This window comes from Miscanthus floridulus, chromosome 13 (genome assembly GCF_019320115.1).
Source record: "Miscanthus floridulus cultivar M001 chromosome 13, ASM1932011v1, whole genome shotgun sequence".
In the NCBI taxonomy this organism is placed as follows: domain Eukaryota; kingdom Viridiplantae; phylum Streptophyta; class Magnoliopsida; order Poales; family Poaceae; genus Miscanthus; species Miscanthus floridulus.
This window is the reverse complement of record NC_089592.1, coordinates 3097432-3168027: the sequence shown is the minus strand read 5'-3', so window position 1 is coordinate 3168027 and position 70596 is coordinate 3097432. Positions and strand designations below refer to the sequence as shown.

At 45.4% G+C, this 70596-nt stretch overlaps 5 protein-coding genes across 7 annotated transcripts; 3 read left to right on the top strand and 2 right to left on the bottom strand.

Moving 5' to 3' along the window:
• The first annotated feature begins 15476 nt into the window (after nt 1-15476).
• LOC136501488 (uncharacterized) lies at nt 15477-20466 on the top strand. Of its 2 annotated transcripts, none has more exons than XM_066497010.1 (4): nt 15477-15730; nt 16140-16322; nt 16478-19634; nt 19816-20466. In XM_066497010.1, the coding sequence occupies exons 2-4, from the start codon at nt 16305-16307 to the stop codon at nt 19890-19892; spliced, it is 3252 nt and encodes a 1083-aa protein (XP_066353107.1). In that variant the 5' UTR covers nt 15477-15730; nt 16140-16304; the 3' UTR covers nt 19893-20466. The 2 variants fall into 2 exon arrangements, with proteins under 2 accessions (XP_066353107.1, XP_066353106.1); XM_066497009.1 differs by having other exon boundaries at nt 16128-16322.
• A 9648-nt stretch (nt 20467-30114) lies between these two features.
• LOC136501954 (auxin-responsive protein IAA25-like) lies at nt 30115-31363 on the bottom strand. Its single transcript, XM_066497460.1, has 3 exons — nt 30759-31363; nt 30496-30655; nt 30115-30374 (listed from the first exon to the last, which is right to left on the bottom strand). The coding sequence occupies exons 1-3, from the start codon at nt 31255-31257 to the stop codon at nt 30311-30313; spliced, it is 723 nt and encodes a 240-aa protein (XP_066353557.1). The 5' UTR covers nt 31258-31363; the 3' UTR covers nt 30115-30310.
• A 20785-nt stretch (nt 31364-52148) lies between these two features.
• Nucleotides 52149-55586, top strand: LOC136498946 (adenylate kinase, chloroplastic). Of its 2 annotated transcripts, none has more exons than XM_066494644.1 (7): nt 52149-52408; nt 52656-52781; nt 52907-53035; nt 53130-53264; nt 53665-53811; nt 54531-54605; nt 55117-55586. In XM_066494644.1, the coding sequence occupies exons 1-7, from the start codon at nt 52226-52228 to the stop codon at nt 55213-55215; spliced, it is 894 nt and encodes a 297-aa protein (XP_066350741.1). In that variant the 5' UTR covers nt 52149-52225; the 3' UTR covers nt 55216-55586. The 2 variants fall into 2 exon arrangements, with proteins under 2 accessions (XP_066350741.1, XP_066350742.1); XM_066494645.1 differs by having other exon boundaries at nt 52150-52408; nt 52686-52781.
• Nucleotides 55587-55871: 285 nt separating this feature from the next.
• LOC136498947 (uncharacterized) lies at nt 55872-61209 on the top strand. Its single transcript, XM_066494646.1, has 9 exons — nt 55872-56010; nt 56521-56776; nt 57373-57436; nt 57617-57691; nt 57784-59032; nt 59403-59475; nt 60389-60446; nt 60661-60733; nt 60854-61209. The coding sequence occupies exons 5-9, from the start codon at nt 58836-58838 to the stop codon at nt 60873-60875; spliced, it is 423 nt and encodes a 140-aa protein (XP_066350743.1). The 5' UTR covers nt 55872-56010; nt 56521-56776; nt 57373-57436; nt 57617-57691; nt 57784-58835; the 3' UTR covers nt 60876-61209.
• Nucleotides 61210-61840: 631 nt separating this feature from the next.
• Nucleotides 61841-66711, bottom strand: LOC136499287 (uncharacterized). The gene is made up of 3 exons (XM_066495001.1): nt 65879-66711; nt 65537-65759; nt 61841-62065 (listed from the first exon to the last, which is right to left on the bottom strand). Exons 1-3 carry the CDS (start codon nt 66064-66066, stop codon nt 61841-61843), a joined length of 636 nt encoding a protein of 211 aa, XP_066351098.1. The 5' UTR covers nt 66067-66711.
• Between the last annotated feature and the right edge of the window lie 3885 nt (nt 66712-70596).

Below are 70596 nucleotides of genomic sequence, written 5' to 3'. Positions count from 1 at the left end.
AGGATATGGCTTTATGTCGGCCGATGAATTAGAGGAGGTAGATATTGGTTCTGGAGATAGGCCTAGGCTAACGTATGTAAGTGCTAAGTTGGATCCTGAGTATAAGCGAGAGTTGATAGATTTATTAAAAGAATTTAAAGATTGTTTTGCTTGGGAATGTTATGAGATGCCTGGTCTAGATCGATCAATTATTGAACATCGGTTGCCAATCAAACCTGGATATCAGCCGTTTAAACAAGGTTTGAGGGGATTTAACCCAAATGTTCTTGATGATATCAAAAAGGAGACTGAAAGATTACTAGAAGCAAAATTTATTCGACCGTGCCGTTATGCAGAGTGGATATCGAGTGTTATTCCTATGTACAAGAAAAATGGGAAGTTAGGAGTTTGCATCGATTTCAGAGATGTGAACAAGGCTACACCCATGGATGGTTATCCGATGCCAATAGCCGATATGTTGGTAGATGCAGCAGCTAGGCATAAGGTTATTAGTTTTATGGACGGCAATGCATGATATAATCAAATTTTTATGGCTGAGGAAGACATAGCAAAAACAACCTTTAGGTGCCCTGGTGCGATCGGCTTATTTGAATGGGTTGTAATGACCTTTGGTTTGAAGAAGACTGGTGCAACTTATCAAAAAGCGATCAATGGAAAGTATCTAAATAAATATTATCCTAATGTTTGGATTAATACTTGATAGCCGATTTGTTCAGTCATCGGCTCTAATAGCCGGTACCAGAAGGGTATCGCCTTTAGTTCAAAAAAATAACCCAAAGAGGGAAAAGCCGATACGATATGTATCGCCTATAGAGCAAAAAACCAACACAGAAATGGCTATGGTATACACAAGACATTGCAGAAAGTACACTAGGACACGATCATAGAAAAACAGAGATTTTATTCATTGATTAGTTTGCCCTAAGTACAAACTAGTCAAAGACATTATTTATCATGTCCTGAGCAGATGTAATGTCTATGATGGCCTCCGCTGCATCAACAAGATCCTCGATTAAGTCCTCATGCTCCTCAGGGCCATCACCCATCGAGAAACCGGTTTCCATGGTATGGAGCACATACCTGGTCTAGACCAGTGCCACGGCTAGCGCCACCAATGCGCCACGATGGATGCCATGGAGGGCGATCTCCTGGACACGAGCCAGGACATCATGGAGGCGGGCGTTGATGAAGGGGCCCCGGGCATTGATGGCCGTCGTAGCCATGTTCGCCACCAGTTGGAGGTTCTCCAACTGCACCGTCAGGGCTGGCAATCACAGAAACAAAGGAGCTATCAAGACAAAGACAGTGGAAATTGAAATAAGGGTTTTCTTGGAGTTCATCTTACCCGCCAGCATGGCATCAAACTTGGCCAACCACGCCCGAGCAGCACTGGCCTCTTCCTCAATGGTGAGGAGGGTGGCTTGAGAGGCCCCGAGGCGGATCTCAAGCTAATCGTTCTCCCGAGTTGCCTCAGAGTAATGGTCCTAGGCCGTCCTCCACTCCTAGAGGAAACATCGGGCATCGTCACCGTTGTAGGAGTCAGAGGAATTCGATGATGAATCCGGCATGGAGGCGACATCAGATGCAGCATTGGAGGGCTCGCCGGCCCTGGGAGGAAGTGGCCAGAGACTATCATTTAAGACAAACCTATAAACGGGTTAGAAGGATTCATTGCCATCAGCGGAAGATGTTGATCTTACCTCATGCGGTGGAGGTGCTGGCTCATTGGTAGGTTCTCCACCAGAACCTCCTTTGCTACGCGCTTGCCATGGTTGTCCTCGCTGGCCATGAATTTTGTTTGGATCTACAGAGAGGAAGAAGAAACCGCTACAGGGTTGGTGAAGGCGGAGAAGCGTAGAGAACAGAAGCAGTTGCAAATGTAGATGTGTTTAAGGCCAAAGCCCTTGGCTGGTATTTATAGCCACGAAGATAGGATGGCAGATATCTCTGGATGTGCAATAAGTAACTGCAATTAATAGAAGGTGAAGCGCCGCCCCACTAATGCCGAAGAGAATGCGGCGTTGATAACTGAGGGCAGAAGATTGAGGAGTTTTCTTAGTGGAAGCCATGTTTTCAGACTTAATTGAATTAAAGACAGTGGTCTGGAATCAACTATTTTCAAATCGGCTCTTTAACCAAGATAAGAGATACAATAGACCAGCAGAAAATATGGTTATCATTGGTTCCACGCAAAATATATGTTACAAATGTTGGTCTGCGGATTACAAGTTTAGAACATCCTGGATTGCTTTCAACGCTTTTAGCCGGATAGCATCGACTTCTGTGATTTGTTGCTTGTCTTCTTCGGCTGATCTAGGAATGTTCTCAAGGCTGCTGTGAATGGCCTTGCCTTCTTTGACCGTGGTCAGCATCTCTTGTTTCTTCTATTTGATGGCAATGGGGATCTGAACCGAATTAGACTCATGGCAATTGATGGCGGCCTTCACACTTTTCAATTCTTTCTCAAGTTCAGCATGCCTAGCTCTTAGCTAATTCAACTCTGGTTCAATTCTGGAAGAGGAATTCTTTAGATTGTTAATCAGTTGTGCTAATTCTTTGGCTTCTTGTTTATTGGAATTCTTCTTGGCCATCAAAGCTTCACGGGCAAACAGATTCCTTTGAGCTTTTCTCACCTTTAGGGCTTGATCTTCAATGATGGATAAAGGAGTCAAAGCTTCGATGAGATCTAGGGACAAATTATCTTGGATAGCTAAGAAGATTCTTCGCATTGAATCTGCATCTTGGACTAAATCGGCTATATCTTTCTCAAGCATTGGTAATATGTCCCTTAGCCAATTTCTGGTCTCTTCTAATAAAGTCTCTTGGAGAGAGGTGGCTGATGAGCTGATCTCACCTTCATCTATATATTCTTCAAAGTTGAAGGAGTAGCTCAGAGCTAAAGAATTAAGTGTCCACATATGAGCAAAGGAAATCTTGTTAGGAGGATCGAATTAGTTGATAATGAGATAAATGGTAAAGTAAACACAATACCTTTTCTAGAAGAGGCTCTAGCTGAAGAGAAGGAATAGCCGATGATGTGCCAGCATCTTTTTTAACAGTCGTTTGGATCGACTCTGAATTTTCAGTGATGGTATCAGCAGACATAAGGGAAATTTCTCAAAATATTATGTTGGTTGTAGGAAGATAAACTAGGCATATGACTTTCTTACCATCAATTGTTTACTAGACTGAAGATTCGACAGTCTGGGTGTCAACATCAATAGGATCATTTTCAATGGGTAGACTGTCAGACTTCTGCTCTTGTGTGAATGTTTCCTCAGGGAGTGTCTGGCGTGGTAAATGGTCAGAGAAGGGTGAAAATTGAATGAAAAATCTAGAATTTTGAGGAGATACCTTGGCAGCATCAGGGGGTGAAGTGGAAGGATTCTCATCTTCTACTGTCTTAGAAGCATCGGTTGTTTCAACCGAAATCGGCTCCTTTTGAGGATCGGCCGATGAAGGTTTGGTTGGTGCTAATTTAAACGCCTGGGACAACAGTTCAGTACCCAGAGTAGATTGAGATGCAATGGTTGATAACTGCGAGGAAAGAAATAGGATTAGAAATTGAATATCATTTTGAGAAGAGGATGAATTGTTTTATCTGAGCAGTTGATGGTCTTGTTCTGCGAAGTCTTTTCCCAGTAATGGTTTTCTAGGTTGTCCCTTAGGCTGCCTTGTGTTTTGAAGATTGATATGTTGCAATTGTAGAGGCAGCTTAGGTTTTCATCAGTTTCTTTAGTGTGGGTACGGTTGATCCCATTCTTGAGGCTAGACATGGTGGATAGTAGTCTATAGGATGCCCCTTCCTGTCCATGTTTGGGGGATCGGATTTGGTGTCTAAAAAAAGTATGTTAGAACAGTTGGTAGGGAATTTATCAAATAATGTTTTTTCTAAAAAAAGGAATGGTAAGTTACCTCACTATCAAAAGCGAAATCTTCATCCAGAGCTATGCATCTAGGATGGACTAACCCACAGAAGAGATGGGAGTGTCATTCTTGCCACCAGGAGTTAAACAGGTTGGAAGAGAAGGTGACTCTTGTCCAGTCATGCAAGCAAAAGGAAGGAAGATCTGATCCTAGTTGAAAGACTTTGGAGGCTTCCATTACTTCACTGATACCTTCTCTTGGCTTTAGTGTATTCTTGAAGAACAATTGAGGAGGTAGCTGACCAAAGCCGAATTGATGGGCCACGAAACAAGGATTGTACAATTCATAAGTTGGAAGATTTTCTGGGAGAAAAGAACCAGTATCCATTTTGCCATGGCCATGGCGAAATTCAGCTGACAGTACACAGGGTTTGATGATGCAACTGAAGATTGATGTAGCTATTTCATCTGAGCAGCCTGATTCAAACCAAAATTTGACTGGCAGAACTCATTCATTGTCTTCATCTTCATCATAAGGCAGCCAAGTCAAGATGTTTGCATCAAATCCTCTGTAGAATTTCTTGAAGAGATGGCCTACCTACATCAACAGCAATTGTTATGGCTGATGCAGCCTCACCATAGTTCATGCATTGTTGAACTCTTCCTTCTTTCCCTTTGTAATCTTCAGCAAAGTTGGAAGAAGGAAAGCTCAGATTTCTAAGATCAGGTCTTACAATCTTGTGCATATACAGGTTCAGCCATAGTTGTATCAACCACCAAGGGCCACTAATAATATGCACTGGTTCATTCTTTAGCAACTGGACAGCTTCCTGGTGCATCAGATGATAAGCAAATCCTAGCAGGTATTTTCCAAGGGGGATTTCATTGCTAGTTGCTAGACGCTCTGCCAAATATTTATGATTAAAAGTTGGACCACAGGAAGATCCACAAAAGATGAATCTTTCTAGCCACATGTTCAAGAAAGCTACATGTTCCCTTTTAGCAACAGTTGATCTATCTCCAATGTGGTTCATAATGTAGCTTGCCCATCTTGTGCAGTCTAATATTTTAGCTAATTTCTTGGATTCAGCACTTAAGAAGTCATAAGGTTGCATTGATCCTGTTATTTTAAGGCCGGTCAACATATAAACATCGGCCAAAGTGATGGTCATTGGGCCATGACAAAAAACAAAAGCATTTAGGGTGTTGGACTAGAAATAAGTTGCAGAAATCAAAAGTGAATCATTCCTTTTCATTCTAGACAATGAGAGTGTCAAGCATTGATTCAAGTCATAAATCTCATAATCTCTAGCCTTTCCCCCTGATACCCTACGAAACCAATCTCTCCATCCCCTAGACATTTTAGGCCAGTTTCTAAAGGGAGTTTTGGTGTTCTAGGAGGACAAATCTACTACATATTGTTTGAAGGGGATTTGGTTTGTTTCTTGACTGATAAAGTCAGATGGATCAAGGTCACCCATAGGCCCAAGATAATAGACATTGGGAGCAACAGTTGATGGAATCAAATTTCGTTCCTCATTTCCTAGAAACCAGATAAAATAAATCTAAGAAGAAAGAAAATGCAGGGCAACAGCTGATACTTAGAAGACGGGAACTTGAAAGCATACCTTAGGGACATGGTCATTAGTCGCCATTGCAGCCAAAATGGATCTAAATCTGAGGAAGGTTACTTAAATAACAGCTTAATAGAGCAGAGGATTTAATAGGGTTAAAGCCTTGGCGATGGCGGCTTTGGTTGTTGAGGCTTGTTTGAGAAAGAAGGGGAAAGCAAATAGGCCGAGTGAGTTGGAAATGATACTGTTGGGGTATTATATAAAATTCAAAGCGAGAAATCAGGAGTCGCGCGTATATTTCAGAATAGACGGTTGCGACACGATGAGCAGGTAAATAGAAATTTTGGAATAAAATCATTTTTATCCTAACATTGGGGGGCATGTGTTTACACCAAAATTTGGAACGAAGAACATGAGAACTCAAAGCTTCTAAGATTGTATCATCAAGGAATCGATCAGATGTGAATCAAGATCTACTGGTTGTGATGCAGTGTCGGAATCGGCTATTTTATAGATGACGTCAGCAAACAACGTCAATGGAATACGTACGGATGATGTCGGGAAAAAATATGTCGGACTCTACAAAAAGAGAAAGAGTATGGTCCAAGTTATCTTAAGTTAGGAATGTTTTCTTTTATTCTAAGAGTTGTAATAAGTCGTATTTGGGTAGGATTCATATTTAGGTTCTGGGTATAAATATTAGACCCTGGCTATTGTAAAAAGAAACGAAATCAATCAATACCAATTATTTTTTTGGCTTCACGCCAACCCTTAGGAGTAGGAGTACTGTAGATCTCGACGAGTTCTTCAACAACCAGGTCTGCATCGATCCGGTCGACCTTCGGCTTATCTGTGAGTACCATCACGGCTTATACTTTTGTTTGTAAGGCTGCATCGGTCCGGCCGACCTCTTATGAACTTTAGTATAAGTTAGTTATCGATCTGTATCATTATTTGTAAGGCTGCATCCGCTGATTGATCTCTTACGAATCATAATATAGATCAAAGTTATCGATCTTGTGTTAAATAACTTGTTGTTTAATACAATATCACCCATTACCAAATCAGCAAGATTAGTAAGATTTTCCTTGTTGTTTTTTGTTGATTCACCAGTTATCGATCTTGTTATAATTAATGTTCTATTAATCATAACAAATCATCTGATTGAAATAGAGATAGATCGGCATCATATCATCATAATTGGTCGTCTTTTAGTCTGGTCACACTATGAATCTCATAATTGATGGCTTAATTCTGCTAGATCGGTTTTTTATCTCCATTCCAATTAAGCATAGTATGCATTCAAAGATATGTTTCAATCTTGGATAAACTCACTAGTTAATGAGATCTAATCTACTGACACTACCATAGCTGTATCGATCCGGTCGAACCTTACTGGTAAGACTTTAGATTAGAGATTATCAATTAGTGATTTTATTCGTGATTGAGATATGTACTCTATTTATTTGCTATGCATGCATCGACTATTTTAGCCGATTCGCCTGTGCTTTCACAGATATAGCACGCTTTCATGAACCTGTTGACATATAGTCGGTTTTATGGATTTTTCGGTTTTAGATTATTGTCATCATCATAGCTGCATCGATTCTGTTGAACTTCACTGTTGATGGTAATAAATTAGATCTAGACAGTTTGTAGATCTGTTTATATTAAACAGTCAATTGTTTGCGTGGTGTATCCCTTTTTACCAAATTCATTGGCTTTGCACCACGTATTGATTAAATCTAATTTAGCCAACGATGTATCTTTGACACATGCATATTAATAGCTCAAGGGAAAGGATCATTAAAACTAGGTGCATTGTATTCGTTATTATAAATCAATCATGACCCACGAGCATCAGAGTCCTTAACAGTTGATTTCTTCTCGTATCGGCTATTTAGTCAATTTTCCCGTTTGGCTGCTCCCGAAGCAGCACACTTGGAACTGTCTGGGCAAAACCGTCATGTTCTACCCTAAATTACTGATAAACTTTCTTTCCTTGTTAATTGCAGGTCAAATTGACTGCATGCCTTCAGGATTCACAGAATCGACTGGTCCTGTGTTGAAGCCAAGCAGATCTTCGGATTGTTCTGGCTTGCTACGTGTCCTCGGCGCATTCCCACATTTTCGCGCCGACAGTTGCCGCTGCGAAAAAAGCATCGTCTCAGTCTGAAGCGGCCGCGCATCATTTGTAAGTGTAATCGCTGCCAGAACAAGCTTGCCCACTAAGATGATGTGGTGCAATCTCACTTGGTTTGATATGGTTTTGTCAAGGACTACAACTCACATGACTGCCACATCATGCTGACAGTGTTCCTACCAATTGTGATCAGGGCTATCGGTCCAGAGTATGTGAAGATGGTCATCACATGCATGCCCTACTTCTTTAACCGCATCACACAGAAGGACATTCTGATATATAATCTTGAAAGCGTTCCCATGCCTTAGGGACAGATTCATCATGTTGATGCTGAAAGCTTAAAATTCTTCCATGTAGAGCGTTAGTTTTGCCTACAGGGAAAAACTTTGATTGGAAAGCATTGGAGCACTTTGCCCATGAATTGATGTTGGCTTTATTGGCGTAGAACCATTGCTTTGCCTTCCCCAAAAGTGAAAATGGGAAGAGGCGAAATAATATGGCATCCTGAGTGACTCCTTTATAGTGAAAGTGCTGCAAATCTCCAAGAAGTGTTGGAGATGAGCACTAACATCTTCATGTGCCTTTCCACAAAACTGGTTGGCTTGCACCATGTTGATGTGAGCTGGCCTGAGTTCAAATGCATTATCTCCTATGTTGATTGTCGGTCCAGTGCGAATGTTGGCCGCACTTGGAGCAGAGAACTCATAGAGGGTCTTGTCATCCATGGTCTCAAAAACTGGTGTTGAGCAACCTTCTGTCTGTTTTTCTTCCGAAGCTGAAGCTGAAACTTGCTTGGATTTTTGAGCTTTAGTCCTTCTAATCAGTGCTTCTGGATTTTCAATGTAGTTTTCTGGAAGGTCAAAACAAGACATACATTACCCTACATAAGATATGAATAGACAAAACAAGGGTAAACTTGCTAAAGCAGTGGTGAATGATTTTTTATCACATCTATAAGTTAAAGTTTATCAATACTCTTTTGATTGCCTAGCTACATTCCCTAGCAACGGTGCCAGAAATGCTTGTTGACATTTCTTAGCATCACTACTAAAGATGTAATCTCTAGCAATGACACCAAAAATGATTATGGTATTTATGTGACTTAGAAAGATATGAAATTCTACAAGCGCACAGATATACCGTTGTAGCACTTCACCAAGAGTATTCCAGGTATCGTTATTTATATTTTTACCACAGGGAAGGTCTTGGCAAAGAATATTGATTACTTTCTTATGATGGATCAATGAGCCAAACACTTACTCTAGACAGGGGTAAACCAAGAGATAATAATATATGAATGATAAATGTAAAACTCAGAGTACTCCATAAAATAGCAATAGCAAGTCTAAGTAGATACAAGAAAGATTAATTCCTAAGTTATTCTAGTCACAAGTCAAAGCATACAATGATGTGCATATATACTTAGCAATAGCCAAAAGATTAACTCCATATCTATACATAATGGACATTACTAAAGAAGAGAAAGAATAGAGATTGACTACTTCCGTCGCAACCGGGTCCTACTTGGCCTACAGACGGGAGGTGGACTACAAAGGACTCAACGAGGCTGTCACCCTTGCGATCTACCACACGATCCAGAATGTAGGGTGCATCTGCAGGTAAACAATGTATAAGCACCACGCTTACACAATGTCGACCACTCACCCTGTTCGTCAACAAGAATAAGCGCTTTGCGATCCTATGCATAAACATAACGATAACTCTAACTACACCAAGCATATAATCAAAGTAAACTAAGAACATAATAACAAAGAACATAGTAAATATGAAGAATAATGTCATAGCAAATGTATGAATAATAAAGGATACAGGGCTATACCAAGCCAAACTCTGACAGGATCGGGAATTCAAGCGGGAAGCTTGACTCTCTAGATCTAACTTAGCTAGCTATGCCTATGAATATTGGTGTAGGGAGCTCTGAGGTTGAATGATCTCTGGGATGCCGAATGAATGATTCGGAATGCTTTCTAGAGGAGGTAGGGGGCTCCTTTTATAGGGGACACCAGGCATCCTATGGGCCCATGAATCCGTGGTAACTCATCATCTCGTCCCTTGATTCGAACCGACCTTGATCTACGACAAAGATGGACTCTCAAAGGCGGTGGGGAACCGACCTTCAAAGCGGGGGCCGACAGGTGGCCCCCATAGGCCGGCCGGCCTATAGGTGGGGTCGGTCGGCCCCACCCTGAGCCCGTTCGGATCGAATTGCGGTGGTTTGCCTTGGACGGTGGATTATAGGTCCTCTAAGTCGGTTTCATCGCGGATGATCATGATTTGCTCTGACGGATAGGTCTAATTTACCTGTTTTTTTATTAAATCCTCCTGCTATCATAAATTCACCAACACTTGTGGAAATGATCAGTTTAAACTCTTAGACCTATGTTGATGATCATATTTATTCTGTTTTTCATGCTATATTGATGGGTAAAAATGAGGTTTAATAACCGTCAACAAGTTCCTCCAAGCTTAACCTTTGCTTATCCCTGAGTAAAGCTAAACTTAGCAATGGATCAGTAGTTGCATCAATATTTTCACTCCTCAAAAGTACACATGTGTTCAATCAAAAATTCTCCTCTGGATTAGAATAAATGGATCTAACTTTCAAACTTACCCATATTACCTCTAACTTCAATGGGGCTTCTTAGCCTTCACTTGGGTCTTGAGCAATTGAAAGACAGAACGATCAAGTCAAGTACTATGTTTCAAGTTCTTTGTTCCACCATTGTTCTGGAGTTTTTATAAGTTTTCAAAATAAAACTCAGAGATGTCATTATATGACACTCTCAAATCTCTCAATATATGTGGTATTTGTAGATCCTCACCAAGGCAAAAATAATATTGTTGTGCCTTTTTCCTACAACTAAGGCTTATGTGGAGCCCATAGGTGTGGAGATAGCATGTACATACTTGCAATACATATATTGTAAAGTTAAACCTTGGATCCAAAGATAAATGAGTCATATAATCAAATCAAGATGTGCATGTGTGTGGATATGTGTAGTGGATGTGGTGAAAACCTAATTCTACTTTGCTCCTTGAAAACATATCTCTCTCTTAAAACTTGAAAATATTTTTTGTGAGAGCAGGGGCTATCTTTATTTTCTCTCTCTTTTTATTATATATTTTTTAGGTGGGCATCTTTGTACCCATTGTTTTCAATATTCCGGACATCTTTGTGTCTATTTTTTTAATACTTTTACATAGCCCCATGTCTCTTTTTGCAATAAAACTTTTTAGAGAGATAGCAACAAGAACTTGGAGCATTTATTTGATGGATGAAAAACCGACCAGACATGTTTTTGTTTACTCCCAATGTAGGAGTAGAACATCTTTGAGTGGATCTAAATGGAATGGCATGTTTTTGCTCCTACCCCCAGTGTAGGAGTAGTGCATATTTAGGTGGTGTGTACGTGATCTTGATTTTAAGAGCATGACAAATCTCTCATAAGGGTCACAAAACTTGACAAAACTCATTGCAAAAGCAAGCAGCATATATGTGGAAGTTTTCCTAATCTAGATAACATATATGGCTTTGGTGGGAATTCAAACTTTTGTCATACTGGAACTCATCATATAATATTTTTATGTTTTTAAAAAGGTAAATCTCTAGAATTTTAGTGTTACTTGGAACAAGATAAATAGCAGCTCAGACATTCTTATATCATATCCGTTAACTACCTAGACTTAGATCAAGCATATGCTACCCACGAGTTTCAAGTTTAGAGTAAATTTTTATATCAAAACAGCTTTATCTAAAACTCGGGATAATTTAAGGCTGAAAACTAGGTACTTGAAAGGAATTACAACAGAGCAACTATTCATCATTTCTATTTTCAGAGATTATTCAGAGTCCCTTTTATTTATTCAACTCTTAAAAAGAAATTAAAGCAAATTATATACACACTCTTTTTATTTTGTTTTTATGTATATATATTTTAATTACTATATAGAGATAACTATTTATTTTGCTTTTAGTTTTGCATTTTTATATATATAAAGGAAACTAAAAGTAATAAAGTAAAACAAAGAAAATAAATACTTAGCTGGATAAATGGGGGTACCTCTCCCCCAAGCTGATTGTTGGCGTGGTAGCTTAGTGAGGTGGCCAGATGTTGAAGTGTTGGAACAGAGTCTCCACATGTCGGTGTTGTTGGTGTTGTCGTTTGTTGGAGATTAGCCATCTTGTGTCCCATGGTTGCTTGCCATTGTATGTGATTATGCAAAGTACTTTGCATGGCAACTGTTCTTTCCTCAATGGTCTCGAGCCTATTATTGATGCGATGAAAAGTCATTTGTTCGTCGTGGTACCCACGGCCAGAGTAGGATATTCGTCCTCCCTGAGATGAGTGATGTCCATCTGAAGTTGCTTTTTGGTCTTGCTAGGAAAATCTCCCACTACCATAATAGTGTTGGGGATTTTCTGTTTGCTATTGTTCACTTGGAGCTTCTTGCCATGAGCCCCTTGAATGATCAGGTGTGGGTTGGCTCCAAACTGTCTACTGTTCTTTTGCCCAGGTTGGAACCTATGGGAAGGCCCTGGTTGGTCCCAATCTGCATAACTGGCATAAGCTGGTTCTTGACTTAGTATGGAACAATCATGTCCTTAGATCTTGCAGCCATTTTATTCTTCTTCACCTGAAAGGTTAGTGACCAAGAATCCAAAACAAAAAAGCTACTCTATCAAGCTCATCTCTCTCAATGTCAATCCTGTTGAGCGGAGCCTCACCACTGTCTTCGTCTTCCCGTCGGCTCCCACCACCGGCTTGGAAGAGAACTTTGAAGAAAACGACACTGCAACTTTGAAGATCAAGGATGGAAGGCTCCATATTATACGTGGCATGCCATGCCATTATTTCCAACATGACTTAAGAAGAATTTTGCGATCAAATTATATTTATTTTCAGACACTATAACTGAGCAGTCCTCTAGCTTGAAGCTGACAAAAATAAACAATGTTATTACAATATTAGAGATATGAAGTCATTTAGCTTGTCATTACACATCACCAGATTTGGCGCACACCAGAAAAGGGAAAGCAAAATAATGGATTCTTCATGTAAACACAGGCTGCCTTTTTTTTTTTTTTTTTGAAAATCACGTCCTTTGACTATTAATCAATCACCACCGATGCATCAGTATCATGTAGTGCAGGTGCTGGTACAAAGTTTTGGAGGAGGTCAAGCCAAATATGCTCACCTAGGTCCCCATACAGATACTGGTGTGCAATCTCATGAGCACACCAATTACAATCATGGGGTACAAATACCGCATCAGTAAAAATGAAATTGAGACTCATAAAAAATCTAGTGTCCCTAAACTAGACAGCGGCAAGAGCTTGATCAAAAGCTGTGGACTTCAGGGCTCAGACAAGAGAAGAACAATATGTTTCAATGATAGATCCTTATCATGCCATTTGTTGAGGCTACCTCTAGAGCTTTCCGACAAGCCAACTTCTATGCACATGGGGCATCATGTACAACATCTATTGATCCAGCGCCAGCCACGACCACTGAACGCTTATAACGACCGCCTCCGAAAATAATCGATTAACCGAGGCGTTTGGCTTACGGTGTCCGCCTCGGTTAATCTATTAACGTGCCTCGGTTAATCGCCCGCTTCGGTTAATCCATTAACGGAGACGGTTGTCGTAAGGCAACCACCTCGGTTAATCGTGGATTAACCGAGGCGGTCGCTGGGCTGACTGCCCGGCCACCCAATAACGGAGGCGGGCAACCAGCCCGCCCGCCTCTGAGCCCCATTTGCAAACGATGCGCAAAGATTTTGTGTAGTAGTGTTACCTTTCATAACAGTAGTGGTGGGTAATCTAAAATAATTCTAGGTGTTATTTAAATTATCTTTCAATATGGCAGATGTTAGTAGTTCACATTTAGATTTATGTGTGGTTATCTATGTTTTTTCATAATGTAAGCAATGGGTAATTTCTTTTGGAAAACTAAATAGATTAATTGCTATGATTCTTTGTGTTGTGTCGACTAGAGTCAACCGAATTAATGGTCAGAATTTTCTAATTATTATGAAAATTTTCAGAATTTATCCTTTTTCAAATGCATCTTGTGAGGATTAATGTGGAGGTCCGTTGATTTTCTCTAGTTAGTAATATTAAGATACGTATTGTTGTTTTTTACATTGCATGACTGTAGGTCTTTAATATGTGTTTAGTTAAAATATAATCTTAAATTATATCAACTCTTGTTGCACCCCTTTATGACGTCATGAAACTATATTTTGGCCTTTGACTTTTGGTCTTGTTAGTTGTTGTAATTTCTTTTATCCACATGTTAAGTTGAAAGTTGAAAGTGTACTGCTTACGATATTTTTTATTTAGTTTTTTGTTTTGTATTTTATTAATATACAGAATGTTCTAGAATACACTCTTAGTTACTACAATGGCTTCAAAAATCAACTATCAAAGAATTGTATGTGTAGTAGTATTATTTTATAAAAACATAGAGTGATTAAATTAAATTAAATTACAAACATTTATATGTCACAATGTTTCAATAAAAATGTATAAACTTATCTAAAGTTAAAGCTTACAAATTTGTTATCATGGAATATTAGTATACTTTAAAGTGGATGTTAGTATTATTGGTACGTGGTTTGTTAAGAGCATTTCATGTTTAATAAACTAAATAAATATTTATTCTAATATATGCAATTTACTCGGCCTACATGGTGGAACATAGAATTTAAGGTTACTTTAAATTTAATAGTTGCAGAAACATGTAATATAGAAAAACATATAGCATACTTTATGGTTATTAAATTGTTTTTTTAATAGTTTATGTTGGTATTCAGTCGTTGATTTGTGATGTTTTAAATTATTTTTTATAATGGCGGGGATGTAGGTAACGTAGATTGAAATTAAAGTCACTACTTTAATTTGTTTCATCTTTTATAATAATGGAAAATACGGGTAATTCAAAACCATATTTTGGGCTAATTTGCTTTATCTATCATAATGGCATAGGTGCTAATTTATATGTAAATGTAGAGTTACTTTGTATTTTATTTCATAAAAGCATATGCGTGTAATCTAGTATATACAAATTTAGGTGTTATTTTCTTTTCATAATAGCAGAAGTTGATAGTTAGACGCAAATTTAGGGGGTTATTTTATGATTTTTTTACAAAATGGCATAGGCGGGTAATTTTTTTAGAAAATAGAAGAGATCCGATATGGCTATTATTGATAATGATGATTAAAGTCTACCAAATCAAAGTAGGCTCATGTTTCAAATTAAAGGGATACATGCGTGCGTCTGCTCCGCGGGACCGGCTGTCGTCGTGTGGCATATATAGGCACGGCTGGTGGCATATATTGGATAGAGAACACATTGTAATGACATGGTTCGAAATAGATAAACTGTAGTGGTGTACCTCCCTTAGCGAAAGTCGTAATGGCATCAATCTAATTAACCCTTCTTTTAAAAGCGAAAGTCATAATGGCATCAATCTAATTAACCCTTCTTTTAAAAAGGAGAGGGGGTAAAACAAAACAAAAAAAAGAAGAAGCAAAAGGCTGATAGAATCATCACTTCATCAGCACCACGATGCATGTATCTTGCGAGATGAGAATGGGAAGAAAAAAAAGCAAAGGGAGCAGCTCATATATGCATGCCAAGCTTTGCAGGAAAGACAAATAAAGCGGCCTCCCAATGCAACAAAGGAGAAAAGCAGCGTCCATGCATATAGTAGATCAGATGCTGCAACGAACAATGCAAATGCAAGCAAGGGATCTGCTGGCTTGTGCGTGTGCTTTTGCTTTTGCTTTTTGTTGCCTGCTTGGTGTGAGAAAAGAAAAGCTTTGCTTGCTGGTTCGCTACTTCATTATTCCAATTCCATCGGCTTCTTCCGTTGGTGTGTCCGTGATCTCGATCCACCAACTCACTCTCCATCATCTTCATCTCCTCTCCTCTCCTCTTCCGCAGAAACTAAATTGTTTTTGCATTCAAAAAAATTTATCCATTTGTTTTATTTTCTTTTCTTTTCTCGAATCGATCGATCTCCCTGCTTCGTCAAGCGTCCAAGCATTGGATCGTTCAATTCATTCATCTCGTCCAACCATCTTCATCTCCCTTGTTCCTCTTCCACAGAAACTGAAGGTACGGTATATATATATATATATATATATATATATATATATATATATATATATATATATATATATATATATGTGTGTGTGTGTGTGTATATATATATATGTATATATATATATGTACATTAATTATTGTCCATGTTTTTTTAATTAATTATTAACGAGTCCGTACATAGGTTGCCGATTTCATTCATTATATTAAGAAAACTCATTGGTGTTGTGTTGTGTGTGTGCGTGCGTGCTTTCTGCATTGCTTGCTTGCCGTCTCGAAATAAAATAAAATCGATGGAAGATCGTCGATGCTGCGTACGTGCGTGCAAAGTCTCGAAAAAAATATATATAAATTAAATTAATTAATTCTTACTCATCCCTACTACTGGCACTGATCGACTCACTGACGACAGGCGTGCACACAGGGAATCAAATGCACTTCACGTTGGGGATCGGATAGGTCTTCTTTCGATGATCAGATATGCTACCTGATTAATACGGTTGATCCATCGATAACCGTCGTCTGCGCGTCTACTCCCTGTTGAGATATATAATTTGTTCCTCTTGTACACTAGCAGAGGAGTTTCACCATGACACCAGTAACGGAGGTACCCCCTAGCTACTCTCATGTTTTAATTAATTAATTAATATTATATATATACACACACACACACACAATTTCCTAGCTACTTTGTTTTCTTTACCAAGTTCCTTATATAAATGCCGAGCGGATCTTAACTAGCTAGCTGTCCCCATGTTCCAGTACATCCACGCAACAGATGTCGTTGCCGCAAGAAAGAAAATACTGAATCGTATTCAGGGGAACCTCGAGAACAACATAATCTACTTTGATGGGTGGAATGGCTTTGGGGCAACCGCGGTTCTTAGATCCATAGCACAAGCAATTCCATCTATGAAGTCTCCTCCTCCAAAATTATGCTTTGGCAGAACCATTTACATTGACTGCTCAAGGTGGGAGAGTAAAAGGGTAATGCAGAGAAAAATTGCAGAGGAGCTGAAACTTGATCGGAAGACCATTGCCATGTTTGCGAAGCAAGATGAGGAGGATGACTTCAACGGAGTGGATCATGGATCTAGGGGTGTGATACGACAAGTTTCAGAAATAATTGCACAAACCCTGAGGGAAAGTAGATTTATGATGATTTTCATTAATGGGAGTGCTGATGAGGTTTCCCTAACCGAATTTGGTATCCAGGAGTATGACGGCATGGTAATATGGACATTTGGAAGAAGGTTCGTGACTATGCATGAGTACCATAGCACTCGGAGACTAGCAGAGAATTTAAGACACACAGGCCTCTTCATTAGGACTTATCAGACTATGCCTGAGGACTTATCAGACTCACAGCTTAATGCAATGTTTCGTGAAGAGGCCGCCAACATAGCTGCTCGTTATCCATTTCTGCGGGACATTGACTTAACAATGGTCATAGATTGTTGTTGCTATGGTTTTTTCCTGCGTCCCAAATCTCACAACACCATTGGATTGGAGTGGGCAGCTCATGCTCCCAACTTCTGGATATGTGATGGGATCATTCAAAAAGGGGACAAAACAAGGGAAATTGTCAATACGTTGGATTCAGAAATAAATTTTAATGGTGATGATTCCCTGCTTGGTAAGGTGTTTGCTAAGATGACGGAACATTCAGACTCTTCTCATCTTCTGGTTGAAGATGAAGATGAAGATGATGGCAGTGTTGATAAATATAAAAAGAGGCCTTACCGTTGGATTTCTGTCACCTCAAAGAATAAGATGCTTAATGACAACATGCAAACTATACTGGCAACGGCATCGTCAATCTTCCTATCATTTGACAAGACTGTGAGTGCACCTAGGTTACCAAATACCTTGTTTAAACAGTGCAGAAAACTTGGTGTTCTTATTCTCTCCTGTTGTGCCTTCAGTTTTGTATCCCCTCCTTTCCTCCACTGCAATACATTAAGATTTCTTGGGCTGGGCAACTGCACACATCAGAATAATAATACAAGTAGTGAACCTGAAGGACGGGACTGTATCACCAAGTGGACATCATTTCTGCAAAGCCTGTGGGTGCTTGACCTGCGTTACACAGACTGGGGTGAGATCTTATCTGAGGAAAAGATAGGTCTTATGGCTAATATCACAGAACTAAATATAGAAGGAGCTAGGTGCTGGCAGTATACGGGTCAATTATTAGAGAAAAGGTTACCTTACCTTCAAAGACTTCGGATAATCAAACCTACACATCAGGAAGAGACGACATCCTTGGACATCAACAACTCATTTGTGGGTAAGAAACAGCTAGAAATACTTGATTTGTCTGGTAACAGTGACATGAAAAGCCTACCGACAAGCCTATCAGAGGCAAGCAAACTTCAAGTACTTGTTCTAGATGGTTGTGATGGGCTTGAGAATGTTGTGCTGCACAACTCCTTGCTAAGGTCATTCAGTTTTGATGGCTATGGACCAGCATCCCATTGGACATCAACCGGCAAGCTACCTCCAATGAGTTCTCGTGCAAAGGGTCCATCTGCTGTAGATAATAAGAAGGATGTCAGAGCCTGCAAGATATCTCTAGAAGGTTGCACATTGTTGGAGGATCTGTTCTTGCGTGGGCTTCCCAACCTGGAGGAGCTGGACCTTTCAGGATGTGCGATCAAGGTACTTGACTTTGGAGCTATGGTGGTTGATGTTCCGAGGCTCAAGCGACTCCTCCTGCTAGGCTGCGAGAACCTTCGTGCAATAAAATGGGGCTCAGATGTGGAACAATCACAACTGGAGTTGATCTGCATAGACACACGGCCTAGAGTTGGATGTGCTCGGACATTGTCCCTTTGCGCCCAACAGAAATCCTTCCAGCTGCATGTGCACGCAATCATTGCGGATGCTAGGCTTGCTCGGTCCCTATGGACTCCCATATTTTATCCACCTTACAATGCCCGTTATTTCAACATCAACATCACCTCTTCAGCCACATGCATGGAGACTATTCAACCTGAAGCAACAACAGACAAGGAGAAGGTGACTGGATCCATTGATGACCAACGACACTATGACATAGCTGCTAGAGACATGTATTGTGACATCTTTACCAAGGTTGGTAATAGCCCAACCCCGATGCAGGCCTTCCCGCAAGGCCCAGCGGGACAATTGGATCGCCATATCGAGATTGGTGACGGAAGTCGTAGCGTGCAGAGTGAGGTGGAGGCAGATCCTTTTGGTGATAATTTGGCTTCATTGATGACAGACTATACCAAATCCCTGCATGTGCATGATGTCTCGACCTGCAGCAATACTATGCCTAGAGGAAATTGGCGTTCCCTCAGGTGGTGCCGTGTCGAGAGGTGCCCCAGCTTGCACGCCGTCTTTCCTCCGGGCGCAGAGGAGTGGAATGGTACGCTGGAGACCATCTGGGTATCGGATCTCCTGATGGCTCGTTGTGTATGGAGCAAACGTGTCATCTACTATTATTCTGATAATCACTTCAGAAGCCTGCGGCACTTGCACCTGCGCTGCTGTCCAAGCCTCCGGTTCGGGCTTGCGATGGATGCGCGTCCCTCCTTCCCCAGCCTGGAGACCATCCACATCGTCCACTGCGGCGAACTCAGACACGTCTTCGTACCGGGTGATGCTGACGAGGAGTACCAGCATACAAGCGTCGAGTTCCCGAAGCTGACCACCATCCACCTGCACGACCTACCAGCGCTGCAGCAGATATGCGAGGCCGCCGAGATGCTGGCGCCCGCGCTGGAGATCATCAGGATCAGGGGATGCTGGAGCCTGCGCCGGCTGCCGGCCTTGAACGAGCCAGGAAAGAGGAGGCCGACCGTGGAGATCGAGAAGGACGTGTGGGACGCGCTGGAGTGGGACGCTGGCCACCACCCTTCCCTGTACGAGGCACCGGTGCACTCGTGCTCAGGTAATAATCAGTATATTTTTTACATACGTTCCTATGCGTACGTACGTGTTGAGTGCATTTATCTGTCGTCGTTGGCTTGTTGTAGCTAGCTAGCCCAGTTAATTAATAATAATAAGACAGCTTACTTGCTCTTATGAATTGATTTAATTTGCTTCTCAATCACTCACTCTGCTGCCGACAGGTGATGGAAGAAAGCATGCATCTGCTGCTGCTGCTGCAGCTACCGTCGGTCGTCTCTGTGGATTACTGTTCGTGTGATGGATGATCCTGCCTGCCTGTTGATCGATCAGTTTGTTTGTTGTGTGAAAGGCCAGGGAGGTATGGGGCTTCAGGTTTGCTCGTGCCTGCCATGACGGCCGGCCAGCCGAATTGGCCTCTTCTGTGTGTTTGCATTGGTTTTGAAATAAAAAGAAAGACGGCCAGGCCCAGGCCCAGGCGCCTGCTTGTTGGTGCCTGAGCCTGATGCCTGCACGGCGGTGTCCCGTGCAGGCCTGGCCGTGTGAGGCAGCAGCCACCTGCCTACATGTCTGCGGGTGACAGACTGTGTTTCAGCTTGCCGAACGATCAATGAGTGTGTGTTTGTGTGTGTCAGCCCAGGCCATGAGTGTGTGTTTGTAATAAGAGGCGCGTCATCCGCACCTGTCCTGTCTTGTGCGATTTGATTGCTTTGCTTGCTATATATGTATCCATCTACATATGTATTGTGTGTACATGATGAAACCAAGTGGCTGCATCTGCATGCTGGTCGTGTGCGAGCCTCGTGCTCAAGCATATGCATATGCATATGCCAGCTGTATTGTATTGTATTGGTGAACCATTAATCAAGCATATGCTCTCTGCTTGTGGTTCTACTCGGTTGAAGTCAAACATTGAGCATCAACACTTGTACTAGACTACTAGTTGTCTGTCCTCATTGCCAGCTGCCTGCAGTGGCTGCATGCTAAAAGAACAGCAACCATAGTTGCGTGGTCCACGTGATATCATTTCACCAACAAAGAGCTGTGATAGATGCCCTTTCAACTCCATAGCCGAAAATCAACAAGGGCGATAAGGCCCGACATACAGATGGTTTCCTATGTAAAAACAAAACATTATAATTATTCCATTCACCGACAATCACTTGGATTCGCACCACACATGCTGAGCCATCAAATAAAAATTCCAACAAAGTTCGGTTCCACGAATGGGTGTCCATAGAGCTTATACCACTTGTTCACAGCAGGTCAAGTTGGACAGAAACAGAGACGCATAGACCATTCTTCAGAACAACATATTTCTATGGATAAACACTAGACGATTTTGATGAAAGAAAACATGTAACATCGACAGCAGAAAGCACCTCATAATAGTTTCACTTTCATAAGTAAAGTATTCCAGCTTGTTTATGTCAAACGCACATCCTAAATAAGGTTGGGGAAGTAATAGACCTAAGCACGTTATTTTTTTGCACTGAGCTTACAGTGCTGCAAATGAAAGAGGGAGGATACACATTGTTAAATTTTGTGTCAGAAAACATATTCTGCTAGCAGCTAGCACTTGCAGCTTGAAACCAAGCATGACAATTGACAACTACAAGCTATGGCTTTTCAAACATGGAACCAAACAATGTGATTCTTAGACTGCAACTCTTGCATGTTCAGAAACCAAGCTGATCCACATGGGCAAACATCCTAGAAACAAGTTGAAAGCCTCATTTTTTAAGTGCATTCACCCTGTCCCTCAGGTAATACAGCTTAGCTCTCCTGACTTTCTTCCTGTCCAAGATCTTGATTTCTTTGATGTTTGGGGAGTAACTGAACATAAAAGAGAAAGTCACATCAAGAAAATAGTGCAAGCAAATAGTTGATAGCTAATTAAAAGAAAGACATGTGGCCGTTCAAACAATGAAAGATAACACTGGCAGGTTTCCATTCAAACCATAAAACATAATTTGGTGAAACTCTCAAGTCAATCTAGTATCGTATATGCATTGTCATATGTGATGATATCTTTCCATGGTTATGCTAGCTCCAAACATTAAATGGATTAAAAGTTGAGTGCTGAACGAAGCACAAAGATCCTGATAATAAAAAAAGAAAAAAAGAACATATAAACTACTAGTTATAGTATTCTTTCAATGTATTTGTTTCCATGGTAAATGCAGAGCAAAGAAAGAATCTGCTACAAATTCAGAACAACTGAGGTATGAGCATAACTGGATAATGTGTTTATGAAACTATAATCTCCACTCGTATGGAGAAGACTTCGCCTCGACACAAAAATCTACTCCATACCCGTCCCCCGCTCCTCGACACGTGTCAACGCCGTCCTCGACCGCCCGGCCACCAAGTCTTCCAGAGCCTCCGCTCGACTTGCACTTCCGCCGTCTTGACTCGGTCAACACAGTCCCTCCACCATGTACATATTGTTCTTCTCTTGTCTGAGCCCTGAAGTCCACAGCTTTTGATCAAGCTCTTGCCGCTGTCTAGTTTAGGGACACTAGATTTTTTATGAGTCTCAATTTCATTTTTACTGATGCGGTATTTGTACCCCATGATTGTAATTGGTGTGCTCATGAGATTGCACACCAGGATCTGTATGGGGACCTAGGTGAGCATATTTGGCTTGACCTCCTCCAAAACTTTGTACCAGCACCTGCACTACATGATACTGATGCATCGGTGGTGATTGATTAATAGTCAAAGGACGTGATTTTCAAAAAAAAAGGCAGCCTATGTTTACATGAAGAATCCATTATTTTGCTTTCCCTTTTCTGGTGTGCCAAATCTGGTGATGTGTAATGACAAGCTAAATGACTTGATATCTCTAATATTGTAATAACATTGTTTATTTTTGTCAGCTTCAAGCTAGAGGACTGCTGAGTTATAGTGTCTGAAAATAAATATAATTTGATCGCAAAATTCTTCTTAAGTCATGTTGGCAATAATGGCATGGCATGCCACGTATAATATGGAGCCTTCCATCCTTGATCTTCAAAGTTGTAGTGTTGTTTTCTTCAAAGTTCTCTTCCAAGCCGGTGGTGGGAGCCAACGGGAAGACGAAGACAGTGGTGAGGCTCCGCTCAACAGGATTGACATTGAGAGAGATGAGCTTGATAGAGTAGCTTTTTTTGTATTCTTGGTCACTAACCTTTCAGGTGAAGAAGAATAAAATGGCTGCAAGATCTAAGGACATGATTGTCCCATACTAAGTCAAGAACCAGCTTATGCCAGTTATGCAGATTGGGACCAACCAGGGCCTTCCCATAGGTTCCAACCTGGGCAAAAAGAACAGTATACGGTTTGGAGCCAACCCACACCTGATCATTCAAGGAGCTCATGGCAAGAAGCTCCAAGTGAACAATAGCAAACAGAAAATCCCCAACACTATTTTGGTAGTGGGAGATTTTCCTGGCAAGACCAAGAAGCAACTTCAGATGGACATCACTCATCTCAGGGAGGACGAATATCCTACTCTGGCCGTGGGTACCACGACGAGCAAATGACTTTTCATCGCATCGATAATAGGCTCGAGACCATTAATGTCCAACAAACGACAACACCAACATGTGGAGACTCTGTTCCAACACTTCAACATCTGGCCACCTCACTAAGCTACCACGCCAACAATCAGCTTGGGGGAGATGTACCCCCATTTATCCAGCTAAGTATTTCTTTTCTTTGTTTTACTTTATTACTTTTAGTTTCCTTTATATATATAAAAAAATGGGGCTTAGAGGCGGGTGGGCTGGTTGCCCGCCTCCGTTGTTGGGTGGCCGGGCAGCCAGCCCAGCAACCGCCTCGGTTAATCCACGATTAACCGAGGTGGTTGCCTTACGACAACCGTCTCCGTTAATGGATTAACCGAGGCAGGCAACGTAAGCCAACCGTCTCGGTTAATCCACGATTAACCGAGGCAGCCGTTAATAGATTAACCGAGGCGGACACCGTAAGCCAAACGTCTCGGTTAATCGATTATTTTCGGAGGCGGTCGTTATAAGCGTTCAGTGGTCGTGGCTGGTGCTGGATCAATAGATGTTGTACATGATGCCCCATGTGCATAGAAGTTGGCTTGTCGGAAAGCTCTAGAGGTAGCCTCAACAAATGGCAAGATAAGGATCATCATTGAAACATATTGTTCTTCTCTTGTCTGAGCCCTGAAGTCCACAGCTTTTGATCAAGCTCTTGCCGCTGTCTAGTTTAGGGACACTAGATTTTTTATGAGTCTCAATTTCATTTTTACTGATGCGGTATTTGTACCCCATGATTGTAATTGGTGTGCTCATGAGATTGCACACCAGTATCTGTATGGGGACCTAGGTGAGCATATTTGGCTTGACCTCCTCCAAAACTTTGTACCAGCACCTGCACTACATGATACTGATGCATCGGTGGTGATTGATTAATAGTCAAAGGACGTGATTTTCAAAAAAAAAAAAAAAAAAAGGCAGCCTGTGTTTACATGAAGAATCCATTATTTTGCTTTCCCTTTTCTGGTGTGCGCCAAATCTGGTGATGTGTAATGACAAGCTAAATGACTTCATATCTCTAATATTGTAATAACATTGTTTATTTTTGTCAGCTTCAAGCTAGAGGACTGCTCAGTTATAGTGTCTGAAAATAAATATAATTTGATCGCAAAATTCTTCTTAAGTCATGTTGGCAATAATGGCATGGCATGCCACGTATAATATGGAGCCTTCCATCCTTGATCTTCAAAGTTGTAGTGTTGTTTTCTTCAAAGTTCTCTTCCAAGCCGGTGGTGGGAGCCGACGGGAAGACGAAGACAGTGGTGAGGCTCCGCTCAATAGGATTGACATCGAGAGAGATGAGCCTGCCGGCCTCGTACGCGCATGCCCGCCTCAGTTAATCAGCGCCTATATAAGTGCAGCGCTCTCACCCCTGATTTTTCTAAGTCTCCACTTGCCTCTCTCACCCCGAAGGACTGCCGGATTTCTGCGCCGCCGCCACCGTCATCCGCCGAGTGGAGATTGTGCACGCGGACCTCCGTCGTGCGCCAAGTTCCGTGCCAAGGAGCTCTCCTCTCTTCTCCGCATAGAACCCTAGCGGTTTCCGTTGTGGTGTCATGTTCGTCGAACCCTAGCCACCGCCGCCTTCACCGTCCGCCGATTTTGTGCTCGCCGTCGATGTCACCCACGCCTAGGAGATCCGGCCCGCGCCCTGTCTTCATGCCCGTGCCCCGCCTCTTGGTCCCCCCACACCGAGGACATCCTCCCCGCACCCCGCGTCTTTGTCCCCTGCGCCGATCGAGGAGATTCACCACCGTGCGCTCTGTGCCGAGCATTTCACCAGGTTTCCGCACCCCGTCTTCTTGTTCCTTGTGATGCCTGTGATGAACCACCCTAGCTACCTGTGATGCCTGTGATGTACCCTAGCAGCATGTGCCACTGCCTATGATGCCATTTTTTAACCTGAGCACTGAGCATATGTCATTTTCTATGATTGTTACAGCCTCTATTATGTTTCAACTGAGCATATGTCATTTTTTCCTACTAATGGGGCTGCCTGCTGCACTAAGTTCACTGGTTCACTGGATTTTTGCCTGCTGCTGCTCTATCTATTGCTGGTTGGTTTTTTGCCTGCTGTGTGCTGCTCTATTATGTTTCACTGAATTTGTCTGCTCTAAACTGAATATATCTACTGCTGCTGGTTGGATATGTGCCTAAGTTTACTGAATAGATGTTGGATAAAAAAACAATTACCTTCTATCTACCACTGCTGGTCCTATACTTGGACTGCTACACTTACTCCTACTATTGCTCCTACTACTTGCTGGCTGCTCCTACTTCTACTTGCTACTCCTACTGCTGCTCTTCTTTTCAGTGATGCTCCTACTACTCCTCCTAAGTGGCTGATGCTCTTACTCTACTACTACTACTCTACTACTACACTTACTCTACTCTACTACTACTCTACTGCTACACTTACTCTACTCTACTACTTTCTACTTACTACTACTACTTGCTACTTCTAGCTACTAACTGATGGCTGTTGTGTTGATCAAATCTGACCTTTACCACTACTGTCTTACTACTCCTTTACTACTATTGTTTTTAAATGACCTCTACTAGTACTCTATTGCTACTCCTACTCTACACTACTCCTACTGTATACTGTACTGCTACTCTACTTCTACTACTCTACACTACTACTGTCTCCTCCTACTACTACTACTCTACTAGTACTACTAGCTGCTGGTGCTAGCTACTGGTGCTGGTGCTGTCAATTTTTTCTTATACTGCTAGTGCTAGCTGCTGGTGCTGGCTCTCTACTACTCTACTCTACCCCTACTACTACACTTACTACTACTCTACTCTAATACTCGTCGAAGAAGTACTCTGGAATAAGAGCGACATTATCTTGAACGAGCCAACGCCGTCACCATCCTCGTCGTCTCCTGCGGGTGACGGCGATGACTACGGCGATGACAATGTCAATACTGGCCTAGGCAGCAGTCCTCTAGGCACTCCTCCTGGCATGAGCAATCCACAGGGAGATACAGGGGCAGCACAGGGCACTGATACACCGCCTGCAAAGTGATCCAAAGGAGCACACAAGGCAATGTCCTCCCCCGCCGAGAAATCCTACAGAAGAAGAGGAGTCCCTACCCGCCCACCACACCAAGACGAGTTGGGCGGCCACCAATTTAGCCAAAGAGTACGCAAGCTCAACCAAATTTGAAAGGTATGCTTCTGGCAAGCATAGTTAAAGTATAATTTTATGCGGAGATGCGAGGAGATTTTTTCACTCCCCAATATCTCAAGCACAGGCCGCCAACACCAGTGTCGATTTGGCCCCTTTCCGATGATTGCCCCGACAACTACGAGCATGGGAAGTTCATGGTGACCTTGGTCCAGCTCGTACAAGAGGAGCCATGGGAGGTACGGAGGTTCCATCTCTAGTACATGGAGGCGGTGAAAGTAGGCTTGCGCAGTTTCGTTGTCAAAGTGCCGGCGGAGTACTTTCACTTGCCCGACGATGCTCAAGTCCTCATAGATTTCCACGACATGCATAGGGTACTGCGGCGCAAGGACCTCGACGTCGCTCAAGTCACCTTGTTTGCCCTGTAAGTTCATTATGACTTTCACACCTTACATTCGTTGCAGGTACTGTAGGAAGAAACTAATAATGCCATGATGACTTGTCCTTGCAGGATGCAGTCCTATGTATGCAAGCAATTGGGCAGAAATATTATTTACCTCTCTCCGATGCATATTACATAGAGGGTCATCTTGGGTTACGATGTATAGAAAACTCATCCGAGGCTGGTGAACTTGAACCCGCAAGAGAGAGAGAGAGAGAGAGAGAGAGAGAGAGAGAGAGAGAGAGAGAGAGAGTCTAGAAAGAAATGCGCAACGAATTGAAGTATAACGCGGGAACGTACTTGTACAAAGCCATGAAGAAGGTCGAGGAACATCGGTGTATCCTTGCTGCCCACCAGTTCGGGTAAGTCGAAAGGATACTTGCAACATATAGCAACTAGGATCTCCACTTTTCATATTTGTAGATTTCAAAATTGTATTGTTTGAATGGTGCAGCGGGGGCATCATGGGCCACTGGATTGAATTCCTAATCTATCCTCAGGATGGAAGGGCAGTTGTATTGGACTCTCTGAGGGATACAAATAAAGAAGGGTACAAGGATTTTGAAAGCGTACTGCGATAGTAAGTGACGGTACTTATTCTTTTACCCTTAACATACATGTTACATTTGTCGTTGACACTAGTGGTTTTCGTACGGCGCTTACGAGAAGTACGTGCAAGACCCCGAGTGCTTGGATCGAAGATCTGAGAAGAAGAAGAAGAATGGCACAACACTGAAAATCAGGCGAGATTTCCCGGTACGTATCAAAAGCCATAAGTGCTATTACAATGTGCATGCTCTCTATATGTTGTAATGATTGTGTGTTATATATCGTGCAGTGCGCCAAACAACCACCTGGAACAGTATTACGTGGATAGTACGTTTGCGAGTATCTCAGAGCGTGCAGCAAATTCAACAAAAACTGGCGGCAGCTCAAGAAATCAAAAGGCCGGTGGCGGAAGGAGAAGTTCGACCATAAGAAAACGGATCAAACAGTAGCAGACATATGTAAGTTTCTCACGGACTCCTTCGTGCATGTTGGGCGACCGTTCTTCAACCAGGAGAGCGAGTTAGCGACCGCGGAGAAGTACGAGAAGATTAGAAACTGGAGCACCATGCTATACATGAGGGATTACAAGTTGTCGAACATGTTTTGATTAAATAAGCGGTGATCTTAGTTGCATGTATGAATGTGATATATGTTTGTGGTACGATAAGGAAGACATGCATGTAATATATGTAACAACTTAACGTTTGGTTCGGTTGGTGGTACGATAAGGACGACACACGAATGAATGTAATATATGTTTGTCCTCTATATGCGTATTTTCTACTTTGTTGTTTGTCACTAGTAGAGAAACAAGCTATACTCCCGGTTGAGAAACCCCTTCAGTCCCGGTTTTCCAACCGAGAGTACGAATCCAAGACTAAAGGGCCCCTCCTTTAGTCCCGGTTTCTCGCCTGGGACTAAAGGTTTTCTTTTTTTTCTTTTTTTTTTGTTTCTATTTTCTTTTTCTTTTTTTTTTTGTTTCTATTTTCAATTGATGATTCGTTCACATTCTATGCTGCTACCGGGACTTTCAATTTTTTTTCTTTTCTTTTTTTTTCTATTTTCAATTGATGATTCGTTTTGGTTTTCGAATACGCATTCTACGCTACTAGAATATACGTATTCTACACGTTTATAATGTTTGAATATTTTGTGCAAACTAAAGTACGAAGGACCTTTAGATAAGGAGATCATGTTCAAGTAAGATCGTGGTGCATGGCTCCAGAGCTGAGCTTTTAAGTTAGCTTTCACTCTTTCGAGCAAGCGAGGTGGTGCTAATAGGTGGGACTGGCCAGCAATTCCAGCATATTGCGTACTGGACCGCTCCATTCTGGTATATGCTCTCTCCTATGTGTGGGCTTCAGGTCGAGCCGGCCCATCGACATAGCTCAATCGGTTGGAGACCTTTAGTCCCGGCTCCTGTAAACGCCCGGGACTAAAAGACCTTTAGTCCCGGCTAATAATACCAGCCGAGACTAAAAGTATTATCTTTAGTCCCAGCTCGTAGCCGGGACTAATTGATTTGGTCGTGTTCAGTTGCATCGGACCCATGCATGTGCAGCCGTGAATGCATCTGAGGCTATATTTTGCGTGCACCCTGTCAGTGTATTCAATCATTATTCTAGTAGCTAACGTGCACAAACACAAACAACAGCCACAACCGGGAGTAAAAGTCCACAATAGCTAGGCTACGTATATTCTAGTAGCTAATGTGCACCCTGTCAGTGTCAACATCTGGTGTCATGTCGCGTTTAAGAAGCTTTCTTTTTAGCTCCATTTGCAATAGTCCCGGCTGCAATAGTCCATTAGCTTTATCTCTGTTGATGCCTCACCTGCTCGATCAGCTTTAGTTCCGGTTGGAGACAGCAACCGGGACTAAAGGTCCCTTTCTAGTCCCAGACGGAGCCTCTAGCCGGGAGTAGACTTTTACTCCCGGTTGGAGGGACCAACCGGGAGTAAAAGTTAACCTTTAGTCCCGGTTGGTAGTTCCAACCGGGACTAAAGGTCCCCTGCAGCAAAAGTCTACCGCAGTAGCCATTGGGTAGGGACCTTTAGTCCCGGTTGGAGCTACCAACCGAGACTAAATGTTTCACTAGTCCCGGGCGCGAAAAATACCGAGACTAAAGCCAAATTTCGAAGTGGATCAAAAGTCATTTATCTAGTGTGTGTTTAATTTGCGTAATTCATATTTAAATTCAATTTCAAAAAAGTATTTTTTTATCTGGAAAATCATTAACAGAGGCGGGCAGTTAATAACAACCGCCTCTGTTAATGCTTTAACGGAGGCAGACGACTTTATTCACCCGTCTCGGTTAATAAGTTAACGGAGGCGGACGCCTTAGAGTAACCACCTTGGTTAATAGGTATTAACCGAGGCGGTTTCGTTATGGCAACCGCCTCGGTTAATAAATTAACGGAGGCGGTCAGACCAACCACCTTCGTTAAGGCCGGATTAATCGTTACCTTTTGTCGGAGACGGATGGTTTGCCCGCCTCCGTTAATCTATTATGCCCGCCTCGGTTAAGTTTACAGTAGTAGTGCTAATTCGATGCACCAATGGGCCAGGGCAGGCCGAGCTATTTCTTATGATTTTCTACTTTATTTCAGGTTATTACGGGTTAGGTTAGGTCACTGGTCGAAAATCATGACTCAAACCCAACCTGATATGCTGGCAGGTCAGGTCGGGTTTTTTTCCGGACGAGTTGGTTGGGTTGGGTGGCTCATAATCGAGTCTAACCTGGATAGGTTTTATGACAACGCGGCCGGTTTCATTTAGAACCATCAATAACTAATCATCATTATCTAATTGATTAATAATTCACCAAAGTCTGAGACATTAAGCAAAACTTCCTATATATTAATATTGGATTAGAGATGCCTACTACGCGCTGTATATGAATTGATGCTGGACAGGATTACATAATTGAAGAGGGGAAGGTAGTTAAACACTAGCATACACTGTTGCTATCTGCTTCGAGCTATGTAGATTAGAAATAATAAATAAGGCAGCTAGCAACGTCTCTCCTAGGCCCTAGCTAGCTTAGCTAGTTCTTCGTCTTCCTGGGGTCCTGTGCGATGTAGAGCCTCTTCACCGAAGCCATGAACAGCCTGCAACATCCATCATCCATGGACCATGGTCCAAACAAAGCTCAGCATCGATCGACGACGACCTCAACTAACACACCTCTACCAGCGTACGTGCAAAAGAACATGAACGACGACAACTTACTCCCACGGCACGTCGCCGACGAGCATCCGGTCGCCCTCGTTGTCCTCGTACAGAAGGATGTACGCCTTCTTGTTGCTCTTATTGGCCCCCTTCTGCGTCGGCTCCGGCTGCTCATCGTCGTCGTCGTCATCCTCTCTCCCAGCGATCCTCCACTGACCATCTGAAAAGGCAGGACAACACACAATATCCATCCATCACATTCACATCTCATGGTGATCGAGACATGCCCAAAGCAAGACGAGGGGTGCGTGCTCTGCCCTGACCTGACAGGAAGCCATGGAACATGGCCTGCAGTGCGCGCGACAGCGACGCGTACCCGCGGTGAGCCTGCAGGTCCACCTTCCTCCCGACGGCGCAGCCCTCCATGTTGACCTTCACGAACATGGTGGCTGCCGGCGCCGGGCTCTCGCCGCCGGACTTCACCTTGCTCGTCGGTTCCTCCACGGCCTTCGTGCCTGCCTGCAGGTGGCTCCTGCGGAACGCGCCCACCGGAGGCCATCCCACCAGCTGCTGCGGAGGTCGCTGGTGGTCTTGCTCCAGGGCTACCTTCTCTGCTTGCCTGGCAGCAAGGCTCCATGGGTGCACTCCAACACCAAGCCATGGATCACCGCCACTGCCACAGCCGCCAGCGCCATTGTCTGAAGGGATGCCCAGCCTGAGTTCAAGGCTGCTCATCAGGACACGACTTCCCTGCATCTTGCTGCAATCGTCTGCCTGCTCCTGTTTCAGTTTCAGCCTTTGTGCAGCTGAAGAGCTCTCCATGGCCTCTGAAGCCAAGCTAGCTGCAGCTCTAGCACATACAACTTGTGCGCGCGCGTGTGTGTGGTGTGTGTGTGTGTGTGTGTGTGTGTGTGTGTGTGTGTGGTTGTGTGCGCAGAGCAGGTGAGTGTTTGTGGGAGAGGAGCTAGCTTGTGGCTCTTTATGGTGTTGAGGCAACTGTGATGGATGGATGGAACAATTAAAGGGCACAGAGATGATGAGAAAGAAAGCTAGGTGGCTTTGTGCTTGCTAAGTACTCCTAAAGTGAGCTAGTGGGGGACTAACAAAAAGTATATATGAACAATCAAATGATAAGCCATATATGTGCAAGTAAAACTCTAAAAAGAATATGTAAAAAGTAACTCTCTGACCTTACATAAAGCCTAGTACTGAAAGAAAATTGATTAAGGGAATGCATTGCATGTCTGGAACTCTGAACATTGCATAGATCATAGACCTGCAGTTTCGAGGATCCAGTAGTACCATAAAGAAAAAAGAAACATGTATCAAGTTCATGTAACAATTTAGGGTCAAGTTTTGCCCCCCTTTTTTTTTCTGAAACGAAGGCAGGATCTCTGATCCGTTTGTTGATAGAAAAACAGATCGAACTACATATGCAGCATATTTTCAGTTGAAGCACAAGGGGAATTGTTGAAGCATGGAGAGAATAATCGCAATGCGCGACACGTGCCCGCATCAGTTCATGCAGTTTCAGAAAGAGATTTGAGTGCACGGCACTGATCGATATGCATGCGAGTGGTTCATCTCCTTATCGTTTGCAAGAGTTGCTTCTTGCTTGTATGGTTTTGTCTGACCTTTGTGTTGTGTGGGGGACACAGTGGCTGGCTACTGGAGCTCCAACTGAAAGTTCAGTCCACTCCACTTCGGTCTTTTTCCTGAAAGTGATGCTTGGAGCTATGCTTTTGCCTTGCCCTGCAGAAAATTTGGCAGGCACTTTTAGGTAACTGTAATAACACTGGCCATGAACATGTGTCTCAAGATGCTTTCTTTCTTTTGGTCCATTGCATCATGTAAGGTTTCAGAGAGAGAGAGAGAGAGAGAGAGAGAGAGCCTGTTATTATTTCTGTGAGTGCAAGCTTATATATGCTTGTGAAAAATATTTGATCCCATTTCTTAAAAAAACACATGCTATTTCAGAGTTTATCGAACATTCCTGTTTGTGCTCCCAGCATAGTGAATGCCATTTTCTTGAAAAGAAAAACCTTGAAACTAGAAGTCGGTCTTATATATATATATATGCAGTGAAAAGTACTGACATAGATACTGATGTTTCTTTTTTTCTTTGAAGAAACAGGAGGGGTAGCCCCCTACTGGTTAAAATATATTAATAATAGAAGAAGAAAAAAAGGAGTGTTTAAGCAACAGAATTCAGGAAACAAAGGATACAAAGAACATTAACAAGATCACATTGTAATCTACCCGCAAATGAAATATGCACTAGTTCCTTATGTATCAGCATATTTTGAGATCAACTATCAGCATACTAGTGGCCCCTAGGGGCAAAACTTATTTCGTTTTTTCTCTACTTTAATGCAAGGCAAAACTCCTGCCATTTTCTTAAAAAAGAGAATTATCAGCATACTAGTCAACCAACAAGTTGTTCACATTTACAGAGAACCAACAAAAGCTGCAACAGTTACCAACCCCTAGAACAATATCGCTTGTTGTGTGAGTCAAATTGAAAAGAATATTTCTCATTACAAATAAATCTTTTTTTCCTATCCTTTTTTCTGAGAGTCGTGCTGACAATTTGCTAGGAAGTTATACATAACTGTACACTCAACCTGAACATATCTCAAGAATCACGATGCTTACATTCTTTTCTTTCACAGTTTCATGTATATACTTTTAAAGAGAGCTGGTGAGCCTGAAATCTTGTGCTCATTGCCCTTCCAAAAATAATAAATGAAAAAGAGAAGAGCTTTGTTGTGAACAAAATATGTTAAATTCCATTATATAAGTACCATCTGAAAGAGGTGATCCTTATTGTATCCCCACCATAGTGAATGTCATCTTCTTGAAAAGAAAAATCCAAAATTAGAGCATAATCTATCCTTTCTATAATGGAAGACTAGTAGTGAACTAGTGATAGATGTTGACGTTACCTCTCAACTCTCATATACAAGTGGTGATCCAACTGCAAATCAACTGTGCACTAGTTCCTGTTGTGCTACACATTCTGAGCTGCTAGTGTAGAATAGCTACCAGTACATTAGTCAGCCATGCATAATTTTTGAAATGAGGAAGATTTCTACTCAGAAATATAGGCCCAAAGAAAGGCGCAATTCTTTAAGCACATCAAAACGTTAGTGCTTAACTGCTTATTGTCCACAATGAAAAGTGCATTTTTCTGGTTACAACATTCCTTTATTCGACTACTTTAGGAATAAAGTCGGGGACATTTTATGGTTGTGAAAAAGCAATAACTTACTTTGGGTAAAGTAATTTTGCACGGTTCTTGGGTTCTGCTCTACACGACAAGAATTTTCACCGTAACAAAAGAATCTGTACTACCTAGCTATATGTTACATATGAACTGGACCAATCTACCTGACAAGTGGGGTTATTTTCTTGGTTTTGTGTACATGTAGAAGCAAGGCATAAGATCCATGATGCCTACATATGCCTCAAAATCTACATTTGAAAACAAAAAGTAGACTCCTAAGGATCGATCGAATCGTACTATCACTTACAAAACCAAGGAAAGGTAACTATTGCATTGTTCTTGATCCTCTCTATACAATGACAGCTCCTCACATGTCCATGTTATTAACAAAATAATGTCGTCCATCATCTATTCTTTACATGCATGTAACACAAGAAGCTTTACTAGAAAGCCACTCTACTTTTCACCAGTCAGCTTTATTACCACTTGCATATATGCATCTTCTTTATCAGGACATCATCTCTTGTATTGTATCAAGGAATATCGCTAATCGGCGCAAAGCACAATTAAACCTATTAAGTAGGCCGCTAGCTAGCCCTAAGCAAGTTCCATTCTACCATGATTGGCCCGCCTACTAATCGCGTATCATCATCGCTTGTTTACTCATCAAGCTATCTAAGAGTACTATCCCATCCCATCAGAGAAATCATGATATATAGTATATAACAGTAGTAGCCACCACCGGAATATATGTATAACCCCTTTATTTCCCTTTAGCACATATCTCTTGCTTAGTGGTTAAGGAGTAGGCGGTTTGCATATTGATTGACAGGCGATGCAGATAGCAAAACATGTCGATGTCTGATGTGCATTCCAATTCCATGCCATTTTTCCAGGACGACATAAGTGGACCTGATCAGAAGCTTTTGTTGACTTGTGCTGAACACCGCCGCATAAGGTTCAGGATCACAATGATGGTGGCCGTCTGGTTGCTCCTGATCTGATTTGTTGTCTGATCTTTAGAACTGTGAGACTACAGGAGCCTCCAATTATTGGTTGGAGCATGGAAAAGATTCAGGTAGCAGTTTCACAAGGAGATGATAGTGATGATATGATACCTCATATATTATTGGTCTGCGGAAGCTCTTGTCTTGTCGCCAATGTTCATCCTGATTGCACAGTTATAGCGAGATTGGCATCCGCCTTACTTGAACAGAATCCTTGTCTGAAAATCGATTTTTTTTTTTTTTGAAAAATAAAGAAAGAAAAGGTTATGCGACGGCATTCATATTTTCTGAGGCTATTACTGCCGATCGATAGTGGCGAAGGATACACAGAGGAAGAAACTAGTAGTGAAAAAAAGAGGAAAAGGTTAGGAAGTGATCCGCATGCTCACTTGCTCAGCTTGAGATCGAGCTGTGAACTCTTTCGCAACGGCGGGGCCACGCCGCCGCGGCCGCGGGCCGCCGCCGTCCCTGAGGAAGCTAGTACGGGCACCGCGGGGAGGCAATAGCGCAGCCGCGGGGCGGCGGCAGCATGCCGGGCCACGAGCGGACGCAGCGCGTGAGGGTATCGGGAGGAGATGGCTGGGCTCGCGGATTTGACGGAGAGCGAGAGCGGGATAGACGACGGCGGCGGCCGCCGGCGGCCTCGCCTTGCCTGAGCATTTTCGTGTCACTCCTAGTTCTTGCCAATCGCGATCCAGATATTTGCATATAGGTCCCTGGATCAGTTTGATCTGGGTGGCCTTCGTCCTACCCGCCGTCCGCCGCCGCCTCCTCCCTCGCCGCCGCAAAGCGCATCCCCACCACCTCACCTGCACTCTGAATCTGGAAGCGATGAGAGGAGTGCGAGAGCGCCCGATTCGACGAATCATCCATCCAAGCCTCGCGAGCTCGCCCGGCCAGGAATTGGCTGCTTGCTTTGGTCGGTCTCATCAGCTGAAAGAGTGCCTGTCTGCTTCCTTTGAGCAGAGCCATGGAGGATTGGATTTGGAGGTGCAATTAATGCAAGCTTCTCCATCTCCTTTCTCCCCCCTCTTCCCCAACAAACACATGTCAATGGCAATGGCATCAAGGGTCCAATCCAATCCAATCCAACGCTGGAAACAACACCCTGGTCTCTGATTTGTTCAGCTAGAATGACAACCACCACCACCACTAGTTGCATAAATGCAACTTGCAGCGTCATCTCATCCCCGTTCCCATCCCAATCCCATCATCCATCCGATCCCGTGCTGCTCTCCGCGAAGGCCAGGCCGTCTACGCCTCCGCCGACCTCCGCGACAAGGCCCAGGTCGCCAGAGGTGTGTGGTCTCCCATTTTGTTTTTCCTTCCAAGGTTGTTAGCCAGGGTAGGATCTGTAGGCGACGCGGCAACGGTACCCTTTTGGTTTCGTGTGGGTGTGGGATCGGAAGATCCCTTCTATTGGCTCTTGGGGTCTGCTTAAGAAATCGGATGAATTAGTGATGCTGGACATTGGGGACGCATAATTTGGTTCGCAATATTGCTAGGATCTGCATTATATAATCTTCACTTAGTTCCATATGAACGGTATTACAATATAGAAAACGAAAACGGTTGGTTTGGGATATTTCTACATTTTAGCAATTAAAGAGTACAAAAAATGATTGCGAAACCAATTGAAAATGACAAATTTTTATGTTTGGCAAAATTCGGAAACAATATCATAATATAGAAAACGGTATCATAATATAGAAAACGAAAGCGATCGGTTCGGAATATTTTCGTACCGTTTTCATCCCTAATCGTATCTGCCATACCATCAGTCAGTTGACAGACAGAAGTTGTGCAATAGGAGTAGCTAGGATCGGAGTAGCACCGGTGGGATGAGCAACCGAGACTCGCTTCACGCTACAGTGCCTCGATTTACGTAAAATAGATGAAGTCGAAGCTGGTATAAGCCGTGTCAAAGATGCCCTAAGTATAAAAATCAGTGTCATGGGTGGACGTCGAACCTGCCCTATAGTACTCCAACTTTAAAGCTTTGCCAAGCATTCTGTTGCACATCTATTTGTGAAGTTACTTTGTAAATTTCCACCAAGGGGCGACGTGCAGGTCGACAAACTTCCATTGAAAAGATGGTGAATAGACAACAGATGAGTTCACATGAGGGACATTCTCGCTCGGAAGTGTAGGCTGACAACTTTCCAATAAGCTCTTGTGGTTTTGCAGCTCAAAAACCTCATTGCTCTTACCCTCTCTGGTTTCCATTTCCTCGCGAGGTAACATTCTCCCGCATACATATCAAAACATTTGCACCTGTCTCAATCACCGTTACGAGCGACTACCACTCAATACCTTCGTACAAAAGTTTAAAAACAAACTAACAATTGTGCTAACCTTCGTCTTGCAAGGCAATACCTCTATATTATTGCAGGTCTCTACACTTCAGTCAAGGTAATGAACTTTTAACACCCAAAACTTACCACACTTAATCAAACCACCGTTTCCGACCGTTTTCATCCCTAGATACGATCCATGACTTTTAGAATGTCAAACAAACATGCTCTGTGTATCATTGTATTTATATGCTTCTTAACTATTTCCTCTCTTTAATTTCTCTCTCTCTGAAAATGGATGTCTAGGAAATAAAATAAAAACACGAGCTTTCTTTGTGTTGGGATCCATTTGTGCCTCACTGTTCTAGATCAAATAAAAAAAACTACCATCTTCTGAGAGAAAAAAAAAACTACCGATACATGATATTATTGTTGGGGGAAAAAAGGGACTAGTGCATATAGCAAAGTGCAAACAAGGACGGGATCATGTGAACTGAACTGAACTGAACATCTGAGCAACAGGAAACCTGAAAAGAGGGATCCTGTGGGGTGGGCTATAGATGGATGGATGAACCCCTTGAATCGATCTAGCAAAGATTTTCCTTGCCCCCCTTTTCTCTTTATTTTTCCACAAAAAAGTCAACAGCTTTGCAGGTTTCAACTGGGTACGTCCGGTCCATCCAACGCATTGGATTCATGCACCTGAATGCAAAGTGCAACGCGTGCTGTACAACGACCTGCAATATATACCATGCACACTTGGAGTCAGGCAGGCAGGCATGCTTCAGCTTGTTGCTGCAGACAGAAATGCATGCACTGCCACTTGACTCACTGTGAAAGAAACAACCCTTTTCAGCTGTTGTGTGAAACAGGTAGGAGTAACAATGGTAGGAAGAGGATGAAGCAGATATGCACCAAGGGTGACTTGCGGCGTTGACCAGAGATCTGAGTCTGACACATGGTTCATGAGAACATTGCAGTTCAGAACATCAAATCAAATCAGCAGTGGGAGGTGGTGGTGCAGCTGGCATCTACCCCATCACCTTAACTGCTGAGGAGGATGCAGGGTGATATATTGATAATTGGCTCTTAAACAGCCACAAGGGTTACAAAGATTTGTTTTCAAATTCTAGCTATGTAGCGTTACATTGCGTTAGCTAAAACCGAGCACCATATTGTGGCGATCGCTCGGTTTCAGTTTTACATGCCGCTAACGTTGCCGTCAATGATGTTCTGTCCGATCCAAATACCTTGGCGTTCCTTCTTTTCCAAATGTGCCAACAGCATAGGAGGAGGAAGGAGTTGAAGTGTTTCCCTGGTATGTGGTTGGCCGGGGGTATCCCCTTGATTGCTTGCACCGGCCAGTTTTGCTGTGTTGGGATCATTAACGCATTCCAGAACTGCTGTGCACTTGGGCATCCGAACAGAATGTGGGCAGCCGTCTCCTGTGGCGCCTGACAAGTTTCACAGATGGTGTTATCGACGATGTTTTTCCTCACCAGCGTGGTCTTGCATTGAATTCTTTCCTGTGACAACAGCCATGCGAAGAATTTGACCCGTGGAGGAGCCTTGTTTTGCCAGACAAACTGCGCCCATGCATCTGGAGTTGAGTGTTCATTCTTCAGAGCTCTGTAGAGCATTGCCGTGTTTAGTTCCCCATTTGCCTTCAGCATTGGGCTGCTCCTTCGGTCCTTGCCAGTGACCACAGTGTGTTGCGCCATGATCTGTGATACCTGGGTCAGCTGTGCTGTCGCCTCCGCTGATCGCCGTGCAGTCATAGACTGTTGAAGTCCCCCATCATAAGCTTGTTTGACTGTTAGCTCCTTGGCCGTGCAGTGGGAGAGTAGCTCTGGAAATCTTTCAGCCATGCAGTCCTGCCCTTCCCAAACATCAAACCAAAAGGACGCTGTAGTTCCATCTGCCACCATTACTGTTGTGATCGCACGGTATAAAGGCAGTAAGGCGCGCATGGTCTCCCAATGGTTACCGTGAAGGTTGCCAGTGAGGGAGGCGATGCATGCATTTTGCTGAACCCATCTTGCCCACGCGGATGTATTATTGGAGTGTAATCTGTGTATCATCTTTATTAGCAGGCAGGTGTTCTGTACTCCAAGATCCTTAAGCCCTAGGCTGCCCATGTCTTTCGTATCACATACATGTGCCCATGCCACCATGTTGTTTCCGCCTGTGGATGTGCTTTTACCAGACCAAAGGAAGGATCTTCTCTTGCGGTCTACTTGATCAATGATGCCCGGGGGGTTTCCAAAGCAGCCATGGCATATACCAATTGGCTGTCAAGAACCGAGTTGACCAATGTTGCTCGCCCCATTTTGTTCAGCAGTGAGGACTGCCAGCCTGCGAGATACCTGTCACATTTGGCAATGTTTGGTGGAGCAAAGGCAGAAAGTCGCAGCTTGCCATTTGAAAGTGGCAGGCCAAGATATGTCTGTGGAAACCCCTCTCTTCTGCATCCCAGTGCCGTGATGCAGCTCGTAACAACATCCTCGTTCATGTGTATGGGTACTGCAGTGCTCTTTGCATAGTTTATTTGCAGCCCAGTAGCATTGGCGAATTGGTCAAGCATAATTCTGAGATTTTCAACACCAACCAGTTCACCTCTTACCAAAATCAGTGTATCATCCGCATACTGCAGCACAGGGCAACTTGAATCCTCTACAATTGGGTGTCTTATGATTCCAGAATTCCTGATCAGTACTTGTAATGTTGGCCCACTGGATCACCGGCTCAGGTGAGTTGCCCACTCACCGGTCTTGCCGAGCACCCGCTAGTGTTGCCGAGGACCCACTAGCCGTGCTGACCTCCGGTCAGCGTCATCCGACCACACACACTATAGCTAGAGCTAGAAGAAGAAGGGAGAACAGAGCATACACACACAATACAAGACATCAGCGTTGGCCGAAGCCCTGTATGGGAGATGGCTAATCTGAACTCACTCTTTTACTGAGTTGCCGTGGTATCCTATTTATACAACTCTATCCTTCTAGTCCTAGTACAGCTGCCCTGCTGCAACAGTGACTAGATAACATATAGGGCTGACTCTGCACCGGCCACTGCATGTGCCTACAGTGCCGCAGGTGAGCCGTGCGGCGCCCGCACCTGGAGCGGCTACAGTATCACAACAGGGAGCTCTTTTCGGCGCCGCCTTCCCTTGCTGTATTCACACAAGGTAGCAGTGGATTATCTAACAATCTTTCCCTAATCCTACTGCTAACCCTTGTACCTCCTCCATGCCGATCATCTCCTATAGCTCCGTGAGTCGAAGACGTCCGAGTGGCTTGGTGAGGACGTCCACGAGTTGCCGACCAGTTTCGACGAACTTGATGACGATCTGCCCTCCATCAACACAGTCCCTGAGGAAATAGAACTTCACGTCGATGTGTTTACTCCGGTCGTGCAGAACCGGATTCTTCGCGAGGGCGATGGCGGGCTGGTTGTCTATCATCAGTGCTGGTGGGTGAGCTTCCACGCTGGTCAGCTTGCCTAGCAGCCGGCGCAGCCACATAACTTGGCACGCCGCTGTGGCCGCCGCTACGTACTCTGCCTCGCACGTAGAAAGCGCCACCACCTTCTGTTTCAGCGACAACCATGATATTGGAGCCGACCCGAGGAAGACGAGCACGCTAGAGGTGCTCCGTCGTCCGTCGATGTCCCCCGCCATGTCTGCATCGCTGAAGACAGTGAGCTACAGCCTACTCCCGCTGGTCTTGGGAAAAACGATCTCGTGATCCATCGTCCCCTTGATGTAGCGTAGTAGCCGCTTCACTGTAGCCCAGTGATCCTCTCTGGATCCTCCATGAAGCGACTGACGTAGCCCATGGCGAACGCGATGTTCGGCCTTGTGTGGACTAAGTAGCGCAGACCGCTGACGATGCTCCGGTAGAGTGTTGTATCCACCTTCACCGCGGTGCTGGCCTTCGTCAGTTTCAGCCGCTCCTCCATTGGAGTCACGCATGGCTTGCACTCAGCCATGTCGCTCCGCTCCAATAGCTTTGAGGCGTACACGCTCTGTCCGAGCGTGAGTGCCTCCCTCCCCTGTCTCACCTCGATGCCGAGGTAGTAGGTGAGCGCCCCGAGATCGCTCATTTGAAACGAGCTGCCATCTTGTGCTTGAAGCTGTTGATGTCCTCTGCACGCGCGCCGATGATGATCAAGTCGTCCACATACACGCCGACGACGAGCTCTTCCTTCCCCCATCGCCGTGTGTAGAGCGCGTGCTCGGTTTCGCACCTTGTGAACCCAAGCTCGCCCAGCGTGGCGTCAAGCTTGGTGTTCCATGCTCGTGGGGCCTGTCGCAGCCCGTAGAGCGCCTTGCACAGTCGGAGCACCCTGTGCTCCTCTCCCTTGACGGCGAAGCCTGGAGGTTGCCTGACGAAAACTGTTTCCGCCAGCTCGCCGTTGAGGAAGACCGATTTAACGTCCAAGTGATGGACGCGCCAGTCCTTTGCTGCTGTCAAGGCTAGTAGCAAATGGACCGACTCCATGCGTGATACTGGCACAAAGACTTCCTCAAAGTCAATGCCCTCGGGCTGTACAAAGCCTCGGGCCACGAGTAGTGCCTTGTGCTTGACAACGGCGCCGTGCTCATCTTGCTTGACCTTGTACACCCACTTCAGGCTAATCGGACGGCATCCTGGAGGTGGATCGACGAGCTGCCAAGTCTCGTTTTCCTCGATCGCCTTCATCTCCTCCAACATCGCCCGTCGCCAGTTTCCATCGCGCTCGTCTAGCGTAAACGTGGGTGGTTCCTCTACACTGACAAGTAGCAGCTGTGGCTCGTTGAGCAGCCTACCCACCAAGCCTGAGGGACCTATGCCGCCGGCGATGTCATCCAACCTACAGAACCGCACCTCCTCACCTTCGTGGTAGGCATCCACGAACTCAGTGATGTCACTTGGAGGTGAGGCGAACTCGATCGGGGTCGATGGAGTTCCCTGTTCCTCCTGAGTGCTCGGCGGAGCACCTGGATAGCTCGTCTCGACTCCTGCAGTGCTCGGCACAACTGCAGAAGTGTTTAGCCTCAATCTTGGAGTGGTCGGCACCACTGCAAGACGTCTTGGCTCCACCATAGGAGTGCTCGGCACCCATCCTGAAGTGGCGCCACCACTTTAGAACCTCCTGGCTCCACTCCTAGCGTGCTCGGCATCCCTCCCGGAGTGCTCGGCATCCCTCCCGGATTGCTCGGCATCCCTCCCGAAGTGCTTGGCACTGCCCCAGGAGTGCTCGGCTCTACCGCCGGAGTGCTCGACGCTCCTCCTAGAGTGCTCAGCACCTCTTCCCCAGCGTCTCCACTCCCATGGATGACCAAATGCTCGACGACAAAGGTGCTGGTGAAGCCGCCAGCTTCCCCCGTGCTCGGACTGCTCTAGTCCCAAGCGGCCTTCTCGTCGAACATGACGTCGCGCGAGACAAGCACCTTGTCTCTGCATGGGTCGTAGAGTTGGTACGCCTTGGTACCCTCCGCATAGCCTAGGAACACCATCGGTGTGCTCCTGTCCTCCAGCTTGGTGAGGTTCGGCTTTGTCTTCTTGACGTGGCCGATGCAGCCGAATGTCCGGAGGAAGGACACGCTCGGCTTCTGCCCATACCAAGCCTCGAACGGCGTCTTGCCCATCAGGGCCTTGGTCGGAGTGCGGTTGAGGATGAACACCGCCATGGTCACCGCCTCTCCCCAGAACCTTGCCGGCATCCCCTTGGCTTTCATCATGGATCAAGCCATGCCGACCATCATTTGGTTCCGTCACTTCGATACCACTTGTTGGCCCACTGGATCATCGGCTCAGGTGAGTTGCCACTCACCGGTCTTGCCGAGCACCCACTAGTGTTGCCAAGCACCCACTAGCCGTGCCGACCACCGATCAACGTCGTCCGACCACACACACTATAGCTAGAGCTAGAAGAAGAAGGGAGAACAGAGCATACACACACAATACAAGACACCAGCGTTGGCCGAAGCCCTATATGGGAGATGGCAAATCTAAACTCACTCTTTTTATTGAGTTGTCGTGGTATCTTATTTATACAACTCTATCCTTCGAGTCCTAGTACAGCGGCCCTGCTACAACAGTGACTAGATAACATATAGGGCTAACTCTACGCCGGCCACTGCATGTGCCTACAGTGCCGCACATGAGCCGTGCGGTGCCCGCACCTATAGCGGCAACAGTATCACAGCAGGGAGCCCTTTTCGGTGCCGCCTTCCCTTGCTGTGTTCACACAAGGTAGCAGTGGATTATCTAACATGTAATACGTCGGCCACCAAGATGAACAGATACGATGACATTTGGATCCCCCTGCCATAGTCCTCGGCGACAATCCATCCACGGTCCTAGACATCCATTCACAAGCACTGCCGAGCGGGAGGACTGTAAGATGTACTGAACCCACCTTCTCCAGACATTGTTGAAGCCTCTTGCTTGTAGGATTATGTCCAGTGTGTCCCAGTTCGTTGTGTCGAAGGCTTTAGCAAAGTCTAGTTTGATGAGAAGGGTCGGCACTCTCCTCTTATGACAGCACTGCACAAGTTCCACTGCATATACAAAATTTTCAGTGATTGACCTTCCCCTGATGAAACCTGTCTGATCCAGGTCCACAAGTTTGTTAATCTCTAGCTGTAGCCTTGTTGTTAGTATCTTGGTGAGAATCTTGACACTGTAGTTCTGTAGGCATATGGGTCTGAAAGTATCCACCGTGTTTGCATCTGACTTCTTTGGTATGAAGACCATGTATGATCTGTTGATTCTCTGGAGCTGAACATTTTCGTTGTGAAAAGCTGAGAGGAAGTTCATGACTGTAAGATGTAATCTGCTACTCCCCCTCATTCCCGCGTCTCGCAGTAGGGTGGTGGCCTTTGGTCAGCCCTGTTGTCCCATCACTGCTCCTGTAGCAGCTGTAGCAACATGGTAGTAGGTCATGTCATGTAGTAGCATGTACATGTAGTTGGTGTACCTTTGTACTAGGAGTAGGTAGGAGTTGGTGTACTCATCATACTTCCTTGTACCCGGAGGGTACAGCTAGAGTTGTACATATACTCATGACATAGCAATAGAAATCGGTAGTTCAGTATTGCCACACGGGACGTAGAGTTCGGCCAACGCTGGTGCTTGTGCTGTGTGTGTGCTGTTCTCACCCTTTCTTCAACCTCTAGCCTAGTGTGAGTGTGTGAGTCTGCTGGTGAGCGGATCGCTCACTTGTGCAGGAGTCCTCGGGCCAACAAGTGATATCAGAGACGAGGTGGGTGATCGTCGACGATGATGGAGGGCGATGGCAGTCAGGGCGGTGGCGAGAAGTTGCCACGGCAGTCTCGGTCGCCGGTGCATCATGAGGTGGTCACCAGAGGACTGTGCGGGATGTTGGCGGAGCCAACTGGCCAGTTCTCACTCGCACCAACTATGGTGAGTGGTCGGTGACCATGAAGGTCAAGCTCAGAGCCCGACGGCTCTAGAAGGCGGTTGACCAGAGCACCGAGGATGAAGAGGAGGACTGCTCGACACTGGAGGCAATCCTAGCCGCCATGCCTCCAGAGTACCCGGAGCCATTGGGGTCAAAGGACTCTACCAAGGAAGCTTGGGACGCCCTCAAGGCCATGCGCGTCGGCTTAGATCGCGTGAAGAAGGCAAAGGCGCAACAGATGCGGCGGGAGTACGACGACTTGGCGTTCCGCGACGGGGAGGCGGTGGAGGACTTCGCCCTCTGGCTGTAGTCCATCATCAGCCAACTGGTGGCGCATGGCTTCGTCGTCGACGATGAAGAGGCAGTCTCCAAGTACCTGCGTGTCGTACCGCCCATATACACCCAAATCGCTCTCTCCATCAAGATGATACTAGACATGTCAACCCTCACGATTGAGGATTTGACAGGGCATCTGCGGGCGGTGGACGACCGCATAGGGGAGACTGCGACATCGGCCGTCGGCAAGCTACTGATGACCGAGGAGGAGTGGACTGCTCGGATGAAGGAGAGGCGGTCCAGGGAAGGCTCCTCCAGCTACGGTGGTGACGGCAAGCGCCGCGGCAAGGTGCCACTAAAGAAGAAGAAGGAGGTCAGCCCCAACGCCTGTCGACGCTGCAGGAAGATATGCCACTGGGCTAAGGAGTGGCCAACCACGAAGGAGAAGAAGGCTGAGGCTCACCTGATGTAGGTGGACGACGACGAGCCAACTCTCCTGATGCAACATCCTGTGCGCTACATGACATCGAGGCCAAGGAGAAAGCAGAGGAGGTGGCGGCTACGGAGCAGAGGACAGCATCGCAGACCATCGACCTCGATGAGCCACGCGCCCAACTCCATCTCGAACAAGTGGGTGGCGAGGTGCAGCAGGGGTGGTACCTGGACTCCGACGCCAGCAACCACATGACTGGCTCCAAGGCGGCTTTCTCCAAGCTCAACGGTGGCATGACGGGGTCGGTGAAGTTCGGTGACGGCTCGAAGGTGGAGATTTGAGGCCATGGCACCGTCATCTTCTGGTGTTAGAACGACGAGCATCGCGCATTGATGGATGTGTACTACATCCTGCAGCTACGGTCGAGCATCGTTAGCATCGGGCAGCTGGACGAGTGCGGGTGCGAGGTGCTGATCGAGAGCGGAATCTTGAGGATTCGTGATCGGGAGTGGCATCTTCTCACCAAGGTAAAACGCTCTCGTAATCGACTGTATCTGCTCGATTCGAAGGTGGAGCATTTGGTGTGCTTGGCGGCGTGGCACACCAAGGAGTCATGGTTGTGGCATGCTCGGTTCGGCTATCTTAGCTTCGACGCGCTTGGTCGGGTGGAAAATATGGTTTCGAGGGCTGCCCCACATCGAGCACACAGGCGAGTTGTGTGATAGCTACCTGGTCGGGAAGTAGAGGAGGCTATCGTTCCCAAAGGTGGCCAAGTATCATGCGGCAGATGCCCTCGAGCTCGTCCACGGTGACCTCTGCGGGCCAATCACGCCGGCATGCACAGCGGGCGGCGGTATTTCCTTTTGCTCATGGATGATTACAGTCGCTACATGTGGCTGCAACTCCTGACGAGCAAGGATGAGGCGGCGGGTGCAATCAAGAGGTTACAGGCGCGGGCGGAGGCAAAGTCTAGGAAGAAGCTGCGCTTGCCGAGGACAGATCGCGACGATGAATTCACTTCGGTGGAGTTCATTGCGTACTGTGTGGATCTGAGTGTGGTGCGACACCACACCGCGCCGTACTCACCGCAGCAAAATGCCGTGGTGGAACGGCGGAACCAGACGGTGGTCGGCATGGCTCGATCCATAATGAAGGCCAAGAGCATGCCGACAGAGTTCTAGGGTGAGGCGGTGACCACGGCGGTGTTCATCCTCAACCACGCGCCCGCTAAGGCCCTAAAGGGATTGACACCATTCGCGGCTTGGTACGGGCGCAAGCCGGACGTGTCCTTCCTCAGGACGTTCAGCTGCATCGGCTACGTCAAGAAGACAAAGTCGTTTCTCACCAAGCTAGAAGCACAGGAGCACGCCGATGGTGCTCCTGGGCTACGAGGAGGACACCAAGGTGTATCGGCTCTACGACCCGCACGGAGGCAAGGTGGTTGTCTCGCGCGACGTCGTGTTCGACGAGAAGGTGGCCTGAGACTTGAGGGTCCAGGCATGGGGAAGCTGGCGGCCTCAGCAGCACCTTCGTCGTCGAGCACTTAGTCATCCACGGTGGTGGAGACGTTGGAGAGGAGGTGCCAACCACTATAGCAGTAGAGCCGATCACTCTAGCAGTGGAGCCGACCACTCTAGGAGTGGTGCCGAGCGCTCCACAGCACTTCAGCAGTGGTGCCGAGCACTCCAGCAGCAGTGCCGACCACTCCGGTGGTGGTGCTGACCACTCCGGCAAAACATGGGACTATTTCATTGACACCGATCGAGTTCACCTCTCCTCCAAGTGACATCAGCGAGTTCATGGAAGCCTTCCACGATGGCGAGGAGGTGTGGTTCCGTAGGTTGGACAACATCGTCGGCAATGCAGGGGCCTTAGGCCTGGCGAGTCGGTTGCTCGATGATTCAGAGTTGCTTCTCGTCAGTGCAGAGGAGCCGCCCGCGTTCGCGCTGGCCGAGCGCGACACCAATTGACAACGGGCGATGTTGGAGGAGATGAAGGCGATCGAGGAGAACGAGACTTGGGAGCTCGTCGATCGGCCTCTAGGATGCCATCCGGTCGGGCTGAAGTGGGTGTACAAGGTGAAGCGGGACGAGCGCGGCGCCATCGTCAAGCACAAGGCGCGTCTCGTCGCCCGCGGCTTCGTCCACTGCGAAGGCATCGACTTCGAGGAAGTCTTTGCGTCGGTGGTGTGCATGGAGTCCGTCCGACTGCTGCTGCCTCTGGCAGCGGCGAAGGACTAGCGTGTTCATCACCTGGACGTCAAATCGGCCTTCCTCAACGGCGAGCTGGCAGAGACGGTATTTGTCAAGCAAGCTTCAGGCTTCGCCGTCAAGGGAGCAGAGCACAAGGTGCTCCGACTGCGCAAGGCGCTCTACGGGCTAAGACAGGCCCCGCGGGCGTAGAACGCCCAGCTTGACGTCACGTTGGGCACGCTTGGGTTCACGCGCTCTACACGTGGCGACGGGGAAGGAGAAACTTGTCGTCAGCGTGTATGTGGACGACTTGATCGTCACCGGCCTGTGTGCGGAGGACAAAGACAGCTTCAAGCGCAATTTGGCGGTTCATTTTCGAATGAGCGATCTCGGCACGCTCTCCTACTACCTCGGCATCGAGGTGAAATAGGGGAAGGAAGCTCTCATGATTGGTCAGACCGCGTACGCGGCGAAGTTGTTGGAGCGGAGCGACATGGCTGATCATAAGCCATGCGCGACTCTGATGGAGGAGCGGCTGAAGCTGACAAAGGCCGGCACCGTGGCGAAGGTATATACAACACTCTACCGGAGCATCGTCGGCGGCCTGCGCTACCAAGTCCACACGAGGCCGGACATTGTGTTCGCCGTGGGCAATGTCAGCCGCTTCATGGAGGATCCCGAGAGGATCATTGGGCCGCGGTGAAGCGACTGATGTGCTACGTCAAGGGGACGGTGGTTTAGGGGATCGTCTTCCCCAAGACCGGTGGCGGAAGTAGGCTGTGGCTCACGATCTTCAGCGACGCAGACATGGCGGACGACATCGATGGGCGTAAGAGCACTTTAGGTGTGCTCGACTTCCTCGGCTCGGCCCCAATTTCGTGGCTGTCGTTGAAGTAGAAGGTGGTGGCGTTGTCTACGTGTGAGGTGGAGTACGTGGCGGCGGCCACAGCGCGTGCCAAGCTGTGTGGCTGCACCAGCTGCTAGGCGAGCTGGTGCTTGTGCTGTTCTTACCCCTTCTTTAACCTCTAGCCTAGTGTGAGTGTGCCGGAATGAAAACGGATCGGATACGGAGGGATACCACCGATATTATATTTGTTTTCGTATTTCTGTCCGGATTCGGATTCGAATACGGATAGTGTCAACTATGTCGGATAGGATACGATTGGATATCGACATCATAAATATGCGATTTGAGTATTCGGATACGGACACGGTATCGAATGTTGGATATCCGGACTCGGATACGGACAGATCTCAACCCCTCTAAACAGATTCGGTTTCGAATATGGTCGAAAAATATCGGTACCGTTTTCATCCCTATGAGTGTGTGAGTCTGCTGGTGAGCGGATTGTGCAGGGAGTCCTTAGGCCAACAATGACGTATGGCTTCCCTGTGTGCCACGTCGCCTTGTAAAATCCCAGGCCGAAACCATCAGGACCCGGTGCCCTAGCCCGGTTCATGCATTTCACTGCGGCAGCAGCTTCATTCTCAGTGAAGGGCAGTGTCAGCATGTCTGTTGCTTTGGGTAAGGCCCCGTTTAATTGCAAAAAAATTTTGCATAGTAACTGTCACATCGAATCTTGCGGCACATGCATGAAGTACTAAATGTAGACGAAAAAAAAAACTAATTACACAGTTGGTCGAGAAATCGCGAGACGAAACTTTTGAACCTAATTAATCCATAATTAGACACTAATTACCAAATACAAACAAAATGCTACAGTGAGCCAAAATCCAAAAATTTTTGGATCTAAACGCACCCTAAGTCCTGATACAGGTGATGACAGTCAAATTGCCAACTGCTTTGTCCCGCTGTTCCCATGATGGACCTGAAATGTTCAGTGAGCCCTTGTACCTTGGCCGTGTGACATGTGACCTGGACGTCATTGACAGCCATGCTTCTGATATTGTTCCGGCTAATGTTGGATACCGAGCTAGCTCGGCTCGGTTCGTTATCCTATCGAGCCAGAAAGCCAGCTTGGCTTGGCTCGTTAAAAGCTCGAGCTGGCTCGTTAAGTTCGCGAGCCAGGTATAAAAAATATACAAAATATAATATTTGCATTTATCTAAAGTTTGAGAATAATAATAATATATAAAAATACATCTAAATCTGTTACCAGTTAATTTATAGGGTCTAGACCAATTACCAGTCAATTGTAAAGTGCAAGACATGAAGTAATACAAAAACTAATATAAGTTTTGATACTTTTTTTCCTGAAAGCTTGACTCGTTTAGCTTGCGAGCGGCTCGCGAGCTGGCTCGAGTTGGCTCGTTATAGCTAACGAGCTAAAATCTTAGCTCGGCTCGGCTTGTTATCATAACGAGCCGAGCCGAGCCGAGTCGAGCCAGCCATAAGCCGAACGAGCTAACGAGTTTCGAGTTTTTCGTCCAGCCTTAGTTCGGCGCATTCATGCCGTTGCATGGGCATGAAAAAATGCCGTATTGCTGTCCCCTTCCTTGACTGCTCTGAACTTTGCTCGTTGTCTCCAGTAAGCTGCTCGCTGACGGAGTTCAAGAGCCAGTCTATCGTAGCTCTGTTGGCGGACCTGTAGTTCATGCACAGACAAACAGCGATCTTGCTCGCTGACAGAAAGCTCTTGCTGATACAACTAGCTTTTTTCTGCTCAGATTTTGAGTCAGTACGTCACCTATTCTTTGATTGCATGGTGGCAAAACAAATGTAGTTAGAGCTAGGCCATATAGTTAATCTGAATAGAGTCAATAACTTTGAAGCGCTGTTGCTGAATTTTGGTTGGGTGAGAGAAAACATGTTGTGTTGACGAATATGTGCAATATGCTGATACAATGTGGAGCATGTTTTCAGAATGGCAGGTAGCGAGGTATGTATGCGGCAAACTTGGCGATCCATCTCAACAATGCTCAGAAACTGAGAACTAATATGCCGTATGTCCGGTCACCAGGCACAATACAAGGTCGTGTTGACCAATTTGGCGAAGCTAGCCTCAAGCCTGGAGAAGATCTCGGCGAGTGGTACCTGTCTACCTGATGGAGGACATGCTTGATACCTTGAGGACCTTGCTCTGAACCTGGGCGGCAGATCCCTTTTTCGCTATGTGTGATGATAATGTTCATCATTGAGCAATTTTTTTTTGTGGCATCTAGGGTCAGGTAGCTGTAGTGTTCTTGTGTGCTAGTTGATGGTGGTAGTTTTCTTTTCCTTGTATCTGAACTGAAGGGCTCATGAGCCATGTTGGTGCTGTAACGCTTGAATTTATTTCTGGTCTGAATAGCAATGCTAATGGGCCGGGGTTATCCCTGGAACTCCAAAAATATCATTAGTATTAAACTTGTGCTATTTTGCTCTCCTCTGCTGCTCCAAAGCTGCCGTTCCATATATGCATGCTCTGAAAGGATACAGTTCAGCAGTTGTGAATCAGGTGTTACATGCATCCTATCAAGAACACAAGAGTGCAGATGCCTTTTTTTTTTGGGTACAGGAGGTGAAGCGCAGATGGCTTTGCTGCAGTTTTTTTTGTTCAATCAGGACGAGCACATGCTGGACGAGCACATGCAGAGAAAACATGTGCTTCTTGAGTCTTGACCAAGGAAAAGGAGCCACGGCGAATCCAAGCGAGAAATCTGCTGGCACGAGCTGGAAATTGCGATCCACGTCCAATTTTATTATCTTTTATGTAAGCTTCCTGCTTGACTAAGGGTCAGTTTAGTTCTACTTCATTTTACAAAAATTTTCAAGATTCTCCGTCATATCGAATCTTTGGACACATGTATGAAGCATTAAATATAAATAAAAAATAAAACTAATTACACAGTTTAGACGAAATCCACGAGACGAATTTTTTAAGCTTAATTAGACTATAATTAGACACTAATTACCAAATAACAACGAAAATGCTACAGTAGCATTTCGCCAAAAATTTTGTAAACCAAACGGGCCCTAATGCAATATTGCAGTCTTCTGCAAACGCTGACGACTGACACTGACCAGACTACGAATGGTAGATATATATAAATGGGCTGAGCTTAGCCCATGTCTCAGGCCCATGGTATTCGATTGAGGAAAATCCCCTGAGGTTAATAATAAAAAATCAAATTATTCATTCATTGAAAAAAACGTGTTAATCAAAGGTGAAACCATTTCTGTGCATATTGGCTCATAACAGCCTCCCAACCTATTAAGATCCCACGCAGGGATACGCACATTGACACGCGCTGCCCAATCTGGTGCCGTTTTTTTTTTTTTATGAAGTAGAACATATCCGAGTCGAGATTTTGGAGTAGAACATTTCTTGAGAAAGAAACAATGATGAAAGTGATAGGTCTCCTTAGGACATGACGTGGGATACATTAGCCTTAAATTGCTCACGCGGGAGGCATAAGATACTTCTTCAACCGCGAGTAGAATGGAACCGTGCAGGCCATCTGGCACTGTTCACAACTGTTCGGTACTGGTCATGCGACACTGTTCAGACTAATGTTTGACGTCGTTTAGTGTTGTTTTATAATCACTGTGTACGGTAGTTTCGTACTGTTTATCCGTTTTTTGTTTTGTTTTGTTTCTATTCAAACCTATGTTCGCATATCACGCGCCACTTCTTAAGCCCGCGCAGCGTAGCGCGCGTGTTCGGGCTAGTTTTTCAAGAAAAGCAAATGATGGAGAACAATCGTGGTTGTGGTTGATAGAGGAGGTGCATAAAGCCATATCCATAAATCTTATCTACTCTATGTAGTGGCGATAGAAAATAGAGAAATCTACGATCGACGTTCGTTTGTGTCCACGGGAAAACATTCGATAAAGGGCCAGGAGTGTTATCGACAATAGCAAGTTTGAGGCCCCAAAAAATGCGGAAACAGACTACGACCGATTTATATATATGTTCCAAAAAAAGTAGCAACTTTTCTGTCCAAACTGTCTCTTCCACGTCTTTCCGGGTTCTCTCGCTCCTCTGTCCTCTCCGCCGGCGGAGGAGCTCATGGCATCCTCCATGGCCGCCGCCGCCGCTGCCGCCTGCGCCACCGCCACCGCCCTATCGCCGTCGACCGCGACGGTCCAGAGGCCGTATGCCCAGGGCCGCCTCGTCTTCCCCGCCGCGCCCTCCCGCTCCCACTCGCTCCGGCTCCGCGCCGCCGGCCGCCGGTCGCCTCGGGCAACCAAGGTACTCCCTCTCGGCCTACGCCCCGCCTCCGCGTAATTCGCTTCGGTTGGATTGGCAGCTAGCGAAGCGAAGCGCAAGGGGACGGTTGGATTTCGCATGTATTGCTTGCTTGTTCGTTGCTGAGGTTTGGAGGATTCTCCAGACATAGATGGGGGTATTGGAGGACCGTAGCATAGGTCTCGCTAATCCTAGCCATTCCATCTCAGTGGGGTTAGCTTGATAATGACACCAGTTTTTTTCATGGCAGAATTTTTTATTTCCTGCTGCTTCATCTCAGGTTGTGGTGGCAGCGTTGGCTGACCCACTCAAGGTCATGATATCAGGGGCTCCGGCGTCCGGCAAGGGCACGCAGTGTGAGCTCATCAAGACCAAAGTAAGCGATTCGTTCATGAACAGCCTTGTGTGTTATTGTATCATGTCCTACATCCCTTCTGTAATCTGTACAGAGAGTGCAGAGCTTGGCAGCAGTCCAGTTAGCATTTTTCTGATCATTTGCAGTTCGGTTTGGTGCACATCTCCGCCGGAGATTTGTTGCGGGCGGAGATAGCTGCTGGCTCTGAGAATGGGAAGCAGGCCAAGGAATTCATGGAGAAGGGCCAGCTCGTGCCTGATGAGATTGTCGTTAATGTGGGTCATGTTTTATTTTGGGTTTTCCATTTATATATGCATTCCAAGTCGCAGTTGGTGCTCATAAAGAAGAATGATCTTGGGTTTCTGACAGATGGTGAAGGAACGCCTTCTGCAACCAGACGCTCAGGAAAACGGTTGGCTGTTGGACGGGTACCCGAGAAGCTATTCACAGGCTATGGCGCTGGAAACCCTTGAAATCCGGCCTGATATTTTCATTCTGTTAGATGTGAGTGTACAGCTCGATCAAATTATTGACGCATACGGCATACTGCAAATCACATTCGTCCTTTACACTATATATAATATTTCACCATTACTCTTGCTAGTAGCACAAAATAGATTTCTTTAAACACTGCTATTGGCTATACTTAGCCCAATGAATAGCTTGTGCAAGGAAAAACAAAAGAAAAGAACATTGGTGTCTGATTTAGCAATGTTGTTGGATCAGACGTTGACTTACTTATTTCGATTTTCTGGAGTAATAAGTTACATAACAAAAGGAAGAAATGTATTCATCAACTATGTCCATGCATCCTCTGTTGAAATGAAATTAACTGCAGCAGTCCAGTGATTAGATTTTAGGAATGTAGAATTTGTACCTTTAACTCATTTCTTTGCTATTATAGGTTCCAGATGAACTCCTTGTTGAAAGGGTGGTTGGAAGACGGCTCGATCCTGTAACAGGGAAAATATATCATTTGAAGTATTCTCCACCAGAGAATGAAGAAATTGCTTCAAGGCTTACGCATAGATTTGATGATACAGAAGAAAAGGTACATATTTGTACTGGTTATTGGTAAGCAATGTTTTCAAGTCGTCCGATTAATCGCGATTAATCGTCCTAATCGGTCCCTGCTGACTGATTAGGGGTACCGTCGACTTGTACAAGTCGTCCGAATCGTGATTAATCGTCCTAGTCGGTCCCATGGCGACTAGGTTCGACCGGACGACTTGAAAACATTGTTGGTAAGAGTAATGTCAAATGCAATTGCCGGGTCTATCATTAATAAACAGGATATAATTGCTTATCTAGGTATTGCATTGTTACTGCAAAGTGTCTTTCTTTGGTCTTCTACTAGGCAAGCAAGATCAGCATGCTTTATGATGTGCCTGCTGGCCGTATCTAAAGTATTCAGTGCATATATGTTCAAATCCACCGACACACCAGACATTTCCATTTGAGAGGTGGAAGCACCACATCTATGGTATAAAATGTCTACATTTGTAGTGTGCAAGGCTCCCCTCTGATGGTCAAGGTTTTTTTTTTCACTGTTGCGTGTTCTTGTGATGGTCTATCATTGTGGTTTGATGTGGTCGAGTTACTGATATAGTATGATGCTTCTTCCACAGTGTATTACGATGGTTTGCTTACCTCTACTCGATCAGATATTTTTCATCAATTGCTTGGCTGTTTATGTAGATCGGAAAAAATCAGCGAGCATGGTGTTATGAGAATCCACTTCTGACACATCTTGCTTTTGTTGTTTTACAGGTTAAGTTGAGGCTGCAGACTTATTACCAAAATATCGAGTCCTTGCTATCAACATATGAGGATATTATTGTCAAAGTAGGCACCATCTCTTTTAACTGAAAACTATCTGCTCCATCAGTTCTCTCAAGGCTGATGTGCATTTCTGCTAGATGTTTTCGATAGACTTAGTACATTTCATGAAACCACCCTAGCATGGATTAATCTGACATCCTCAGTACTTGCAGGCATTTTTTCTTTGGTTCTGATACTTGCATGGAGTAACACTTGCCATTGTTAATTTCTCTATCACTCACCTCGTAGCCACATGGATATAACCTATTTCTCAGTCGCTTCTTGTTCTGTTTTTTATATACTAGTGTTAGTATATTCTTCAGTAGTGTCTAATTAGTAATTATATAGGCATGATAACATACAGCTTGTTGATTAGTATCTGCCTGTGATGCTAAATTATATTGTTCAACAATCATGCTTTATCCAGTCACCTATCTGGCTATCTATGCAATCAAGCAATCACCTACCTGCCTTGGATGCATGTTCGTGCACTAACTTTCAAACCTTTGTTTTGTTACTGGTTTCTGTAATTTAGGTGCAAGGAGATCGCACCGTGGGCGATGTCTTTGCCGAGATCGAGAAGCTGCTGGGTTCTAGCCTGGACAAGAAAACAGAAATGGTGTCCAGCGCATGAGCAAGGAAAAAAAAGATTGGGTGCAGGTCCAACAAGTTCATGCAATGTAAGCCATCTCACATGATAGGAACTTCTCCAAGCGGATATAGTTGAAGCATAGGCCGACGCGTACATGTAATGTAAGCCTGTCTCACATGATGGAAACTTGTCCGTGTGGATGTGGTCGAAGCATAGGGATTTTTTTCTCCAGTTGTTAATTGTACGCGAATGGAAGCGACAGATCATCGGTAGGTTGTGAGGGCTCAAAGTGATCCTCGGCTGCTGTACATGTTTTGTTGCTGTCTTGTGAACATACATGTCATGTTGTTTCTCAACTGGAGGAATGGTGTTAATGGATTGATTTACAGCACTAGTGATTGGTGCTGTCTTAAGGTTGATGAGTGTTGCAGCTATGGTGGTAGCCGTCTCTGATGCTCGCTGAATCAGATACCTTCTTTCAGAGAAAGGTTTGCCATGATCTAAGGGACTAACTGGCATTTCTTCATGGATCCTTTTTTTTTCAGAATTAAGTCTATGTAGAAGAGGATGGCAAGTGCGAGGCGTGTGGCACCTTGTCCGGCAAACCGGAATGTAGCAGGGTAGAATTAAGTCTCTGATGTACTACGGACCAAGATAGCTTCACATTTTCAGATTCCAGGTTGGTTAGGAAGCACAGTAGCATGGTGTATGCACTGTAGCTCATGCTGATTTGGTTGAACAAGACCAGAGAAAGAGCTCAATAGCCTGGTGATCTCTTCTGTTCCTAGGCCCTAGCTGCAGCTCAGTAAATTTCTTGAAAAAGGCCAAGAAAAGAAGGTAAACACCCTGTTCGCTGGTTGGTTTCAGCCAAACTTATTCAACCAGCCAACAGTGTTTTCCTCTCTTAAAAAACCAGCATCAGCCAGCTCAAATCAGCACCAGCACCAACCAGCGAACACGCTGAAAATGTTATGCTGATGATCATTTCATTCCTTTCATGCAAGAGAAGGCTAGGTCTGTTCGCTTGGTCGTATTCGGCTTATAAGCTATGACTTATCAGCCAACGAATAGTATTTTTTTCTCATATCAAATCAGTCAACAGTCCTTTCAGCCATAACTTATAAACCAAACGAGCCCAAACGAATAGACCACATATATATATATATATATATATATATATATATATATATATATATATATATATATATATATATATATTACCCGGGGTACTGAGTACTGAATAATCAGTACCCGAGCCAAACCCATGGGCAGTCCGTTTTTCCTCCCGTACCCACGACGCACCTCCTGTTTATTCTATTAGTTTTTTTTTCTTTTTTGCGTTCACAGATAGATCGTGGGGAGTCTGGGAGACGCCGGTTTATTCTCCCCGCTCCCGTCGCACGAGCCCAGATCGCCCCCGCCCCCGCCCCTGCTCCCTTGTTCGGCACCGGCGACCTCGCCGCACCTGGGCCCGTGGCTGCTGCCCGCACCTTGCCTCGTCGCCTCGCGGGCCCAGCGGCACCGCCGTCTTCCCCTCACCCCGTCAGTTCGTCGCCGCCACGGGCCGAGGCCGAGAAGGCTCAGGTGTCGGTGGCCACCGACGGTGAGCTTGCTTCATTCGGCACTTCCGTCCTCACCTTTCCTCGCCGCCAATGTAGGCCTACCCTGCATCGCCGTCCCCCTGTCGCCCCTAGCACGCTGCCAGAACGGTCCCAGTTACTCAAGCTTGTCCGCTCGGATGGAATCCACCTGTATCCTTCTTAATCCCTTTTCGAGCATCACCTTTTGTAGCTAGGTTCGATCAAATTGGTTTTAATCCCTTTTCGAGCATGATTTTGGTACTGATTGTGCGCATAAAGATTAATTTTTCTATTTCGATTTCGATTTCATTTTCATTTTTTTTCTTTACTTCTAGTCTAGTTGTAATGAGCAGTATGCACAGATTATGTTACACGGGGTTTATCCATTTGTCTGATTTCATTTCCATACGCATGTGCAAGTGCAATTCATATTTTTTATGGTTTCAAATCCTTTTGAACATCACCAATTCATTCTGCACTCATTGTAATTTGTTTCCTAAAACCCAAGAGGCCGAAGTTGTTTATCCTATGAATTTTTTATTGTTCAGATCCTTGACTTATGTTACTAGTTCTGGCATGATTGTAATTTTACTAAGCTAATAAATTTATGCATCTATAGATCGTCTGTCATTGCTACCAGATGATGTTCATTCCGGACAAGGCCCCGGTCTCTCATCCAAAAGGTTATTTGTTTCACAATCTCATCCTGTTATATATATTGATTTTCTTTTGTACTCTCATTTGCAGAATACATAATAATGAGCCAGTTGCAACTACATTCTTGTTTCAAGTGCATTCGTGAATATACTTTGTACATCACACAAATGTGGTATCCTAAAATGATTTTTACTGAACGTGTTCAGTTACCGGATGGAGTTGGTCGATAAGATGCCTCATAACCCAAAAAGGGTTGTATTTGAGAGCACACAAGAACAAAGGTCAGTAAATGTTAGAACTTTTTGCGATTTTTTCATGTGTTGCACTTGCCTTGCCCTCTTGGTTTTTGTTAATCTGTTGATTCTTTGTTTAGGTTCGAGGTTCCACTGCACGTTGCCATCCTTTGCCTCCTGAATGCCCTTGTGATTTTGTGTCCTACAGTCTGTTGCATTGTCTATTAATTTTACTGGAGGTACTTGCATGCATGCTAATCCAGTAATCCCCTTTTCCTTGTGATGTGGACGTACTGATAGATTCTTGTAAGTGCTACTTATTCCATAGCTTTGAAGTATCAGGACATGATCTTCTTATCTTATGAAAAATATCAGAATTTTTATTTTTCATCTCAGTAGTGCTAAAATGATTGTTGTTAAAAAATTGGCCACCTGATAATTTCCTGTTAAAGAGATCCATTTCTCAGAAGAGATGATTATTCAAGACATTTGTTACCTGCTGGCTAATTAGAATTATATCAGCTTCCGCTCATAGTTATCTATTCTATTGCCCAATCTTCTTACATTTGGAAAATTGAAATGATTTCATCTTACAGATCTTTCTGGCTCAGAAGATTAAATCCCCAAAAGAAGGTTGTATGTAGTATGTACACGTTGGGTTAATGGGTTTGATATATATTTCTCTTTTAGTCTATTGAGTTCGTTGGGCGTGATATTTATTTGTCCCTATAATATTTTGAAACTCATCATTTCTCTTGTACATGTAACCTGGTGCCCTATTCTAGTAGTTCAGTTTTTGCTTGTTTATAGAAATTTATGGTTTATATTCATGAATAATTGTGTGGTGCAGCTATTCTGACAGTACTGGTGGAGTTGTTTGATGACAGAGGAGTGATTCACTCTAACAATGTTGCACGGTAGATTCATCGATCGAGTTCTCCCTGTCCATTTGTCTCAGGTACAACATTATAATTCTACAATTGCATTGTCTTGATTATTGTATGGCACTAAAATCTGTCGTGTATTCCTGCCCTCTCCAATTTTGTTGCTAGAATCCGTCGTGTATTCCTGCCCTCTCCAATTTTGTTGCTAGGATGATTCATATCTGCAACTGCAACTAGCACTTCACTGCACTTGGGAAGTTCTTTTGTTTTTATTTTTTCCTTTCCAATTAGACTTCAGACATAGGAAGATGCACAAGTTGATTTGTTTTGGAGTTGTTGGCTGCGTGGTGCCCATTTTTCTGTCAATATACTTTGATCCCACTCAGAGATCTGGCATGTTTAAATTCAGCAGCAGGAGATGTTTTTGTTGTCAATTTCTCTGCTTCAGATCAGATCAGATCACATGGTGCGACCCACAGCTCTTCCCCAACCTCCACGGGATCCAGTTGAGTTTTCGTCCCCACTGCTGTACTCTTTGCGCTAGCATGATAGTGCTGGGCACAGCTTGTTCTGCTGCTCTTATTTTGGGAAAAGCAGTGCAGCAACCATACAGATTATTTATGCCAAATTTCATCCTCAATTGTTAAGCTAATTCAATCACAACTCTAAAGAATGTTGTATGTTCACAAGGCTTTGATAGTTTCAAGCCCTTTGATGAAAATCTGCAATTGTCCTTTCAAATTGTATTTGATAGACTGATAATTCCAGCTCTGATTTCCATCATGCTCTCACTCAGCTACACCCTTGTTCTATATTTTCACAAAACAATTTAGATTTTTATTCAGAGTACATAACTGAACTCTTTAACTTGTTAGGCCTTGCGTTGCAGAGAAGAGGCATTCTGAGGCTAGCCATATCAGAGAGAAGTACTTCAATAGATATCGTACAGTGACGTCTTTTATACTTGCATTACATCCAGAAATAGATATCTTGCAATTACAATTAATAAGGTTTTATGTGAGAAATCAGACAACATTATTTCAATTTTTTGCAAACAATGGCTGAACGATAAGAAGCTGGAACTGATAGTAATACTAGGAATAGTATTACTTGTTTTGCCCTCGCTGCATAAGTCTTCAAATAGTAGAAACTGTAATCCATAAGAGGGAAACACAAGCTCCCTAGAAGGCCATTTTTATCAGCACCTTTATATAGACAAGTCTCAAGTGCATGCTTTCAATCATATTTGGTCCAACAGTTCAGAATGGGTGGCTTTTGAAGTGATACACACAGTGCTTGCCTAGATTATTTTTCTGCTAGTAGAACTACATAGGCGACTTGCAGTATTAGTAATTCGGGGTTTTTGAAGTGATATTGCGATGGTTGTATTGTAGGCTGATTAATCAGGCAACTTAAAAAAGCTAGACTTGTAAGATAAAAAACAGAGTAAATTAATGAAATTGGAAACATAGCTTAGATTGCATCCTTATTTGCATATGCTTGCATCTGGTATGGATCCATTAATATATTGGCCTGATGTGTGTACATACATGCATGTAGAAAAATCAGGGTATTGCCAACTAGTGTGGTTTAATACTAGCAGTTCTTTTTGAATATTCTTCCCCTATTTTACATGGCATCTCAGTGTATAGTTAACATATATGTCTCTTCATTTTTTTCATACAATCATTCATCAATTTGTGAATCTAATCAGTAGTCAAACATGATTCCTGTATTAGATCTTGAATTGTGAAAGTTCTTTTGAGCCTAGAATAAAATAGAGGTGCACATCATGTACTAGAGCTAATAGTTTTATCAGCGTTATTTATCCTCTTTTCTCTCTCTTTGTTTTTTTATGCAGATCCCAGGCGCTCGCCATCAAAGCATCCTCCGTCTACTCCCCATGATTACTCACATAGGTAGTTTCTTCTACTATTACTGATTTGTTTGTGTGGCTGTGTGGCTAATTATGCTTGAAGATTTACAAGAGTATAAATTTTGCATTTGTTTCCATTGGAAATTAGCTTCTTTTTCAGCCTTGCTAATTTTCCAATTTTACACATTTAATTTATGGCTGCTGTAGCTTCCAAATCATTAACACTAGTTATGTCTGTTTTTGATCATTTTCGTTAGCCTTCACCAGTAGGAGACGTCGGCTTCATCTGCACTCCATCAGCAACAGTGGCGTGCCACTAGCACGAAAAAGGTATGCTGGAGAATGCTCTACACTTGTTTGTACTGATCACTGTCTCCACTAGTCATAAATTTGGCATTGATTTTATGATTTATCTATCTTGATCTGTGTATGCACTTGTTGATATTACAGATTTAAGGTTTCTCACTGTTAATCATTGTGGTATGCTTTTGACAATTGCATGCGTGAGAACCTGATGCTCATATGCTCTTGAATCCCAAAGCTGATCATTGTTGTCCATATGCTCATGTATTCTAAAATTTCCATATCCTATTATGCATGCCACTTTGCTTCCTGCAAGACCATTTGTATACTGTTCATATGCTCATCTTTAAATATGTACATCGCTGTATCTTGTCACTTTGATACGCATTTCATGATTAGAATTTCCCATAACCTGGAAAACGAGAACCGTCCCAAACAATCAGCAGCCTAAGAAAACGACCAAAAAAACCACCAGCCTAAAAGAAAACCGTCCAAAAAATCATCAGCCTAAAAAAACGGTCACGAGGAAAAAAAAATCAGCCGTAACGAGAGCAAGAAAATCGACCACGAGACAAAAAAAAAAAAAATTGGCAGCGGCTTGTCATATATATATATATACTGTTCTGTAGCTGGCCGCATAATAAGTTATTCTGTGGTCACTTTGAGTTACCATAATTAATATACTAATTTATGAGATTATGGTAACTCCTTCATAAGTGATTTACTATAGCATTATGTTAAGTATCATCTTGAATTATAGTAACCCATGTATCGTAAATATGTATTTGTCATTATCGTAAATGGGTACAAACATTATCGTAAATCAAGGTGGTCATGTAATAAGTTATTCTGTGGCCAGCTGTAGAATAGCCTTACCGTATATATATACTCCCTTTTCTTTTAATACCTTTGTAAGGCGCATGCTCGTTTTTTAGATTGACCGATATGTAAGCAGGCTCCAACCATTTCACACACGATTTGATAAATAAAAGCAGCGCTGGAGTAAATTGTTCTTGGTATATGGCGGCGTACAAGCGCTCACGCCTTACAAGAGGGGTCCGGGGGGAGTACCAGCTGTAGTTGACACGTTTTCTGAGTACACGTATTGGTGTGTCGATGTTGACGTGTGCATCGTCACAGCGCAAGCTTGCCGGCGAGGTAGCAGGAGTGCGCGGCGAGCCCGGCGGCGGACGCGACGGTGGCCAGCGCCGAGAGTGCGTGGGCCGTCCGGAACCTCCCGTTCAGCGCGGCGAGGGCGGCGCAGGTCTCCGCCGCCCGCGCGTTGCTCCGCATGCCGTCCAAGGAGCCGACGCGCCCGATGCCGAGGCGCCTCTCCAATTTGTGCCTCTGCCACATCACCTGCGTATGTATGATATAATACTATATTGTTGATCAAAGACCAATATATTTGGCTTAGCGCAAATCAAAATGGAACTATATATTCTAAGATAGAGTCTGAGTAAGTATATGATCCAAAAATCCTTTCTGTCCTAAAAATAAGGCAGTTCTATAAAATGTCAAACGGATTAGCAAGAAAAAGAAACAACCTCCATGTCTCCATAAATTAAATCAGGTTTGTTGTGATCTTGAGCATGTCACTAAATGCGCATGTTGCAGAAGCAAGAAACTAGAGCCAACTAACATATGCACAACACAGCACATGAATAATTTGGTGCCATCCACTTCACACACGTTCATCGCTAGATTAAAATGGGTCCCACCTAGATAGTCCACATGTTTTGAAAGCTAAAATTCTATTTTTTTTAGGAAGAGGGGGTATGTTACAGGGTTTTTTTTTTTCTCGAATACGCAAAAGATTTACGTATCATTGTAATTAAGTAGAAGAAAGTAACCATACAAACGACGTGCTTTTTGTAAGCGCCCTAAAAGATCTACAGTAATAGCCAGAGCTGCTGGACCGTCCTAGCATACGACTAGTTCAGGCTTCGATATTACACAAGGTATACAACCGAAGTATGCGCAGTGAAGCAACGGAGGCCTTGCCTCTTCGCTGCTGCCTGCACGCCCCTTTCACAGCATCGTTGAAGAGCACGTCCAATGCTTCGATGTTGGAAGCGGTCATCTTGCCGTCGAAGAGGTCATCATAGGCCTTCCGTTCCGCCGCGCTTGGCGTTGAAAGGTCCTCAGCGAAGCCCATGCGCTGTATGACGAGCACCTCACCTCGCTTAAAGGTAGGTACTCAGGAGAGGCTCTGAGCCGCCAACCGCCTGCTCCGCTTTGGTAGCGTCGGCTTAGCAGGTGACGACTACTTAGGAGGCTCACGAATTAGCGGGGAGTTGACTTTCTTCAGCACTCGCTTGGTGAAGCCCTTGAGGTGGCGTGCAACGGAGTTATCGCTGTCCTCTACCGAAGGGCCGTCCCACTACTGCGTACTGAGCAGGCCATCATCCGCCAAGGGCACGGTCGGGCCAAAACCTGGTGGGTAGGCCGCCTCGTCCTTTGTAGCTGCATCAGCTCCCGACTTGGAGGTTTGCGCCACCTGCGACTGCCCCTGCTCGGGCAACAGCAAGGCGAGGCTCCGAGGTAGCCGCAGGACGCATCTCCTGCCGAGGGAGGATCTTCCTCCAGCCATCGGAGTTGGGGGCGAAGACCTGTAGTCGAGAAGACATGGTGCGAGGGCCGAGGCGCTGGTCGGCGGGGACGCGACCATCCACCGGTTGAGCAGGCAGGCCATCCACCAGCTGAGGGCGCGGCCGGCAGCGGTTTCCGACGTCTTCGCCCGGGCCCCTGTCGACCTCTGTCCGCTCCGCTACCGCCAGGACTGAGCGAGGCTGGGCGCGCGTGGGAGACGCCATGGATGGCTTCACCGAGCGACGAGCGGCATCCAGGTAGGGCCGACGGCGCTTAGAGCGCCCGCTCGGGTAGAACGGGGCCGCTGCTGGCGATAGAGAGCAGCTGGGGTTGGTCGCTGGCGCCGCGATGGCCTCCAGAGAGCCCACGGGCCCAGAAGGCTCGGGCTTGGACCCGTGCGACGTGGATCTGAACAGATCGGGCGGAGGTGTGAGGCAGCCATCGTCCCCAGCGCCAGCCGGCACCGTCGATGGCAGACGGGTCCCAGGCCCGGGCTCGGCGGCCGGCGGGGAGGAGCTCGGGGTAGCCATCGACATCGCGGCGGGCCCTGAAGGCCTAGACTTGGGCCCGTCGGCCCCAGCACCGGCTCCCGCGTGCTGGGTGGCCACGGCGGCGGGGGGGGGGGGGGGTGGGGGCGGGGTCCGTGACGTGCCAGATCTGACGGGTGGCAAAGAGGAAGGCGCAGGCCCTGCGGGCGGAGGCGGCGGTGGAGCGGCCTCCCCGCGAGCGGCCGCGGTGTCGGTGTCGGCGTTCGCGCCTGCACTCAGCAAGGGCACGCGCTGCTGGAGGCGCCCGGAGTCATCGGAAGGGGTGGAGGGATCAGTCGTCGCTGGAACGCCGACCGGCGGCACATCCGCTAGGCGCGGAAACACAGTCTGAGGGAGCGGCGGAAGCAGGGCTAGAGGGGGTCGGGGAGGGAGCAGCGAGGTGGAGGGAGGGGGAGGGGGAGGGGGCCGTGGGCGCCGAGTTGGCGGCCGGCGGCAGCGGCGGTGAGTGTGGGGCGGCCAGAGGAGCCGCCTGACCCTAGGTTCCTATTCTGACAAATAAACTAGACTCCGATTATTCCTATGTTACATGGGTTAGCGGAACAAAAATCTGTCAGCCTGTTCACTTTGCTCGCATACGATCGTGGATTATACGCTAAAGCAGTATTTTTCTCTCACACCAAACCAGCCAGTAGTAAATAATTCACGATCATTTATGGTCTGCCGAATAGGCTGCGTGGCTTTTGGAAGAACACGTAGGAATTGCAATAACGGTGGTAACAGAATAATAATCATGCGGCTGGCAGAGGCGACTGAGCCGGTGTGTATGTATCATCATGTTCCTGCCCATCAGCGGCGAATCTAGACTAAACTGCTGCCGGGGTCGCACAGATTCATGAACTCAATCTGATGGGGTCGTAGCTGGCCGGAATACGGGAGGTTCCACTGATTCGTACAAAGTTATCGGGGTCGCATGACCCCGACACATGCACTGTGGCTTCGCCGCTGCTGCCCATTTCTTAACCATCCGGCCGTCTGATGTCGCTTCCAGCCTGTTCGGTTGGCTGGTTCGTATCGTTGCTGGTTCGTGAAGAAGTACTGCTGACTGGTTTGTGTGAGAGAAAAATACTATTCCGGCTGAAAATTTACGATCATTTACGACAAGCCACAGCCAAACGAACAGGCTGAGTCCATCTCTGGTCCAACATGTCCTACTAGTCGATAATAAGATGTCTACGGTAACTTCATCATATCTAGAGGATGTTCATAAAGATTAATCAACATGTGTGTTTCAATATCTCAAAATAACATAACCTGATCCTGAAGCCACTGGTGGTTTATTGTCCATCCTAACAAATTTTCCTTCACTAAACTAATGCACATACATCACGATATTCGACGAAAAACGCCAAATTAAAGGGGCATCTGCATGTAGTGATTTCCTTCATCCTATAAAATTGTTATACTCCCACTGATTCAACATATTGGTTGTCTGGATCATCAACACAGTCAGGTGACGTTTGACCAATAATTTCTATGAAAATATGATGTTTAGTAATTAAATATACTGAAAATACGTTTCGCAAAAAAAAAATACTGAGAATACTTTTGATGGTGAGTATAATAACCTCCATCTTATAATCTCAATTTTTGTAAAAAAAATTGTATGGATGGTGAAGAAGGTAAACAAAGTTAGATCTCCTAAATCGACCTAAATATTTTGTATCAGATGGCTGGAGTAGTCCTTGATTACCTCGATGGTCTTGGGGGTGAAGACGAGCAGGTTGGCGAGGTCGAGCCCGGCGGCCGCGACGAGGACCACGAGCTGCCGCCGCTCGGCGGGCGAAGCCGCCCGCCACGGGAGGTGGAGCCACGCGAACGCCGCCGCGGAGGCCGCCGTGCACGCCGCCGTCAGCCGGAAGGACGCCGGGAACACCTTCGTGCGCAGGTCTCCCATCATGTGCCTCGGCAGGTTCCTGCTTTCAGTTCGCAGGCCAAGCAATCAGCACGGAGGAATAAAAAAACAGCGACATGATCATCGACGATGCCGCCGAGGAAGACGATGCGCCACTACAAGTACCAGCAGCGTTCTTACAAGAACATGATGAATCCGCCGATGAAGACGGCCCAGACGGTGGTGCCCCACGACGTGGCGAAGCAGAGAAGGTGCGCCAGCTTCACCACCGTCGTCGTCGCGGAGCCGCCCAAGAACCCCACGGGGCCAAATGCAATGCCGCCGGCGGCAACCAGGGCGGCTGCCTGTGCCACCAGAACAAGCGACATGGTCGGCGGCCGCAAGCACCCTATCTAGCTAAGACAAACAGGTCTAGCTAAGACAAACAGGTGGATCGGAGGCGGCTGGGCTCGCCAATCAGTAGTGCATATTATAGACCGCGTAAACACAATTGGTGTGTGTGTGTGTGTGTGTGATCTATCACCATAAGCCTTAGAGCGGAAAACATCACGTCCAAACACAGTACAGAGACGCTCGTAATAAGCACTTATGAACAGCATTTGAGAGAGACTGGACTGACATGTCTTATGGGCACCCTAACAAATTAACTAGAGAGTACATCTCGCTGCCCTGTTTATCATGTGGTTGCAAGCATCGTGTGGCTGGTTGTTGATGGTGTTACTGCATGGTATGGCTTGAGTGTCGTGTGATGACCTGTGTGTAGTAATTGTGCGGCTTCCATGTTGCAAGTTATCAAAACTAGGTTAAGGTTGTCCGCGCGTCCTATTTCTGTACAACAACCTACGTACGTGTTGACATGTGATGCTTGAATCTTTATGTAAATTATTTACCAGCTATTAGATGTAGTGTAGCAGGTTAGTATCTATCCATGGATGCTTTAGGTGATTACAACAAGATACAAGGCAGAACTATGGCGATGGAGACCAATATGATTCAAAAGATCATAATATTCACTGTATAATATGATTATATGCATCTGATGTCTACTTTTCTATTGTATTATTCTTTCATGCTATAACTATGGTGGATGTATTTTTTATGATCGAATAATTTCCCTTAAAAAGTTTGAGTACAATTTATATATGCTATTTTCCAATAGCTGCACCTATAGACTTTTTATCGTTATGTGGTAGGTTTATCAAAGTAGAGAGCCATCAGCTATCATGTATCATGGTGGGGATGCCGGACATTCATAAGCAGGCCCGGCCCTGGGGGGGTGCGAGCTGTGCATTGGCACAGGGCCCTCGAAGCCAAGGGGCCTAATCCCAGGTATGTACACACTCTAAACTATAGCTAGTATACTCTGGTCCAATAGAAAATCATATACGTGGCCCAAAAATACTGGAGCGTGTGAGGAACTGTAGATTTCCCTTCCACCGCGGCCGCTTCATAGCTGCGTCTTCGCGTCCGGCGTCATTCTTGCGCGTTGTCGTAAATGAGGGGCCCATCTTTCTGGCCAAGCTCCAGGCCCATAAATTGACAGGACCGGGCCTGTTCATAAGCGTAGTATTAGTTTACTTATTAATAAAATGGCTCTGGGCTTTAGGGCATGGAGTCTAGAGACTAGAGGCAAGCCATTGGATGTCGGCAGCCCAGTCGCCTCCCGCTACCAGATAGTAGTACTATCTGTTCGTTGCTGTGTCGCTCCAGCAATTCCCAGATTCCGTATCGTGCGCTTAGTTCCTCTCATATCGGATGTTTGATACTAATTAAGATGACTACACGTGAACGGATTATAAAACTAATTGCAGAAACCGTGGCTAATTCACGAGACGAATCTATTAAGCCTAATTAATCCATCATTAGCAAATGGTTACTGTAGCGCCACATTGTCAAATCATAGACTAATTAGGCTTAATAGATTCGTCTAGCAAATTGGTCTCAATCTGTGTAATTAGTTTTATAATTAATCTATATTTAATACTCCAAATTAGTATCCAAATATCTGATGCGACAAAGACTAAACTTTATTCGGAACCAAACGGCATCCCTGTTTCTCCAAGTTTCCACTATGCGAAATGACAACTCCATGGATAGGGGTCAGACCCCAATCCACCCAAACCCGCCAGACCCTCCTCCCACTCTCACCTCTGTCAACAGCCTTGAACCACCCGAAATTGACCTTGTTCAAGGCATGCAAACTCTCCAAATCTCTGCTCGTTCGCAAGCTGTACATGGCTGGGCTAATGAAGATGAAGTAGAATCCGAATAAACTGCTTATTAAAGTGACCGTCACTCAGCCTGGTTCCAGAACTGTTCCTATCCAAGGAATTAGAGCTGACATGAGGATAGCCTGGAATCAAAATTATGGGGCTATCTCGGAGGTACAAACCAATCTCATTTTAGCCTCTTTTGAGACCCACCAGAAAATGCTTAATGTCTAGAAACGCCAACCCTGGTCGGTTGGTCGTCGTGACATCCTTCTCCTTGAGTGGTTTGACCCTACCAATAACATCAATGATTACACCTTCCAGTATCTTTATACTACTGTCAAATTCTTTGGATCAAATTGGAGAACCATCTGATCTTGACCAAATCAATCCCCAATCTCTTTTTAGGGATGCTTACAGTGTCTCTGCTAGAGCCAAAATTAACATCACCCAGAAAGCAGTTGACAGGATTAAAATCTCTACTGGCCCAATCTCAGTGAGGAGCTGTACCTTCTTGATGGAATATAAAGCACCCAATCTTAAAGAACGAGCACCTCGCAAACTTGAAGCACCCAATCGAGTATGGAGCCCCTGAACAGGAGAGAACCAGATGATTGCAGATCTTCTATTAACACAAGATCTGCAATCATCAAGGTCAAGCTCCTGTTCAGCGGCAGCACCTCGCAAATGATGGAGAAGGAGCACCTCGCAAAACTTGCACCAGCATCTCGGTGAGGTGCTTTATATTTCATAATCTTGGTACCTTTGAGAGTCGAGGGATGCAGATCTGCATCTCGATCCTCCGAGGTACAAATATTATGGAATCAAGCTAAAGCACCCAATCTTGAAGAACGAGCACCCCTCAGTGAGGTGCTTTATGTTCCATAATCTTGCTACCTCTAAGGATCGACGGATGCATTATGGAATCTAAAACACCCAATCTTGAAGGTCTTCTCCCAAGTCCCAACACCAGCATCTCTGTGAGGTGCTTTATCTCCATCTTGCACCTCTCACGGCCTGACCGTGAGAGGCCATGAGAGGTGCAAGGTGGAAGACAAAGCACCTCTAGGCGATGAAGAAAGATGATTGAGATTGGCTCACGAGTGTGTGATTGAAGATTGTGTGGACTGGGCTCAAGAGGTGCATCCAGTCCCGACTTAAATAGGACAACCTTGAAGATGGAGAAGCGGAACTGTGTAGGTAGTTGGGAGTAACTAGGACATTGAACACTGACATCTGTGTAGCCAAGGAAAATACGACACTTCAACACTCACGCTGAATTTACCGTCGGTAGACCAATCGGTTGTGTAGGGCCAGCGGCCATAACGTGTATCTCGGTCGGCTCGGCGTTTGAAAGGTCCTAATGGCTAGAGGGGGGGGGGGGTGAATAGCCTAATAAAAAATTTCTACAACAACACTTAGCAAATCGGTTAGATAATTATGAGGCGAAGGAAGTGTTGCGCTAGCCTACTAAAAATACAAGCCACATACCATAATTCTAGTTGATATAGTTTCTATCCACACAATGGCTATGTCACTACACTAAGTTAATGTGCTCTCAAAGGCTAACTAAAGAGCCACACTAATCAAACTAACAAGCTCTCACAACTAGCTGCACTAAAGAGCTTGACAACTAGTTTGCAGTAATATAAAGAGAGTGAGCAAGAAGGTTATACCACCGTGTCGAGAAAGGAGCCAATCAATCACAAGAATGAATAACAATGAAGACCAATCACCTCAGAATCAAATGATGAACACAATGATTTTTTACCGAGGTTCACTTGTTTGCCGGTAAGCTACTCCTCGTTGTGGCGATTCACTCACTTGGAGGTTCACGCGCTAATTGGCATCACACGCCAAACCCTCGATAGGGTGCCGCACAACCAACACAAGATGAGGATCACACAAGCCACGAGCAATCCACTAGAGTACCTTTTGGCTCTCCACCGGGGAAAGGTCAAGAACCCCTCACAATCACCACGATCGGAGCCAGAGACAATCACCAACCTCCGCTCGATGATCCTCGCTGCTCCAAGCCGTCTAGGTGGCGGCAACCACCAAGAGTAACAAGCGAATCCCACAGCGAAACACGAACACCAAATGCCTCTAGATGCAAACACTCAAGCAATGCACTTAGATTCTCTCCCAATCTCACAAAGATGATGAATCTATGATGGAGATGAGTGGGAGGGCTTTGGCTAAGCTCACAAGGTTGCTATGTCAATGCAAATGGCCAAGGCAGTGAGCTTGAGCCGTCCATGGGGCTTAAATAGAAGCCCCCATGAAATAGAGCCATTGTACCCCTTCACTGGGCACAACTCGGGGTGACCGGATGCTCCGGTCGGATCGACCAGACGCTGGCCTTCAGCGTCCGGTCACGTGATACACGCCGCGTGTCCCCTCTCTTTGAATACTGTTCGCCCGATCTCAACGGTCAACAGTCGACCGGACGCTGCGGCATAAGTGACCGGACGCTGAGCCTCCAGCGTCCGGTCGTTTCCAGTAAGGTTCCAGAAACGAATTTCTTCAACCGGACACGTCCGGTCATGCTTGACCGGACACAGCCAGCGTCCGGTCACATGGTGTCTTCCTCTGTGCTGCCACGTCAGCATGACCGGACGCAGCCTTCCAGCGTCCGGTCGCTGAGCGACCCAGCGTCCGGTCATGAGACCGAAACGCACGCCCTCT

Excerpts from the sequence above, each read along its gene's own strand:
- LOC136501488 (XM_066497010.1), top strand. Across the intron at positions 19,635-19,815 it reads ACCGGTGCACTCGTGCTCAG|GTGATGGAAGAAAGCATGCA; the intron begins GTAATAATCAGT and ends TGCTGCCGACAG.
- LOC136501954 (XM_066497460.1), bottom strand. The coding sequence starts at position 31,257 with ATGGAGAGCTCTTCAGCTGCACAAAGGCTGAAACTGAAACAGGAGCAG. Across the intron at positions 30,656-30,758 it reads GTTCCATGGCTTCCTGTCAG|ATGGTCAGTGGAGGATCGCT; the intron begins GTCAGGGCAGAG and ends CTGCCTTTTCAG. Across the intron at positions 30,375-30,495 it reads GTCGGCGACGTGCCGTGGGA|GCTGTTCATGGCTTCGGTGA; the intron begins GTAAGTTGTCGT and ends TGGATGTTGCAG.
- LOC136498946 (XM_066494644.1), top strand. The coding sequence starts at position 52,226 with ATGGCATCCTCCATGGCCGCCGCCGCCGCTGCCGCCTGCGCCACCGCC. Across the intron at positions 52,409-52,655 it reads GGTCGCCTCGGGCAACCAAG|AATTTTTTATTTCCTGCTGC; the intron begins GTACTCCCTCTC and ends TTTTCATGGCAG. Across the intron at positions 53,812-54,530 it reads TTGATGATACAGAAGAAAAG|GTTAAGTTGAGGCTGCAGAC; the intron begins GTACATATTTGT and ends GTTGTTTTACAG.
- LOC136498947 (XM_066494646.1), top strand. The coding sequence starts at position 58,836 with ATGCACAAGTTGATTTGTTTTGGAGTTGTTGGCTGCGTGGTGCCCATT. Across the intron at positions 59,033-59,402 it reads CCCAACCTCCACGGGATCCA|GCCTTGCGTTGCAGAGAAGA; the intron begins GTTGAGTTTTCG and ends TTAACTTGTTAG. Across the intron at positions 60,447-60,660 it reads CCCCATGATTACTCACATAG|CCTTCACCAGTAGGAGACGT; the intron begins GTAGTTTCTTCT and ends CATTTTCGTTAG.
- LOC136499287 (XM_066495001.1), bottom strand. The coding sequence starts at position 66,066 with ATGTCGCTTGTTCTGGTGGCACAGGCAGCCGCCCTGGTTGCCGCCGGC. Across the intron at positions 65,760-65,878 it reads GGCGGATTCATCATGTTCTT|GAACCTGCCGAGGCACATGA; the intron begins GTAAGAACGCTG and ends AACTGAAAGCAG. Across the intron at positions 62,066-65,536 it reads TCACCCCCAAGACCATCGAG|GTGATGTGGCAGAGGCACAA; the intron begins GTAATCAAGGAC and ends ATACATACGCAG.